This window comes from Chelon labrosus (genome assembly GCF_963514085.1).
Source record: "Chelon labrosus genome assembly, chromosome: 13".
NCBI classification, from domain to species: Eukaryota; Metazoa; Chordata; class Actinopteri; order Mugiliformes; family Mugilidae; genus Chelon; species Chelon labrosus.
In genome coordinates, this window is record NC_140346.1 from 2031610 (window position 1) to 2100556 (window position 68947).

General features: G+C 39.8%; 1 protein-coding gene across 1 annotated transcript; it reads right to left on the reverse strand.

Moving 5' to 3' along the window:
• Positions 1-2147: 2147 nt before the first annotated feature.
• On the reverse strand, positions 2148-54115 carry grm5b (glutamate receptor, metabotropic 5b; the record flags this gene model as incomplete). The annotated part of the gene is given in 18 exon segments (XM_084558660.1): positions 2148-3228; positions 4853-5019; positions 5813-5995; positions 6938-7063; positions 7534-7692; positions 7877-8063; positions 8231-8348; positions 12162-12288; positions 13241-13409; positions 13527-13651; positions 13908-14029; positions 14665-14900; positions 44556-44730; positions 45204-45278; positions 52171-52285; positions 52939-53182; positions 53184-53419; positions 53945-54115. Coding segments are annotated over 18 exon segments (3801 nt in total). The 5' UTR covers positions 54101-54115.
• Positions 54116-68947: the final 14832 nt, after the last annotated feature.

Genomic DNA, 68947 nt, shown 5'->3' on the forward strand with positions numbered 1-68947 from the left:
CATCAGTCAGCTGTCACAGCAGACAAATGCACATGCTGCAGAAAATAAGAAGGTCATGGTAACAATACAGAAGCACTGATTTTTGTTGTGATACGAATTGTTTAATTAGTTTAATGTAGTCATATATGTATACCAGATAACAAAAAGTAAAAATATTGTGTGTTGTGTATCACAGCCTTCTAACGTTTTTACTGTTTTCTACTGTGGAGGTAACTGCCGCAAACCCAAGGCCCATTTCTCAAAAGCATCTTAGTGAACACATTCATCTGCACATTTTATCTCCCACTATTACTCTGAGTAGTGCTGGCACATGTAAGTACATTTTGTTTAGAGGCATATCCAAATCTTAATCCAAATCATTCAAAATCATTCATATATGACTATTTTCAAACACCTTTTAGAGAAACTAGTTTCCAAAACAATTACATCTCAATATTTTTCTCAGTCAGTACTTAAGTCATGAGGCCAAACCTTCCTTTAAAGTAATGGACTTTTGTTTAAAGGACCAGTGTGTAGGATTTAGTGTGGTCAGCTGGCAGAAATGGAATTTAATATTAATCTTTACAGAAAATTGGATATGGAGAGGGTCTTTTACATTTTTAGATTTAAGTTGCTGTCACTGCAGAGTCTCCTACACACTTGGGAGTATTCAGTTGGTAGCAATGAAACCTCACCACAAGATGGCACTAAATCATACACACTGGTCCTTTAATCCAATACAATTTGAGGTCTCAGTAATTCACATCTGTGTGTTCTGAGGTGTTGGCAGTTGGCATTGTGTCTGAGAATAATGTGGCCTTAATATTATATTAATATAAAATGAACTCCATATTAAAAAGTGCTCTATTAGAATTTCTTTGTTATGTATATTTTTTTGGCAACCTTGCAATAAATGAAGCTCATGGAGGCTGAGGGGGATGTTCTCCCAGCTTGAATCTATCAATTTGTGCCCACTAACATTAGAGATGACTGTGATTCCAATTAATCCAATTGAAAGCAGCATCTTTGATGAAACGCAGAGACTTAGTCCTGCTGGCACATTGTGCAGATAAAATGTCATGACTGGGATCCAGCTAAGCCTTACAAAATGCACCGTTAAATGTCACACACTAACATTAAGCACTGGGGTTAGATTTCTGCCAATAGCCCACCTGAATAAGAAAGACTGACTTATGACTAAGATGCTTATGGTAAAACAAGGCCTGGTCTTGTCAGTCCCTCTTGTCCCTCTTTCTCAAGTCACAGACAGAAAGCTACAAAAATTTGGTCCCAACAGCTTCAGGAATCATGTAGAAAATATACATTCGAACTTCTGAAGAAAACTAACTGGAGAGTAGAAAATACTGCAATACTGGCAGGATAAAAGAAAGCTGCAAGAGAAAGAGGGACTGAGAAGGTTGGAAAGATGAATAAATAAAAAGATGCTTTTGTCAGAAAACTCTGTCTTAGCATGTTAACACTGTTAACGCAATGCACTTTGTCAGAAGCATGTAGGATTTTATCACTGAAGAAAAATCCATAACCTCTCATATATTTACAGTGTTTTCCCTTACATTATATTTGTATGGGTGTGCTCACACTTGTTTTTAAGTGTGTGTGTCTATGAGCGATTACATATGTGCCCTTGGTGGCCTCTGTGTAAAGGCTGTAGGAGTCTTACCTCATCAATACTCTTTGCTATCATGTCGCCATCACCTCTCCTCAACTAAGATACACCAAAAATACTCATGCACACTTAACACACACACACGCACACATTCACAATCTCTAATTAGTTAATAGCCGAGTTACCTTAAGGCCACTACCCAAACCTAAATGATACACAGCCTTAGACCTTCAGAATTCATTTCAGACGTCACTGACGCCAAAACACCTTAACGTTATAGTGGCCATATCTGCAGGTTTTGATCTTCATTCACCAGTAACAGCACTAAGAAGATTCAATAAGCTCTTCAATGAACTTTCATCTCACTGCAAACATGTAAACATAAACACAGCTTGGTGTCTTCCCCAACAAGCCCTTCTACGACTGCTTTACTTCAGGTTTTTACTCCACACAGGGATGTATGTGTCTCAATTTCTTTAAGACCTGTTGTTTTTGAGTGCTCCTCTTCACTTCTGTGTTTTCTTAACATATCACCTCTGCCTTACAGCGAGGATGAACTCTGGCTGTAATTTCTGAGCGTCAGTCTGCTGTACCTGGGTGAAGGGGGTGAGGGGGGAGGATGGGAAGGGACTGGGGGGAGACATAGACCTGTCTCTGACATAGCTGAGCCACTGCTGGACGCCAGAGAGTCGCGGAAGGGTGACGGAGGAGTCAAAGCGATTAGCTCCTCTTCTAACTCTGACCTCCTCAGTGGTGAGTCAGTGAGGCAGGTGACCAGGCCTCCTTGCGTTGGGGAGAGAGAGGGGGAGGACTGGGGATGAGGAGGCGGCAGGGGGTAAGGGGAATGAGGGATCGAGTGAATGGGGCAACCACCCCGACCCCCAAAGCTTGACTCAACAGGGGGGAGAGGCTGGACGTCAGCGTAGGTGGTGAGGGTTGGCGGCATCTGGAGGTCACGGGGCAACAGGTAAGGGTCAGGGGGATGAGGAGAAGGAGGCGTGTGTCTGTGCGTGTGCGAGTGCGTTGGGGAGCTTGAGAGCATCATGTTGTTCAACTCAGAGATGTTGGCGGTGAAGCGGTTCACAACACAGCTGATCTGATCCATCAGTGTACTCTGAGCCACTCCTGGCTGATCGTCCACAATAAACAAACGACCGTCACTCCCAGTGACGACAGAGCCGCTGCTGGGAGGTCCGCAGCTGCTTCCACTGCCGCCGCTGCAAATGCTGCTCGGGTACTTTGGAACACTGACCATCTGAGGCTCCTCCCCTAAGCCTGCTCCTATCCTTTGGCTGATGGTGCTGATCGGCGAAGGCGTCTGCGGCCGGTATGTGATCGAGTAGTGCTCCTCCGCTTCAGAGAGCTCGTACAGAGTCTTGTCAGTGACGCTGTCAGGATGAGTGGGCAGGGACGACATGGAGGGCAGGGAGGGCAGAGGAACATGTGGCGGCAGGTCAGCTCCACCGCAGTAACGCTCCTCTGAGGTTTTGGAGAAGGGCTTAATAACAGCAGTCTGATTGTTCTCCTTCTTCTTGATGTGAAAGGACAGCCGCTGCCACAGGTGGTTGCCACGTGTACTGGTGCGCTCGGTCTGCGCCCAAGACACTGACTTACCATTGGAGCTGCAGGACATGAAGGGAGCGAAAGAAATAAGAGAAAATAAAGAGTTTAACAATAAAAAATAAGTATACCATTTCTTTCACGTTTTCTAATTGTAGACTTGATGTTGTTCATACAGTAAGTGCCCAGGTAGGCAGGATATGTAAGTATGGAAAATCACTTACTGTGACTTGCCTTGACTCAACCACAGAAAACCAGTGTAATTTCAGTAAAATTTAGTTTTCTGTCCTATTTTTACCTAACCGTCTACTCTTCATTTTTCTCTGTCAGGCTCTGTCTTCCACTTTTCTCTGCTTCACATCGGTCACGGCGCTCTGTCCCTTGCACCACTCCCCCATCCTTTTGTCAGGTTAATTAGTGTGATTAATTTATAGTGAAACTCCCGATTAAACCTCACACCATGGTGGCAGGGGGTGAAACCAACTAAAATTCCCCTGGAGACACGCACACCTACACATGCAGAATGTTGTGTGGACTTTCACGTATATACATATATATATCTGATGCTGTGATATACACATTTGATCACTGACTGATCCTATCGTACATATATTGTATCTAGATAAGAGGCAGATTTTAGTGCGTGCTAAAGGTAAACCAAGCACTCCTCAGTATTTCAAACATTTGGTTCAAACATCAGTCAAATATTTCTGTCTTTCAAAGAGTTCCCTCTGGTCTGCCAGATTTCCGTCTACACAATGACAGCTTCCAGTTCTACACCAAAGAGACAGACAGCCCTGCCAATTACCACCTCCCACAGAGGACGACAGGACCAAAAGAGATAGGGAGAGGAAGAAGGAATGAAAGGAGTAAAGATGGAAACACTCCTGACATTTCTTATAAGAGCGTGATTGAAATCTTGCTTGCCAAGTGGGTGAGCTGGAGTAACCTGCTGACAAACAAAAACGTGTTCTTGTCTTTTCTCCCTCTTCAAGTGGCTGAGTGTCACTTTCTTTGTGCTCTTTGATCACTTTCTTGTCACTATAGATGACTTGTGGATGGCCTTAAACTAGGTGTGAAAGCAATTATGTCTCCCTTTTGCACTACTCCTTGAGCCTTTCCTTCTCTTTTTCCCCATTACTTCTGCTCTTCATCTCTCTCTACATCTCTATTTATATTTTTTCCAATCGTCTCCTTATCCTCCCCTCCTCAGTTCATTCTCGTCTCTCTCCATCTTTGCCATGTCTCCATTAGGCAATTGTCTGCAGTTCATGTTGGGGTCAGAGGAACAGCCAAGGAGACCCCGGGGAGCTCAGAGAATCAATCTCCCAGAAAGCTCAAACACATACACGCCATAAATAGTCTCAAAGTGGAGCCATTATAGAAATAATGTCTTGGACTGTAAGTGATGAGTAACCTGGCATTAACCTGGCCAATAAGCCTCAAGTGGACACACAGTCCACACACAAACACACACACATACACATTTGTATGGCAATCTTTGCGAGGACATTAATTGACATAATGCATTTCCTGGCCCCGTACCCTAACCATCTCAACTGTGCCTAACCCTAACCCTTACCATAACCTTTTTGTAACCTTTACTCTAAAACACCCTTGTAAAGAAGTGAAGATCAGCCAAAATGTCCTCACTCCGACGGTGTGAGGACAGGTACACACACGTACCTGAGTGTCTCTCCAGTAGAGCCTCTGCGTTTCCACAGATTAACCAGACTAGAAGAACGGCTGGCAGCTGAGGACGATTTGCCATCGCCCACATGCATGCGCACCACTGTGCTAGTGGTAAAGGCACTGCGCACATTGCGCTCTGGTTTGGCCAGAATGATGTACACCTGAAATAAAACATAATGTATGTGATTTAAACATGGTTCAACAGCCAGAAAAAATATTTCATAACACTTTGAAGAAGTTTTTTTACACAAAACCTTGGACTGTAACTGTAGACTGTAATTTGTATAACCAGTGTTCTTTCTAGGAGAGCAATGGAGGACTCACACTTTAATGTAAAACACTAGTAAAAATACAGTTCTCCAAAGAACTGTATTTTTACTAGAGTTTTAGTGCTGCAGGGATATTTAGCTGTTTATAAGCAGGGGGAATGTGATGCATGATAATATTTTAAATGAGGTTTTTCAAGTGAACACTGGCATTTGGTTAAAATTTTATCTTTCTAATCATTTATTCAAAACCTGACTTGAACACTCACTTTTAATTACAGGGTGTTTACTGGGAGTGCTGCTTGTGCATTACTGCTCTAATGACAGGGTTACTAATGACAAAAAACAGAGGTACTCTCATCATCATCAAAACAAATTGTGTTGTATGCAAAACATGAAAGAAAGAAGACAACACACTTCCAGGATGAAGTAAATGTATACAGAAAGAAGAATAAATGCTTCTTTGTGACCATAAATATTCACAAACAAATTCCACCAGTTACAGGAATAATACAACGCAGTGTTAGTGCTGTTACCGTGTTTACCTGAAGCTTAATACAAAACCACAACACATTTCAGATTTCCTAATATGCATTATTCATGACCACCTGACAAGCAATCAGAAAAAAAAACAACTTGTGTTTGGTGACTTAAAGCAGAGAAGTGAAAAGTGTGAGTAAACCCTTACCTTGGGAACAAACATACAGCACAGAGCCACAGTGGCACTGAGGCTGACACTGAAGCACATGGTGATAATTTTGTAGTTGGAGCCAAAGTAGATGGGGACAAATGCCAGCCAGATAATACATGTGGTGTACATGGTAAAGGCAATGTATTTAGCCTCATTGAAATTAGCTGGAACGTTGCGGGTCTAAAGAGACAAAGAGAGCAAGAAAGATAAGCATAAGCAAAAATTCTCATTTCTTTATTAATGCTGAATCTTTCTGTGTATTGTGACATAATCTAGGAAACTAAAGGCAGACGATGTTAGCTTTTGATAACAGAACTCTGCAGACATGGATATGCAGTGTCAACCCACTGGCTTGTTGTATAATGTTGTTGCTGACCTCACCATTCATATCCCTAAACCACCAGAGTCATAATGCTTGGCTCAGCTACTGTGTTCATAAAGAAGGTTCATTTATTTGCTTGACATGCACCATATTTCAGTTTTTGTCTCTTTTTGCGATTCTGCTCTCGTCAGAAAATTGATGACTGCAGGCCACAGCCAAGCAAACACTGACTTTATAATGTGTTTAAAACAAGATCTTAGAGCAGCAAACTAACAGTGGTTCAATATTATTATTTTCTAATTATAAATGAAACTTTTCTCACATTTAGCAGCTTGTTGTCAGCCACGTACGGATTATTATCTTATCTCTTGGAACTCAGAGAAAATTGGAATTACCACTTCACAGTTGTTTTCTTCACTCACCAGTCGAGTTGAAGTTCCCATCTACTGTATGTGTCTGTATCTGCCCAGACTCATATACTATATGTGTATGTGTGAAGACTTTAAATGATTTTAATAACAGTGTTTTTGCCGATTACTATACTGTTATATCCAGGTGAAATTTAATTTTTAAATTTTTTTGTATGGGTTCTTGTGTTATTTATGGCCAAAAATGTGTGTGTGTGGGGGGGTCACACTGTCCTTTGAGCACTTCAGTATAATCAGCTTATCCTTGAGTGAATGTGCCAAATTACAGATGTATGTATGTGAACCAGAAAGCAGCTTCATGCCTCTGACTGTGACTGATTCATAACACTGAAGCGTTACTGCAATCCTTTTGAAAATGACTCTAGCTAATACCTTGAAGGCATAAAAGGTGCAGCTGAGGATGAGCAGGCCATTGTATCCTAGTGGGGCAACCACTCCAAGATTAGTGGTGTGGCAAATGAGGTTGACCTGGCGAATACTGGGATAGTCGTGGATCACCTGTAGGGAACATGACAAGCAGTGATTCAAAATGTGACAAGTACTGCTACAAGCAACTTTTCATTGATTCCTTAGAGAATCTGGCTGACATGTAACAACAGAGATGCTTATAAACAGAACAATAAAAGCAGCACTGCTAATTAATTGGCATTTCATTTATTACACAGCAAATTTTAGATGCTCAGTATTGGAAGTTTGCTGGCAAAGAATTCAGTTCTTAACAGCTTTAAAGAAGGATTGTTTAGCAGCCACTAAAAATGTTTTTTGGATAAAACAACCAAACCATTATAGTACTGTGTCAATATTTCTAGTTTTAGAAATGATGACACATTTATTAAATAATCAAAGAGTCGTGATCGTCTTAAAACAAGTCTCTTTGAGATTAAATTCTACTTGAATTTATTTTTCTCCCAATTCAACTCATTTTTTAGTTTGCTCTCACATTTCACAACCACTCAAACCCAGCTCACCTCAGGTGGCTCCATGAGGAAAAGAGCCACAATTATGCCCAGCTGTAGTAGTATGAGGAGGAAGGCAATGATAAGCTGAGCACAGGCAGACATGAAGCGAGGTTTCTTTGTACAGATCTTCTTCTTGCTTCCTGCCAGGATCCGAGCGATACGGTTCGTCTGGGGTCAGATGGCAAACATCATCAGGACATACAGTAAATACTGAACATAATGACTGTATATTCTAGCCATCTGTTTTCTGTATTTCTCCACTGCAATTACGTAACATATAGTAAACCTAACAGCAAGGCTACTCCAAGTCTTTTAAAAATCGTATTTTAAAAATCCTTAACTCAGTCCCTACCTTGGTGACAAGCGCAGAGTAGCTCATGGCAGGTGACAGACCTATTCCCAGTCGTTGGAGGTAGCAGTGGATGACATGGGGTTTTGCTATGAGGCTGAAGGTACACAAGTACCCCAGGCAGATTCCTGCCAGTATTATGTAACACAACTCCCTACTGGAAGATTTCACTACTGGCGTGTCCCGGAACCTAAACACACGCATTCAAACAATCAATTATGTACAGAAACACAAACATGTAAATCAAGACATACACATGTGCAGTCAGGAAGTTGAGAACACAAAACAAAAGTTAAAACAGGGGATGCACATCATCTCAGATTACATACTTTCTGAAAGTGATCCGAGAGTTTTTACCTGATGAAGACTGCAGTGACAAAGAATGTGGCCATTAGGCCGAGGCAGGCAAAGACAACAGCAGCAATGGGTTCAGGGTCTCCCCAACGCAGGTATTCCACTGGTATTGGGTCACATCCTGGGGAAAAAGAAGGTAACTATGTGAAGGTGAATTTCTTGAGATTAAATTAATCAAGGTCCTATATTTGGTATGTGACATGCCCAGCAACTGCAGCATGTTTTTGTAAGAAGAACATCAAACTGAATAGTTATTCCTCGTGTTCTTTTTCGCTGTCTCCACTTGCTTCCATTATACCCTTTTACATCCAAATTTTAACCAGTGTGACTGTGGTTTAACGTCCAACAGCGTGCATAGGTCAAGGCTGGAGTCATGCATGTTGAGCCCGCAGGCTTGGAGAGGCTCGACAGTCATTGGTTGACCAGTAGCACTTTGTGAAAACATTTTGCTATGTGAATACAAGGGGTCTGGTTTAGTATAAAACACATGACTAGCAAAGAGTGTCTTGGGGCCATTGGTGCTCCCCTGAGAGAAAATATGTTACAAGTGAATGATTATTCGAGTACTATCAATCTGTAATCATTCTTCCATTAAAATATTCATTATTCACAGCTGCACTTAAATGAGGATTTTCACAACACTTTCATTTACAATGCTACTTCTAATGCTACTAATGTTTAACAAAAACGTATTTGCACTTTATGTTCTTCTTCTCTGTCTGTGCTTATATTCTTCTTCATCTTTTTTTCTTCACTGTCATTTAGTATTTCTTGTCGGTTTCCTGTCGCTTGCTTTTCCCTGAAATACCCCATCCATCACACTGCCCCTTTCTATTTCTTTAAATACACTGCCTGGACAAAAAAAAAAAGTAGCCACCTGGATTTAACTAAGCAAATAGGTACAAGCCATTAGGATTATTTAACCCTAACTAACGTAATGAGTAGCTTCTCATTTCTTAAACAACCATGTCTAAAGACACATCCTGTGGTTGTGGAAAAGATGTTAGTCTGTTTGAGAAAGGTCAAATCATTGGCATGCATCAAGCAGAGAAAACATCTAAGGAGATTGCAGAAACTACTAAAATTGGGTTAAGAACTGTCCAACGCATTATTAAAAACTGGAAGGATAGTGGAGAACCATTACATCAGGGTAAGAAGAAAGGCAGATGAAGTGATGCACCCATCATGCCTAGTGTCTACTGTACAAGTCTGTGGGGGCAGTGCTATGATCTGGGGTTGCTGCAGTTGGTCAGGTCTAGGTTCAGCAACATTATGTGCCCAAAGAATGAGGTCAGCTGAATATACTGAATGACCAGGTTATTCCATCAATAGATTTTTTTCTTCCCTGATGGCAGAGGCATATTCCAAGATGACAATGCCAGGATTTATCTGTCTCAAATTGTGAAAGAGTGGTTCAGGGAGCATGAGACATCATTTCCACACACGGATTGGCCACCACAGAGTCCAGACCTTAACCCCATTGAGAATCTCTGGGATGTGCTGGAGAAGGCTTTGCGCAGTGGTCAGACTCTCCCATCATCAGTACAAGATCTTGGTGAAAAATGAATGCAACACTGGATGGAAACAAATCTTGTGACATAGCAGAAGCGTGTTGCGTGTTGTAATCAAAGTTAAAGCCGGTGTGAGCTTTTTTTGGTGGCAGCCTTTTTTTCGGCCAGGTAGTGTATCTCTCTTATCTCTCCACATCCTCACATCGTGTTCCCTAATTCTATTTCTCCATCTTTACCGTCCTCATAGGTAAGAAGAACAGTTCTAATTATGGTGTGTCTTAAAGTTTGTTGGAATAGACCAGCTGACTGGTCTTGACATACAACAGAAGCAGAGACACACAAACTCTCTTTCGAAGGCTTTCTGTCCCTAAACATTTTCACTTTCTTGCTTTCTTCTTCCTCGCTTTCCAAACATACACTTGTTAATACAGAATTGCAAATTACACACCAAGAGGAAGAGGCAGAACAGTCATTAAAAACACTTAAGTAATTTAATAACTGCCTTTACACAGTGAACAAATCAGTGATGTGTTTGGGTCTAGGGGCATAAACAACTTTCTAATTGCTGAATGGGAGCCAAAGGGACAGTATCAGAGAAACAAAGTCAGGCAGGAGATTTCAGTGCGTGGCTCACTCACAGACTTACATCACTGAAAACGTAAAGTACCATTTAAGTAACAACAAGAAATAATTCAAGAGAAATCAGAAATGAAAACAGTGGAAGACGGTGCATGTTGAACACCATGCAGTATGTGTAAAACAGAACAACTTGTTTTGTTATTTTTGCTGCTTTGTGTGTATTTGCAACATGTTTGTCTAATGTGTTGTCTTGTATTTACAGCACACTTGTGTATTTTGTTGTGTTGTGTGGATTTGCAGTGCATGTGTTGTCAAGCTAATGAAGACATCTTTTTAATAAGACTACACTAAGTGTCTTGCGCAGCCATAAGGCGTAAAGACCACCCACCCTTTAAAAGCAAGGTAGGAGGAATCAAGAGAATTTAACTCCAATTAATCATGCTGACATACATCTACATGTTGTTCTAAAATCCCCAGAAGAGTGTTTTTCTCATGGCTTACTCAAAGCAGCCCAACAGCACTGACTACATCAGCAATTATTTAAGATTTAATTAGTTCACAGAATCAGGAAATCGTGTCGTGTGTGACCAGAAGCCAAACTGAAGCATTAAGTGAAGAGGGATCATTTGGATGCTTCAGTCAATATAAAGTTTTGTGGCAAACTCTTTCAAACGCTCACAGACTCAGACTGTGGAATCTACCGATCAGTGAAGAGGCTCAAATCCCAAAGCTAATCCTCCCCTTTTTCTGCTCCGTTCACTTTCCCTGGCTGCCGCTGCTAGTGTCAGAACCTCCATTCAACTCCATCTCTCTCGCTCTGCCTCTCTCTTTCAGACTGTCTTTTATCATCACCTTATGTTTTGAAGTCACATTTCTTTCAGTCTTTTTCTTGTTTTTGCTCTGCTGCTGCCTCAAAAACAATCCTTTAGCTTCTATGGTTTTCATACCCACTTTACCTCAGTCAAGACCTTACTCTACCTCGTCTATTCTTTCCACCTCTTTATCTTTGCCTCTCTCCATCTCTCATACTTTTTCTCTTCTTTCTCTTGGCCCGAGGGTGAGAGATCAATATGTCTGATGGTGGAACGGGGCAAGCAGAGTGTTTATACTTCATTATTACTGTTCCATATAACCCTGCAGGAGGACACGCCACACAGTCACACACGGATAACCTCAATCGCACCTTTAATTCTTTAACCTTCTCTTTTCCCTCTATCACCTTTCTATTTATCACTCTCATACTGGTTTTCTCCCTGTTTTAGATTAAGGACTCTTCCGTCTCTGCCACTGAAGCTGCTGCATCTGAATTTTCAACAGGGCTTGAGTCATGTTTTAATCATTGAGTTTTGTGAGGAGCTAGCAAGCAGTATAATGAGCAGCTGAAAGCACAACAGGGCAATATCCAAACTCTCAGAAAGCAATGGAGGGGAAATAAATTTTCATTGCAACTGAAATGTATTTGCATTGAAAGCGGCTCTTGATGCAGAATAATTAAAACACCAGTGACCATGTCAGTGACAAATTAAAGGGATGTGAGAGAGGGAGTGGATGGGAGGGAAGGGGAAGAGGAGGGTGAAATGGAAGGATTATGTCTCAGTTTCTCGTGCTGGTGTAATTGTTGCAGAACTTGCTGTAATAATAATATGCTGTAATGAGACAAAGGATGAGGGAACACTAAGGTAAATCTAATTCTGTTTAACATCCTTTATTTTTCCTATGAAATGTATACACACAAATGCCCGTGTTTCTGTTCAGGTATTCTCTTGGCCAAGTGGAAATGTGTCTGAGATTGCAGTTAAAGGTTATACATTAATAAACATAGAAACACATACACATGGACTCACCTGTGAGATCATCAGTTGGCCAGGAGCCCAGTTCACAGGCGCGGCAGGTGTACTCATCAAACACAAATTCATTTTCTTTACAGGGAGTGCACGTCCAGCAGCAACTCACCTCGCCTTTACGGATTACCTGGAAGAGAAAGAATACACTCTGTCTGTGCATGTTTCCATGCTTGCTGGTTTCATGAAGATTATTTGTCTACACTGCAGATCATGTGCAGCAGTCACTGTATTTATGGAAAGCTTTACTTTTAGTAAAGTGGAGAATATCTGACAGTAATGCACCATTCACGCATAAAGGATCCGATCACTACCTAACGCTCTATAGCTGACAGATGGTCGCTAGTGGATGCTCCAGGCGCTGGTTGCTCAGGTAACATTCTTGTATATTTCCAACCCCAAAAATTCCCAACAATCAGAGCATAGAAATATTACTAGGGTATGAACGGAGGTAGCTCTTCATGCTGTCACCTCTCTGTTTGAAAAGAAAATATTGTCAGCCTGACACACCAAGCCTGCTATCAAGTTGTGGGTTGTGTTTCATTGAAACTTTGGGGAATTCTGTTTTTGTCACATGCCAATCAGCTTGTTTAATTCCGTCACCTCTAAATTGAGAATAGTTCAACTTGGTACCTGTCTGCTTCGCATTACCAAAGATTTTATCGCCCTCAGTCCCTTTTGGATTTCGGCCGCTTAGAGGATCTGAGGGGTCTGGATATAAAATCCTGGCTGATGAGAGGCAAGATATATACTGGTGCCAAATCATACAGATTTAATAAGCTTATGACGAAAATGAAAATTCCCAGAGAACCCTCCTGCGCAGCACGTAACGTGGTTTATAAGATTTAGTAAAATCAAATTTCTAATCTTTATGTATGGAAATAGGTTATTTAAATAAGCCCTCTTTATGAATGCCTTTAATGTTAATCGAATTTAATGCATGAAATTACCATTTTAATATGTACTTACTGTAAAGTACGTAAACTGGACACATAATATTTCATGTACTGCAGCATGTACTGTAAATACTTGAACAATGCCACCAGATTGATAACCAAATTTATCTATATTTGTCAGATTACCTTAATCTGTCCTTTGTCACAGGGTTCACTGCAGACTGACTTGATGATAGATTCTTTGTTGGGCCAGATTTCATCGTCGTCCATCTTCAAGCCGCTGTTGTCCCAGCTGCCAACGGTAATGTAGTCGTAGTACTCCTTTCCCATCTTTTTGAAATTCATTATTTCATACCTGGAATAAAATGGCACACATACAGTGGTCATCACATACTAAACAATAGACAGAGGTGCCTCTTCAACCCAACAGGGAGAAAACCAAAAAGGTCCTCTACCTAGTTACAGTCCCTACCTGCCAGGTGAGTCTCCATTTTCATCAAATAAGATTCCCTCCCCCGACACACCCGTGAAGTTAGTTTTCATCAGGAAGTCCAGCAGGGTAGCGCCATCTATAGGTCTCATGGCATCACACAGGCCCTTAAAATACAGAGTCATATTCAAAATAATTGTTCTGACCTAAAGCTTGAGCAACCCTCCACATTCCAAAATAGTGAAATGTGTGGATAAACAGGCTTTGTTTTTTCTATCCAATGATTGTCCCACTCAGCGCAATAACTGTAACATTTTTACAGTTCTCTCAACATTTAGGAAAGAGAATAATACTTCATGGTGGTGGAATCTCCTTGGTTTGTCCTAGCATTTCCCTCCATTTATCCATCAGACCAGCACCTACCTGATAACCTGGGCACAGTGCCCGTTGCATGTTATGCAGGCCATATGCCATGGAGTAGATGGCATTTATGACAAAACCCATCTTAGTGTCCTGTGCATACTGCTGTCGAAGGGACTCTCGCTCTGCAGGGGTGGATGGGTAGAGTCGAAGGGAGGAAGAGTAAGGAAGGGTGGAAAGAAAAAAAGGCAGGTATATTAGAGAAACTCTTAATTTCCCTTCCAGTTTTATGAAAAACATTTTTTTCCAACATCAAAGACCCCCTCTTCCTCATCAGTTATTTCCCACCTCCACATCTCATTTCTTTCTTTCTGTTTCTGTGTCCTGTTCATTTGTATTTCACGTCCCATTTCATTATAATACATGAGACAAGACTCCCTTTGATGCAGGGCTCACATACTGTTTGCCTATGAATGGAGGGAATGAAACAGAGAGAGAATGATGGGGGAGATGAATACAAAGATTAAAATAAAGGGAGGGTTCACTCAGACACAAGAGATATGTCCAGTGAGTGGGTGTGTGCTTGGCCAACTGTTTGTATATTATTTGCATTTAGTGGTCACTATGAAAGCTTGTCAATAAAAATGCAGACTCGTACTGTAGCCTATTATGCTGACCCCAAGCAAAATCCCCACTTTTACAGTATGGGACTTGACAATAAACATCAATTAACTGTCCTAATGTAGCTAATAATAACAAGCTTCAGTGTTTACGACAGAATAATCTTTTTCTGTTGTACTTCTTTTGTGTCTGAACTTACTGCTACAGGTGCGGTTGAACTTGTTGTTCTCCTGTGGGTGACCTTTCAGTCGACAGTGAAAACGATGCTGCCAGAACTCTGGAAACCAGGGGTTCCTGTGGTTGTTTTCAGGACGAAGCTTAAGGTAGTATTCATCGAACCATTTCACGTCAGCTGACTGGAGCTTGATGGTGATGCCGCCAGTTGCTTCCCTAACATAGCCATCTGTCACGTCATACCTGTCAGCCCATCCGTCACTGCAGAGAAACACATTGAAAAACAAATGTTTAGCAAACTCCAAACCTCAAATCAATTCATCGATCAATAGGTATACACGCTCCACTGTTTCACATCAAAACCAAATTACTTGGTCAATTAGCCCAGAATACTTAGATTAAACCTCAACAGTATTTTGAACAATACATCAGTAATATGGGAGACGCTCAGCATCCACCTATGGTGAACAGAGATTTTGTTTTGTTGGGAGTATTTTGGTGTAGTTTCTGTCTGCATTTCCGTGTGAATCCATATTACGTAAAACCATCTTTGACCTGTTAGATTCCAGTCCATGGGTTGCTATGGATTAGAAGATGCTGAGCCAGCACAGCCCACATGTACCTCAAGTAAGAAACACTGGGTGAGGGGATTCTGACAGGGTTTAGGTAAAACATGGATCCTTTCTCCGTTAAACAACCCTAACTCTAACACAACCTGTAGACAACAGGATGCCTGTTAGGAACTTATATGCTTAGTATTAACTATCTGAATTTGAACTTTGAAGTTTCTCTTCCAATCTTGTCTTCATTAAAGGAGACATGACATGCACATTGCCTTGTGTATGTTTGTATTGTAGGGCTTTAAAGTTTCTTATTTTTTTATACACTGGCCCTTTATGCAGGCTTTCAGTTTAGCCTTTGTATGAAACAAAGGCTAACCTGGGGCCAGTGTCTTGGGGCCCATCTCCAAATCAGCCTTTACTGACTGGCCAGTTTCAGGAAACTCTGCTTCAGCCAGAAACCAGAGGCTACAAATATAAAAATAGAGTTACATATTTTCACGTTCTTTACTCACGCTGTCAACTTCCTCAACACATCCATACATGTTCCAGTCCAAATCCAATTGGAAATTTGCAAATAGACAATATCAACAACACAGTGAATAGTCTTAGCGGTTCATATAGTGTTATAGGATTGAATTAAAATAAAATTGAGATATGAAGCACAGGGGCACCATTATGCCACCATAACAAATAAACCCCTTTTCTCGCACACAAACACACACTGTAGGAGACATTTAGTTGGTGAGTGCTCCAGCTTCCGTGCAGAGAATGAGAGACCAAAAGACGGGGAAGGCAAGCAAGAGACAGAGGAGGCGCCAACAGAATGATTATCAGAGTCAGAGGAATCCAAAATTCATCATATTGCTGAGAATCAACTGCACACAGACACACACACACATGCATACGGCAGCCGGGTGCTAAGACGATCTAGGTCAAATGGAGTATTTTGGCTGCAGCTCAGCAGCTGTGCCCCGTCAGACACCAGTAGACAAATATAACTACCTCACAATGAACACACATGAACTGTGGAGACGGACTGCTGCAGTTCGCATTTTTTTTTTTGGAGAAGATCTGGGTTTGTGGCTCCTCGAGGAAGAACAGATGGCAAAGAGAGCGTGTCCGTGTGTGTGTAAGAGACAGATAAAGAGAGAAGTGGATGTGAATGACAAATCTTCTCTCGTCGTTTCACAACATGGGCCTCAAGCAAGAATATGACCCTAAGTTCTTACAGATGAAATAAGTTTTTCCTTTCCTTCCTTCCTCTTTCTTTCCTTCTTTCCGCTATCTGTCTGTCTCTCTTTTGTCGAGCCTCCAGAGAACAAAACTAATTTTCTCCTAGAGCAATCCTTGCAGCCCCAGTCTGATTGATTGAAGAGTCGATGTGTTTGTGTGAGCGCCTGCGTGTGTGTCTGTGTGTTTCTGTCATTGTTGTTGCCACCATGTACCGCTGACCTGTGGCCATAAATCATGTTGTAAGCATTTTTAGATTGCTATCAATTACCTGTGAACATAAAATAAATGTGCATACAGTAAGGGTACAACGTGTGTAAATAAATGGTGTCATATCTAAATGGTGGAAAGGGATTGGGGGTCGATGTGGAGGTGCACAGTGGTTCTGGCATCAATACTAGCCAATAAATGCTACTTTAGTTGACACCTGACAAAAAAATGACAACTTATTTGTCACCATGCCCGAATAAACTGAAACTGAAAAAGGAAAATCTTTCACAAAATATCAATGTGGCTGCCAATATTTTTTATTCCAAATACAGTATCAAATTAGGTATATCACTCTTCATTCAACTGATTTCATGATTCATAGTACATGTTGTCCTAAATCATATTTTATCTTGATTTAAAACCAACCCTGTGTAAAATGAGAGCTCTCGATAAAGAATAGAAATCAATGGAGCATGAAATAGTTTTGACTGCTGCCTGCTGCAACTTTTTTCAACAGTGAGTTTCCGTCTCTGGTGTCACGCAGAGGACGATGATCGATCAGTAGCTCCCCTGAGGCAAGAAATAATAGGATTGTGGATATTTGTGTGAGTTTGATACTGGTCTGTATTTAACACAATGTCGTTCTGACACTTTGAGACACAGTGGGTGGAAAGAAAGCAAGAAATACAGATAAAGTTAGGAAAAATAAAAATAAAGACAAAACATCTCAGAGAATAACAAGCATGGAAAACTGGTGCAAACAATCAACGATGATTACACAGACCTTTCATCCTCATCTTATCAATAGGTTTCTTCTTTTTTCTCTGACACAGGTTTTTCTCCCCATCACCCTCTCTCATTAACATCTTCAGCTTTCCCTGGAGCCCCTACACTTTGTTTTTCTATACTCTTCTTTTCCATCCTCCAGCTCGGTCACATTCCACTGCATCCATCTGTCACTATATCTCGTTTATTTTTTATTTTTTTAACCCTATTCTCATTTTCCCTTTCACAAATGCAACAACACTTTGTACACTTGATAACTCTGTCACACACATTCTCATGCTCAGTAAGTAGTAGTTTTGTCTCACCCTGCATGCGCTTCTTTCAAATGATTCCCTATTTAATTTTGGTATTTTTTTTCCCACATTTGTACTGTTTTATTTTTCTCCCTTTCTTTCTTTGGCCTGCCACCTGTTTGGCAAGCTCTCCAGCAGGTCACGCCTGCCACTCCTCAGAGGCCAAAATGATCCACTACGCTCACAACATGCACACAAAAACACAACTACTGGTTCATTAATCACCACCTGAAGTAAATGCATTTCTCTATATTTCCAATAAGCAACTAAAAGAGAAATAAAATAAATAAAGACACTTATGTTAACTGGTGCAAGATCTTTGTTTCATGAACAAATTTCCAATTGATCCTTTCTTGTTCTTGTTGTAGACAAACAAGCCCTGTGTATGGGTTGATTTCATAGAAACACTGGAAAACCTGTGGATATAGTTAGCATTAAAACCTATAATTGTGATTCTTCAATAATGTGTAAAGATACATATGTAGTAGTCAACAAGTGTGGGTACAGCAGAGGAGATAATCATACATAAAAACTGGTGAAAAGACCGGTGGAATGGTTAGCTAGCTCGCCTCCATGTGACCTCTAGTCTCTTATAACAGATTTTAACATTTTCTATGGGAATGGACCCCCGTACTGCTATTAATTGGCCTAGTAACCTAGTAATAGTAATATAGGAAGTCAGACTTGACAAAGGGTTGGAGCCCTCTGGTTGGTGGTCAGCAGACCGGCAGAAAAATTCGGGTGTGAAAACGGAATTCTCAAAATCTCCAATGGTGTGTCCCTTTCATGCACAGTTTTTTCAAAAGAAGGCAACAGGAATCATCTACTGAGATGCTACGTATAAATCTAGCTACAATGACTGCTTGCCAACTTTCAAAGCACATCAGACTACATCATGTTGTTCAAATGTTTAGTATGTGATAGATGGTGACAGAGAACATGGTTCGTCCAGTCCCCTGCCAAGCATTATTTCAAAGTGCCAAACCAGTCCCTGTTTTCAAGGACAACTTCTGTGTAACTAACCATCTGGTGCGTCCATCAGGATATATTTATTTAGCACTGCAAATGACATTTGCTCTGTTCTCTGTCTTGCATAAATAATTCATAAATTAATCATTTCAAAGTTAGCACAGAGACTCTCACACAAGAAAACGTTGTTTTCATCACACTTTTACATCTAAATCCCAGACATTTATTTTTTAATTGAAGCACTTTGATGGTTGTATCAATAAGTAGTCGCTGTTGGTCTATGGTTCACTACTAAGCTGTGTAGTGCTTATATAAACAATGACTCATAGCATTACATATTTAGACCATATATGATGCAGTGACTTTTGCATTGAGAATTCTCATTACTGGAGTTTCATTTGAAAGCAACGATCACTGAAAAGACACATTAAAGAGGATTTCCATGTAAGATTTGTCTGATTCGTCTTGTGTCAGAGTAGGCGGAGGAACAGTAGGGGTTGAACATTACTGTTTTTCAAACAGCAAACTAGAATTATGTTGTCAAGGCTGGACACAATGCTCGGAATAGGCCTTTATAAGTAATTCCACCACAAACTTTTACAAAGTAACTGCTCAAGGCTGATGTATGGATCTCAAAAGTTAGTAGAATAGTTGTATGTACAGCCGTAAGTCTGCAACTCAAGAACAAAAATATTAGTATCACGTTAAGAAACCATTCAGTTACGAAGTGTCAGTAGATCCCAGCATGGAGTACAGTGTTGTCTAAGGGATGAGAAGAGCTGGGGTGATTGGCGATGACTGACACTAGCTTCTAACACACCTACTGATAACGTATGGTAATTGATTCCTCCACGTACCCACACATTTTGAAGTGCACGACAAGCAAGCTCCATGCCTCCAAGCACAGACATACCAAAGGTCCACCTGAGAGCCCTGTGAGCACTGTACGTTTGAGGCAGCTTTGCACTCTTTGGCCTCAATCAAAAAGACTACATCCAGCAAGGAATTGTATGCTTTATAGATTTTGCACCAAAGAAATACAGACAATGCTTATAGATCGAGAGCTAAAATATGCAACTCTATGGGTGATGTTGCCATAAGAGGAAGGCGTTAGAAGAAGTCTGTGGGGTATGTGTATATATATATATATATATATATATATATATATATATATATATATATATATATATATATGTGCTGACAATGTATAATGTGTGTATGAGTGGCAATGGTTGTGTTTGTGCATGTGTCATCATACATTAGGCTGATTATTTGTTCACTCTATTGTTGATCACAATAACTGCTTTAAATGACATCCTGGCTCTCTCTCTCTTTCTGTCTTTTTCCACACATCTAGGAGCCCAAGGCTGTTGCCATGGTTTCCAGCCCACGCTCAACCTGCTGTCTGTACTTTGTGTCTCATTAGAATCACACTGGATTTTAAGTGTATGCAAACCCCGCATGCACACACACACTCTCACGCTCTCTCTCTGTCACACACACACTTACTTTTCTATTCACTATTCAATTAACATTCGACGCCCTGTCTCTACCAATATTGGAAATGCTATTTGCATAATAGTACAGTATGCCAGTGTTGTAGGCCACTTCACTACCTTAAACAGAACTTTTACAAACCAATTCTACATACTGAGGCCTGGGGCAATTGCCTTCCCATTCTGTTCATTCAGAGTATTAATAGAAACTGGAACTCATTTGCGAATGATTATTAATTTTCAGCTGGCTCTTTCTTGGGTATGAAATCCATCTTAATCCTGCACAACTGAACATGTATACTGGCAAAATGTGGTACATATTTTGTAATACAGTAATGTGTACATGTATGTAATGGCTCCTGTGAGATTAAAAGTAGTGTACTATACACAAACTTAAACAGAAACTCAGTTTTCCATGTTTTACAGACTCCTGTCTGTCTTTCTCTCCATGCATTCATGGATTGACACAGCTCAGATGAACAATGTATATTTAGTTTGTTGAAAATCTTTGATTTCTCTCTTTGAAGTTACAAATGAATGGATCTCTATCAGGACATTCTTATCATCATACCTACCTACAGTGTATATCCATTTTAGTTTTATGTAGATCTGCATGTAAGATCTGGCTATACTGTACGTATAATTAGACAGGCACAATACAGATTTAGCAGGGTTTTATCCTTGAAGTGGATTCATAGGATGGTTGAGAAATATTTGGTGCAGTTTGTGCTACTGGACATGGTTTTAGCGATCTTATGTCCTTGCAGTAGTATTTTACATATTGTGGGTGAAAAACAGATCAGGCAGACCATGTTTTCTCCACACTCAGCCATGTGTAGCACCTTCTCCAATTTTTCTTGCATTCTATTCACAATATATTGCAATTGCACAAAGTAATGCTACACTTCTTTGTCTTTGTCAACTGGTCACTGGTGCCACATATGACTGTCTTCCGGATTCATATGATCGACCCCCTTCTGTGGTATTCAAAACCTTGTAAGTGGAAATTGTTGTGTAGAGTTTTCTTTGTAATTTTGCAATTGTCTGATGAAAACATCCACGTTACGTTCCCAATGGCTTCAAATTTTCACATTAAATTTTGTGTGCACGACTGCACAAGTTCGGTTTGAGGGCAGTCTGAGAAACAAAACCAGTTGCCTTGGCCATGTATGAGAAAAATAGAGAGAGGGCTTTATGAAGCAGAGAAAAAAAATATAAAGAAAGAAAAAAACAATGATTTTAACACACAGCCCTTTTTCTCTCAAGAAAATCAGTGATTTTAATGTTCTCCACGTCAAAACTCAACTTTTTGTCTCACATGGTTCAGTGACGGTTTCAAAAAGGCAAAAGCATAAAAACTTTTTTTCACAATCGTGGACAATTTTACAAATGTCACCATCAATCAGTCTCTTGTACTGAAGCACTTAAATATGCCAATAAAAATAGGTTTCAGAAACATCACTACTGTGAGCAGAGATGTCACAGGTTCTGGAAAGCGTAGTGTGAGTTTATTGGCCTGCTAGACCAGTAAAATTGTCCAGTATCTGCCAAGCTTAATAGAGTGTATAAAAACACTAAAAAAATTGTAAAACTGCTAGCAAGGATTACAGTTAAAAGTATTGGGACAGTTTCAAAACGAATTCATGTCAAAGCAAAACAATGCTTTCCATGTTGAAGATTTCATCTAAATTAAAGTGAGTTAGTTATAGTAATCCATGATCCACAATCCAAATGTTAATTTGTGTTATTGTCGTGCTTTGAGCTCAGTTATACTGTGCTTGGTCAGGATACAGCTGCAGATCCTGTAGCAAATGAACACCTGCCACGGCTTGATGAAAGAGTGGAAGTATGCATTTCATTTTCTACGTTGTAACATCAAAGTACAAATTTGAAATGTTTTGTAATCACTGTAGTAATTTGATTTGAAGGTTACAAATTTTGTATTGGCAAAATATTTAAATCTGATCTGAAGCAGTCTTGCTAACAGGTCACTTTAGTAATTACTGTCAGAGTTCAATAAGAGCATGCCACCTGACCCCATCCCACCCACTCCCTGGCTGCCATGGTAACCTAGCAGAAAAAGCTTAAATGCTGCACACCCTCATTCATACACACAGAAACACACACCAACAATTCAACAACAATATCTGACAGCATTAATTAGCAGGGATGAAAAGGAGCATGGAACAGGTAGAGAGGTAGATAATAATTGAACAAAATGAATGAAAAGGAGAGTGAATGTGCATGTATGTGAATTTGCAGAATGTAGATGTTGACAACAGCTGTACATTTATATGATATAACAAAACAGACAACAAGCGAACACTAAGGTGGTCAAAAGGAATAACAGAATTTGGATGTTTGAGCTTTAGTGTGAGGACTTCATTGGCAGCAGCAAGATAGTTTTTGATAGTATTTCAGGATAGCCAGTCATGGAATACGTATATGATATTTATTTATTTTTTTTAATTTATGTTTTTGGAGTTTGCATGTTCTCCCTGTGTCTGCGTGGGTTCTCTCCAGGTACTCCAGCTTCCTCCCACCATCCAAAGACATGCTCATTAGGTTAACTGGTGATTCTAAACTGGCCGTAGGTGTGAGTATGAGTGTGAATGGTTGTCTGTCTCTGTGTTAACCCTGTGATAGACTGGCGACCTGTCCAGTGTGTACCCCGCCTCTCGCCCGATGACAGCTGAGATAGGCTCCAGCAGACCCCTCGACCCTTAACAGGAACAAGTGGTTACAGACGATGAATGAATGAATGAATTTTTTGTGTGTTACTTTTCTATCACTGTATCCCTCATTTACCAACATATATTTCCTTCCAGTATTCACCAACACAACACAGCATACCTTTACATACACACAGCCCATAACCTTCTATGTTGTTTGATCTTCTGTACCAATTGTTTTGTCCCTGTCCTCTAACAAAAACAAACAAAAAAAAAAACATCAAGCCTAAACATTGTACTGAGTGAAAATGAGTGAATTACAGCAAATAGCAGGGCTTGTATGAAAACCATCTATTGTAAAGTTACAGCAAAATGAAGGAGAGAGTTAGATAAGTCATACAGTATATAATGGTATACAGGAGCTTAAAAGCTAATAATCCATTAATTCATAAACAGGTTTTAGAGTGAGACGTTAGAAAGTGTATGACGAGCTCTGACTGAAAATTGTATTTTTAACAGAAAGCATCAACCTGTCCTGATCATCTATCAACAGCCTCACCCAAACGGAGGTCAAGGTTCACCATGACAACAGCAAAACTCATTAAGCTAAATGTCAGAACTGTCTCACACACAGACACGGTGGCGCTAAACTCTGTGTGTGTGTTTTATCATTCAATAACGTCCTGGCAGCAGAACAGCCTGTGCCTGCTTACCTTGGTAGCAGGTTCAGTTTATCTCATCTATCGATGCCACACTTCATTACCCTCGGTTTCTATTTTTCTGACACTCACACATTTCACATATCATCTTTTTCCTGTTTGTTTTGGCTCAACACATCTGGATTCTTTCTCCCATTTCACTTTCACTGTTTTTTTCACTGTTGCTCAAATTTCCTGCTCATGTGAAAGACTTTCACAAAAACTTAACTTGCATATAATCAGACATATAAAGGATTTATATTCACATGCATAAAAAATAGGAATATATCAACATGATAAACATTTAGTCATTTAGCTGAAATCAAAAAGTATAGATCACCAAAATTAGAATCAACACACATTAAGCTCAAATCCTAATTAGCTAATTAAATTAGTGTTTCAGATAACATGAGTTAGCCTTCAAAATATCCTCAATAGTCTACAAAGACAAGTCATCCAGACAGATGTATGCACTCCCCTCTTTCTCACACTCAAGCCCATACACTTTCTGAAGGCTAGTTTTGGCATGCAGAGTGTGTTTCAGAATGTGGCAACTTTGCTGATTTCCCCAGGGCTTCAGACAACGAATGTTTGATTTGATAGGTGACAGAGAGACAGAAACACATCTGACAGACACAAAAAAAGAGACATATTCAAGAAAGACTGGTGGACACGAAGAGGAGAGGAGAAGGGAGGAGAGGAAAGAGTTATTTTGTAACAGAAACTGTCAGAACAGTGGTGGAGGCAACATTTAGAAAATATTCCATTCAGTTTGTCGTTGTTAATGAACAAGTAAAATAAAATATTCACATCCCATTAATTGAACACTTTGTTCATGAGGCAGATTCCCCCCAAAAAACCCAAACCCAATTACAAATGAGTTTGTTAACAATAAACACAAAAACACTTTCATTTGCATATACACACACACAAAAATGATGGTGCTAATACTGCTCCGACACAAAAACATAAAAAGCTGAATAATCTATGATTATAATATAAAGTTATAGGCTTGAAGTGCAGGGGGCAGGAGAACATAACATTGCATTTCCATTTAAATATTGGCAGACAGCCTTCATGGCAGCAGTGAATTCCAGTTTAAATTATTGTTGTGGTTGTGACTTTTGTACATGTTGAATGAACTACCAATTTGTATTTTCATTTGATTTACAGCAGGATTGCTGGATGGTGAGTACAAACTAAGAAAGAGGATGGGTGAGTGCAGATAATAGACATTACTCCCCTCCAGCTGGGGTCTTTGTTTGGATGCAGTCAGGTGTGAGAACCACACATACACATACACCGACAACAGACGTACATTGGTTCAATAATAATCTCATCTATTGTTGAAAGGTGTGTATGCACTTGGCTATGGAAGAAGGAACTCCATATATGTGCAATAACGTTTTTATCATCTCAATATTTTGTGTCATTTTAGGCCGGATATTGCCAAGCAAACCTTACTGGATTTAGATGACAAGGAAAAAATTAGGAAAGCATAACTACAAGTCAACAAAGACAGGGGGAATTAGTAGAGAGGATGATGCAAGAAATGGCGAAACTGGCAAAAACAAGAAGCAAAAGACGATGCGACCTATGAGTAAAATTATCAGAAAGAAGTGAACTAACTAAATCCACTGAGATAAGTACGGAGGGAGAGAGGAGAGGATAAAGTGACACAGATATGATCTCTAGGGGAGAAACAGAATGGCAGATGGAGAGAAAAGAGGATCAAAAAGAAGAGAGCAGTGTTCTGCAAGGTTTTATAAGTAAGTGTCCTTAGCAAGGTTGGTGAAAGGAGGAGCACAATAATGTTTGGAGTGAAGAAGTGAGTTGAGCAGAAAGAGAGAGATAGATGGATGATGTCAGGGGAAAACAGTTAGAAAGAGACATAGGCTGTATATTCTGACTATTCCTCCAGGTCTAGCCTCATCACTTTTTATTGGTTCACACATAAAAGTGTCATCTCCCTTATTCACACAGCAGACATTGTAATATCACCTGCTGAGGTAATACACCACCAATGTAACATTACAGCCCCTCTTCTGATCTTTCTTATTTGTGCTTTATCTTTATCACCACGGTAGCCTTTTGGTCTTTTTGCTTGCTGATCCTCTCTCCGTTTCAGCTTTTCTATCATGTCCGTTTTCTCCCAGAACTTCTACATTCACAGACCTTTGTGCTGAGCCAAGATATTTAAATGACTTCAAAGGCAATGAGCCCAGCCTGGGACCAGATTGTAAGATGAGTTGGAAATTAAATAGTACAATTACATGGAAAAAAAACATTTAGATTTGACATGGGCCAAATTAATTAAGAGTTATTGGTTGCAAGACAGGTAGAACACTCTAAAATGTCAATATATTGGGATCATGTCACTCAGACTAATGGACTTTTAAAATCCTGCTGGCATCGGACACACTTAAGCAGAAACTTCATCAGGTAAGGAAGCATTGAATGGCCCACCTCACCATTCTTGCTCCACATTCTAGTCAGGTAGGTGGCGGTAATGCACCAGCAATCTGGCTTGTCAAACACAGAACAAACCAAAAGAAAAAGACGAAACAGCAGCAGAAGAAGAACTAGCTGTGACTTCAGGCTACTTTGCAGTATGGAAAAAAAACACAAAGCAGAGGGCTAAATTTCCCAGTTTGGGATTAATAAAGAATCTATCCATCTATCTAAACGGCAGTGGATAAAAAAAAATGTTCCAATGGCCCAATGTGTCTGCAAGGGGTTCAGGAAGTGTAAAGCACTGCAATCAAATAATTTGGGCAGGCTTTGCGCGGTGATGGACAGAGGAGTAACAGTAACAGCAGTCATCCGAGCCCCACTGAGTTCAATTTGTTTACAACAACATGGCTCTGATTGGTTGTAGGACTAGTAATTGCGAACCTATGTGTTTTTCTCACATAAATAGCAGAGCGGCAGTCTCTGCAGTTCATCTACACAAATACTAAAGAAAATGCTTTTGAGATGTGGTATTCTATGGACAAATGTATGTAATATTAAATGAAGTATTAGTAAATATAAAGTTAAGTTATAAAGTTAAGCTAGTTCACATTAAGTCTGGAGTCATTTCCTCTGGGTTTCGATCAGCTCTCTTTAAGTAACTGTAAATCTCCATGGTCTAAAGTCAAGTCCAGACTCGTATTCGATCGGAACTGAATCTCCCTATGCCAGGCTACGGCAGCTGATAAATTGACAAGAACCTCCTATTGTCTGAGTCCAGCTTTAAACAACACCAAAAACTTCCATGTGTAACAACTTGTAAGATATGTAATATACACATATTCATTAAATTTACTACTGTAGCCATGGACGATCAACAATTGAGACGTAATCTCTAATGCCAAGTGACCAGTTTCTGTATCTGTGCGAAAACACACTCAACCACACACTCCTCTCCACACAGATGCTAACACAAAGCCATTAATGGACAATCTTGTGTAACCTAATGATGGCTTAGAAGCGGCAGTCAGAGCTATTCCCTGCTTTACACGATGGCAATAATTATACCGGTTAGTCTGCACACACGCACACAACCAGTCTGTCTGTTTGACAGCTGGGATTAGCAAGGAGAGGTGCGGCTAATGCCCAGTAACGAGACATCCAGTTTATCGCCCACAGAATCATCTGTATCTGTGTGTGTGTGTGTGTGTGTGGGGGGGGGTCAGAAAAAGAGAGAGATAGAGCACAGATGGATCTGCAGTAAATTAGCTGCATGTTATTCTGGACTTTAATGGCTTTCCCACATCAAACTGATACCACATGGTTTAACCAGCGTTCTCCTCTTTATCCCTTGCTTTCATTCTCTTCCTCAAAGTCCATTATTTGTCATAGTAAAAGAAAAGATACAGCATACATACGTAACTTTTATAAATTCATGAAAACAGCCACACACTAAAGGTGGATTCCTCATCAGACAGATGTTTTCACCCTGATGACAGGTGATGATGTAATCTGCAGATATTTCTGTATTTTCACTCACCGCAGATGTGCTCACAGCTTCTAGCTGAACTGATAGCATTTTGTTTTTATACCAACCGTGGGGAATATATTTGTCTGATCTGTTTAAATTCTTGCCCATTGTGTATCCTAATTAACAATATTAACAAAACTGGGTAGTCTCCAGGCAGCATTGTTTGGCTGTGACAGCCAGTCTCTATGGCTCGATCATGTCCTCGGAGTCTGTGCATGCTTAAGAATTTCTTTTGATTAAATTAATAAATGTCAGCGTTAGTTAAAGGTTAAGTTAAATCTGTTAAGTCTGTTAGTTTCTTTGGGTTTTGTCAGTTTCTTCAGGTTTTCTGCTAAAGACAGACACTGGTACTGTATGTGGGCCAACTATTGGGTTAGATAGTGAGGGTGTTGTATACTTGTTATTTGTCTTTTATGTGTTTTTTTATGTATCTGCCTAGGGACAATAGATGAAAACTAGCTATGGTGCTAATTCTAGCATATTTACATTGTGTACTTGTACTGATGTCCATCAATATGCACTGTCCCTATCTAAATAAACAATTAATTAAAAAAAAAAAAAAAAGATAGACGGACAGACAGACATACATACAGACACTTTATTTATCTCAAGGGAAATTCAGTGTCCAGTAGCTTCATCCCATTAAAAAAACAAAAAAACAAAACAGATATGGAATCATAATAATAATAAAAATAAAAAAAACTATATATGTATGTGTGTATATATATATATATTAGTTTTACATGTATATGTATGTGTGTATAGATAGATAGATAGATAGATAGATAGATAGATAGATAGATAGATAGATAGATAAAATCACGGTCCAGTTGGTTCCCATATAAAAGAATTAAGCTATACTGATAAAGAGTATGGATTTATTTAAATTTTTCAGATTTTTAGGTTCACTGGCACTGGAATTATCTGGTACTTCTCAGTTATAGTCGTTTCATTGGAGGCAATGTTTTTCAACTGTGAGCATATTGAAGGAGTTTTAATGCACAGCCTGTGCTACAGAGAAGGGTTGTCAGCATTCGGAAGGCATTTTAGTTAAGCTTTAACACAGAATCGATGCTATGGCTCACTTCAAACTTTGCTGGATGTAAGTTTGAGACAATGTTTAGAACAGATACATGTGGCCAAATAGACTTAACCGTGACTTTGGTTCTCAGTAGTTGTAACCGTAGTAGTGGTTTTGGTAACAGCAGAGTTTGTTCTTTAATTTGGGGAGTGAGAAGCTGTAGATCAGGGGTGCCCAAAGTGATCTACCATCCATCCATCTTTCTTTTTATTAGTCCAAGAAGAAAAATTGTTGAACTGCACCTTTAGAAAAATTAGAAAAATAGCGCTGTCCCTTTGAGGCCATGTTGCAGTAAAACGTAAAAAAAATAAAGAAGATGATAGTTTGCCTTGCTCTTTGTTCTGGGAGGTGCAACAGATAAATGATAGACTAACATCTAAAACCTTTTTCCAGTGGCACGCAATCTACCCGCACTACCATCGCGATCTATTGGGCACCCCTGCTGTAGATCGTAACAGAGAATTTACAGCAGAGGTGCGTTATAAAAGTGGACAAGGCTTCACTGATGTCTTACACTGCACAACTTGCCTCCGAGATGTTACCTGTGAGATCCCTCATCACAGAAATGGGATGCAGATGGTAGCATCCATATAACGTGGTAAACATCCTAATCCCCCTCTTGGAAACTTTCTCTTTCACACACTCCCTCTGACTTTCTATAATTTTCTCCCTCTCTTTCTCCTTTGTTGCTATGGTAACAAGCAGTGCGGGGGCCGTGATGCGGCACACATCACACCCATCTCACTTAGCTCACCGGAAGAGAGGAAAAGCAGGGGAGACAGAAACAAATGGGTGACAAGGTTTGGTGTACGTGTGCCGAGTATGTGGAGGATGTCCGTAACTTTATTTTGAGGCCAAGTCAAAACAATCTAATCTACAACTTTAAACATACATTGTGATGTTTGATGCCAACATGTACAACTAAATAAGTGAACGACTGCAAACTGCATTGTAACGTGGCAATTTGTTGGGTGGATACTGAATCTGGCCACCACCTGCAGAATGTTGTCTGTCAAAAGCTTGCTGGTGTTGCACATAATTACATATTGAAGCCAATCTGACAGTTTCATGAAGTCTCCCAACACAAGCTTAATTGTTGATTACAGTGTAATAGCTCATGAGTCAGAGTTCTACATTTTAAATATTGCCTGATTATGATGGGTTACACTGATTAACCTTATCTTAATCATAGTCTTTACCACTCGGTGTTGTCAGTATACAGTGACTTTCCAAACAGAAATATAAGATACTCTAAAAATCACATATTAATAAATATAGACAGAAGGTGCCACCATGTTTCATTTTTATTCTTTATATAGAAAATCGAACAGCTAACCCTCTGGTATGTGAGCTGCACGCTCTACCTACCAGCTGACCCAGTAAGTCAAACTTACTCCCAAAATGGAAAAAAATATATAGAGTTACCTAAGAAAAGAAAATCTATGTCAATGAAATGCTTGGTGAGATAAAATGGGTGAAACTTAACAATAAACCTCAATACTAATTTCAGTACAGACACTGTGAAGAGCAATGTTGGTAACTGGTTAAAATTGAATAACGTTCATGTACAACAGCATGACAATGATCATTCAGTTACTAAGGCTAATAATAATTTTAAGGAAACTGAATTATTATTTTAATATACTGTACATGTCTGTTTTATTCGGAAACTCAAAACATTGTGTCCTTTTCCTGGTCACAGAAATTTCCTATCTTACTGGCCTTGCACTCAGTTTTTGAAAACAACTTAAGCCAAAATTAAGACGATCGATAGTTATTACTTTACGTAGTGTTTTCGAGATCAAAGCAGCTTTTTTCAGACACTTCAACAAAATTCAGAGACACAACTTCTGATTGGTCAATAAGCCAAGAACTCTTGACAATTGAAGAATTTAGTGACTGAGTTGAGCTGGCCACCATCAGCCTTAATGTATATATCAAAAACTGCAGCTTTTTTAGTATTTCTCTTTATGTATGACCTTTGGTTCATGCCAGCTTAATGACGTCTTGTCAGAAGCCAGTGTGAGTTCATTAACACAAAAGATTTCTGAGACTCTGCCCGCAACCTGCTCTCAGTTCATGTTTCATCTAATTTGATGGCCCATTTCTTGCTGTATCCTATTAACACATTAAATAAGTAAACAAAAATCACCTGTTGTGACAAGCATGTGTTTTACTTAACATGTCAGAAAGAGACGAGCAAGGGGAAAAGTCATTAAAAATCTGTCTCATGTAATCCCATTTTCAGTGCTCTTAATGCAAAAAATAAAAAGTATTTCAAAATATGGTGTCAGACAAAATACTCAGCAGCTTCAGTTGCTCCAAATTCACATCTTATTCCTTCACGGGCTGTCTGGGGCCATTTCTCAGAGGCATCAGAGTTCATATTTCTCTTAATTACCTTTGCCTGGCTCGGAGTCAGAGTTAAATTAAGGGGCAATTCATTTCCTGTCCAGGCACTTCAGGAAATAGCACCACAATTCTTTACAGATAGCCTTTCAAATGTGTGATGGATTAAAAGAAAGTGTACTGAGAAGCAGAATGAAAGAGGGTGAATAGGTGTTGCCGGTTATGGAAATAAAGTACAGAGATACATTTAGTCAAGAGAGGAAATTGTAACAGTAGGAGGGAATAAAGAGTACTGACAACACACATCAGAGGTGAATTGTGTCCTAATGAGATCACTCTTGCTCGTTTATGTCAATTTCATAACAATGTAAGAAAATGCAAAGTTAAATGGAGGTCCAATACATTCAAATATCTTAAAAATTAAACAAAACAATAAAGATCAACCATTTAGATTACTGATTACTCCACTGTGGATGACTGTAGCAATGATCATATAAAGGATTAATTGGTGTGTATTGGTGTGTGTGCGTGAGTATATTTGAGCATGCTGAGCCACTGGGCTGACGTAACAGTCAGTTTAATCCCTCAGTGTAAATCTCAGAAAATGAGCAGCAAAATACTCCACTGAGAGCTCACAACAGACTAATAGCACAAACAACACAGTTTGTTGTACCAACACACAGATTCATGAACACCCAGATTCACAAAAGAAGAGATAAATGTTTACTGGATTACATTCTTCTTGCCTCTTTTTCATACTGTCACTTTCTCTCTGTCTCATCTGTCTTTCTATCGGTCTGTCTTCCCCCCATATCTTCTCTAATTCCAAGCACTTTTCCCATTGGAGTGCTGTAAGAGGATAAGGCCATTCCCTGGGAGCGCAATAAGAGGATGAATGTGTGTGTGTGTAGGTGTGTTTGTGTGAAGAGTGTGAAGATATTCATACGCGCACATTTTATGTGTATCTTGCACATGTTGGCCAGTTAATGTGCAACTAAATACAGGTGTGCTACGCATACAGTTGTTTGTGGAAGTGAAGTGTGTGTGTTAAGAAGTGAAACTACATTAATATGTCTACATTGTGTTGGTTGTGTGCATATGTCTGTGCAGAGGTGTGTGTGTGTGTGTGTGCGTGTACATGCCCATGGGTCTGCCCTACATATGGAAAGCCTCCTAATTCCCTGTCAAGGGACTCAGAGAGTTGGAATACCATTAGAAATCCTTCTTTTGTTCTTGAATCTCTCCGTTGTTCTTTTTTGTAACTGCAGAGTGATCACTACCAGTCATTAATCAGTCCGTCTCTTACAGTGAGAACAGAGAGAAAAAAGATGAAGGGGATGTGCTGCAGCAGAGCTGTCCACTGTTTTGATTTTGGATTTTTTTTTAAAACCAGATACTCATATGTTGATGTTCTCTAAAAAAAAATTCTAGTAAGGAACCAGAGGGAATGTGTATCATCACTCTATGACTGATGAAAATTGATATTCCTTCTTTATTCCTTACACTGTAAACCCAGATTTTGTTTCTAATTAAACATCTGAGTGATCATTACTTATTCTTTTATGTTTTGTAAAAACCTGCTATCATTACTAAACAACATTAGTTCTTTGGACTATTTAGCTGAAAGATTCATTGCACTAATCATGTTTAGTAGAGATAACTTGGTATGTTAACTTTCATATGAAAAGGGAGGGGCCTAATTCAAAAACCTGCCGGGTCACGTGACAAGGCCAGCGTAACTGTGCGTCCACACGGTGCTCTACACTTGGCGGGACGAGCAATATCGTGTCTGGACGAGCGGCTGCAGACTTAACGTTGGAAACAACCTACTCCGAGAGGAACGGTTAGTATGTAAAATAACTATTGTTATCTTTGTGGGAACTTTGAATAGGTACACAAAAGCTTGGAGACGACTTGTTGACTCAGCTTTTTTTTCTGTGTAAGGTTAACGTTACTGTTCGAACCTGTGCATGGTGTAAATAGGCTAACACTAGCTAATGTCCACTCAAAATTGTGTCGGCTAAATGTCAAAGTTAGCTTAGTGTTAACAGTCTGAGGACGGCTCACACACTGCAGGTTTGCGCGACTTTGTCATTATTACCGTCATTTTACACACACACACAGACAACACACAGACAACACACACAGACAACACACACACAGACAACACACACACAGACAACACACACACAGACAACAACAACAGACACAGACAACACACACAGACATCGACAACAGACACAGACAACACACACGGACAACACCCAGCTTTTAATGATTTACCACTTTAATTTCAGGGGACATTTTTGTCTTGTGATTTTTGAGAATTCCCAAGATTTTGTTTTTCAGAATAGTACTCAAAGTTTGGTTCATAAAATGGTGATCTTTGTGATGGACAAAGCAATGGCTCAGAAATTAACTGTCCTTTTGGATATGTATATTTCTAATGACCTAATTATTGTTTCTATTCCCAAGATGACTGCAAACCAGAAGATGACCTTGGGGGTTATTCTAACAGAGGCGGACATAAGAAAAGTCATCCTAAATACAAGACCGTCGACAGTCGAGGATTTAATAAGCCAGTTTAAAGAATCACTGGGACTTACTCATAACTTCAGTCTTCAATACCAAGATCCGGATTTCAATAATGAACTATGCAATCTGACAGATACTGAAGAACTTCCAGAGAGACCAACAGTCAAAGTCATCCCTGTCCTTGAGCTGGTTTCTGTCTTATCTGATGAAGTCTTCAGTGACACACCCAGTACAGCAGAAACAGAGATACTCTCACACTCACCTCTGGAGCGACAGAAACAGTGGCCAGAATTTTTCTGTTTTGTTTTGCCATTTTTCTTAAATAAAATGCAATGGAGCATTTAAAGGTGTTTCTTCATTTCCATCCACTTTAATTGAAACATTTCATACAAAAAATAAAAAATAAATTAGAGGAAAATATAGTGATTGTAATAAATTATGAGTATATTAGCTAATTTTATCTTAATTATTTTCAGTACACACTACTAATAAATATAAATATAAACTTAAGGTTCTATGTTAATACAACTTGACATGTTTAGTTTTAGCTTGTGTAAAAAGTCAGAATTTCATGTTAATACAATTCGCCATTTTTAGTTTTAGCTTGTGTAAAAAGTTAGAGTTCCATGTTAATACAACTCGACTTGTTTAGTTTCAGCTTGTGAAAAAACTAAAGTGGTATAGGGCAACGGGTTTCCACGCGATTTGCGAGTAAAGTCAACTAATTCGGGTTAAGAGTGTACATATGCAGTTTCAACCACAAATCCTGCATATTTAAACCACGTAGCTACACCACTGAAACATTACTTTCTTGGGGACTTTTCCAGAAGTTATTATTCTGAATAAGTGGCATAGTCACACTGTGTATGATTTTAAAATGAGTTATATTTTGGAGACTATTGAGTGTCAATGGGAGATAGACCTATGCACAGTAAATTTCACAATGAACAAAATAGCTATTACTAGGAGACTATTGGTCTAAAAATGTAAAGGCAAGACAAGCAAATTACCAGATGACTGTCAATGGTATATTACTTTAACAATTTACCATTGTACCCCACTGTTGGTGGACCGTTGGTGCTAAAAATAACCTGTTCCCAATCTGCCATGTACCCCTGATACAAGGTCAGTGCAGCATTAGGTTTTGGTGATGTATGATGTAATGCTATTTCAGCTGACTCAACATCCTATTAAGATAAATTCACAGTTAAAATCCTACTTCAGGCTCTGATCTAGAGGGAATGGGCTCAATAACAGCAACTTCTTTTGCAACAGCACCATCCCCTCTCTCCAAGACAGTGTAATTGCCATAAATATAACTTTCCTGCATATAGACTCCTGTTATTGTGTTAATCCCTGATACCACATGCCAATAGTATAAAATATCTGTATAATGTTACAGTGTCAGACACAAGCAGAGTGTGCTGCATGTTTGATATGGGAAAGACATAACAGTGTCCACAAATATGGACACTGTTATGAGAGACGGCTGTCCTATTATATTGAATGAACCCTCAGTCTTTTAAAATAGTCAGATTTGAGAGACAGTTTGAGATACTCATTTGTAGATAGTGAAAACGATACACAACCCTTTGGAGTATTTCTTGACTTCATGAATTAGTTAAAATACGATGACAGCTTTAAAACAGTAGAACAACCAAGGGACAGGAAACAGTGCCTTGTGAAACCTTTTGTATTCTAGCAAAATCACAAGGTCACATGGGAATACACCTCCCACTTTTCAAGCCTCAGTGTTCCAATCAATCTACCTTTGTTCCAAAAGTATTTTCTTGAAAATGCCTTTTTTGCAAAGTGTTTCCAAGGATGATACCACAGACAGTTCTGTTACAAATCATCTGGTGCATCAGTTTGCAAGAAATAGCCGTTCTAAATGTTGTTTTTTCATGTGTTCTCTCAACTGGTTCTCAAGAATCTCTATCTGGACATACCAACTATGCTAATCCATGAGAAACATGAAGACAGACCTTCACAATAGAGTCGCACTGAGGAGTCACATGGAGCAACAAGAAAGTTTTGTTCTGGATATGACCATCAGCTCAAACAACTATTCATGAAAAGACCTTCCTTTAAAAGACCCAGATGTAAAAAAAAAATTGAGGCAGGAAGGAAGAAAAATGTTCAGGAGCATACGAAAAGGGAAGGACACAATAGCTAAAGAAACAGGTAGTGATAGACAAAAAGATAAGAAAAGATCTGTGGGCTGAATAAAGAATTCTTTCATATTGGGTAGTTTCAGTTCAGCAGCCTTTTGATTTGCTGTCTTGGAGGACTTCACCCAAACTGACAACAGAAAATAAAAGTCAAGCTAAGGTTTTATTGGAGTTTAAAATGTGAAGACATAAACCTGCCAACAGAGTCCTTTGATATGTGGTTGACACTTTTGACACCAAGGAAGAAAGAAATCCAAGGCACCTTGCGTCATGAATTACTTCCTTTGTCAAACTCACAGTAATGGGCCTTGATGTGGTACAACAAAAGAAAACGCAGTCCTTTCTAAAAAAATATCAAGTCTAATGAAAGATGATGGCCCCTTCTCTGACACATTGCTACAAACAGTTTGGATTGGACCAACGTGTTGTTTATTTGTTTTTTTAAGCAGATTGAATACCGTTTCCCTATAATGCAGATCTAAACCACTGCAGGTTAAGTCTGTGAAGGTTCTCAGTCATCCAGGTCATGGTTTATCCAAAAAGCATTTAAAAAGGCCGCTGGACTTGTAGAGTTTTTTGAGAAGACGTTTCTCCACTCATCCCAGTAGCTTCTTTAGTTCTAAGGGACTGGTGGGAAGTTAGAGGTTTAAATAGGAAACTCTGTGGGTAACCCATCAGAAAACTTGCCTGTTTTCGTAAACAACAAGAAGTCCACCTCCTCTGATTAGATAAGTTTTTTTTCCAATCTGACATAGATGGCTTCTTTTACTCCTCTTTCAAACGATCAGTCTTCTCTGGCTAAGATTTGGATGTTGTAATCTTCAAAGGACTGTCCTTTGTCCTTCAGGTGTGGGTGGACCGCTGAATCGTTTCCTGATGAGCTGGCTCTCCTGTGTTGGTACATGCGTTTATGGATGGGTTGTTTGGTTTCCCTGATGAACAAGTCTGTACAATCCTCACTGCACTGAACAGCATACACCACATTACTCTGTTTTTGCTTGGGTGTTTTGTCTTTAGGGTGGACCCCATTTTTTAAACTCTTTTTGGATACTGCAGGTTAAACGACACAAGTCGACAGGTGAGGTGAGTCCATTACTGCAATTTCCCCATTGTGGGACAAATAAAGGTTTTCTTATTCTTATTATTCTTATAGGCGAGTCAAAAGGTCACCGAAAATTGTGTTTGTAATAATAGCAGGACAGAATGGAGGCCAGTTCGTTTCACTTTTCATGAAATCATGAAAGTTTCAATATCAACAACAACCTTGTAGTTCTACGAACATCCAAAGCCAAGCCCGACAACAGACTTGTGAGGCTAGTCTGGACACGATTTCGCCATTATCTATTACAGCGTACCATGTAGGGCGCCATGAGGGACTGAAGACTATCCCAGCTGACGTTGGGCAAGAGGCGGGTTACATCCTGAACAAGCTGGCAGTCTTTCACAGGGCTAATACAAAGAGAAAAACAACTTTTCGCACACACCTGTACCTACAGCCAATTTACAATAACCAGTTAACCTAACATGAATGGGAGAATATGCACAGATAGGTCCCAGCACCTTGGCAAGCTCGAACTCAGAACCTTTTTGCAATGAGTCTAACAGTACTAACCATTGCACCATCTCAAGCCAACAGATCAGTGATCACTATTTTCATACAAAATCAGACCAGTGGAATCAGAGAAACTGCCAAGGATATCACAAGTGAAAAGGAAATAGGATGACACTGCCCCAAGAAACAGAACTCATTTTTAAATTCAAGATATATTAGTGATTAGACTTCCAATTAGCATTTGCTTAAAAGAAATTATTTAGAGACTAATTCAGTCCTAAGGCTAGATGCCCCTGATGCTCTAAACTGTGAGTCACTAGTGCAGCGTTCCAACTTAATTTACACATTTAAAAAATTAACTTACATTTCAGCAACAGTGTAAAAAACATGCAATATACAGTTTGACCTAGCAAATTTCAAATAAGAAATATGAAACCACACATTTTTATGCAAATAAACACTGACGGATAATCACACACATTCACACACTAATGATCATGAAAAACAAGGTTCTCTTAATCTTTTGTTGTTTTTTTTCCATCCGTCATTCATTAGAACACATTCCCCTGTGTATAATTACCCCCAAGTCTTTTATTGCAGAGCTATAAAAAGAAAGAGCACAATTAATTTCCATCATTTCACCAATTAAATGACATGAAGCAGCTCTTGTTTTAATCTAGGGTAAACATGATACTAGAAAACATTACACAACTCCATATCCCCTTCACAGACTGAAATAGACACTGTAGGTGTGAGTGTGTGTATCAACACCTGCATGTCCATGTGTGCCCAAGCAAAGATGCATCCAAAACGCAGCAGTGACGCGTAAATTACACTCTTACTGTGAGCGATTTGCTTTTTATGTCAAGGCAAGAAATTACCACGATACAGATACGAATACCACACACACACACACACAGACAGACTAAACCTGTCTGCTTTCTGCTCTGATAATCTCTACCCTCTTCAATCATCTTCTCCCTTCTTTCCCATTCCTTCTATCTCAGTCCCTTCCCTTTCTCGCTCTGTTTCCCTGCTCTGCCCTCTCCGTGTCTTTGATCTCATCTCACAAAGGTGTGCAATCCACTACAAATCAATTTTAAACAGTAGCTGTTTGAGGCATCTTGAACCATTCTTTCTGATGCCGCTTTCCAGTTTCTCTCACTTTAGATGCACAAGAAAATGCAATCTTGTGGGACAGCTGTGGTGTGAAGTCAGACACTACAGGGGTCTGACCTCGGTTAAACGATCAGCTCAAGGTCTCTATTATATATCACACTCTGACAAAATGCAAGCAGCTGGATTCAAAGAGGGACACAGTGATAGCGAATGAGAGATGAAAAAAAGAAGGTAAAGAATATGGAGAATTGCATGATGAAGGACAAAACTATGCAGGGTCAATGAATATCAGTTTCAGTGAAATGGCCATTAGAGTCATCAATAAGCTCTTCCTCTTACACTGGTCAACATAGTTAATAGTACTGTCAATATGACTGTTTGACTAAGAAAAAACCCACAAAAGCAACATATAGATGCATCTACACATGCATGTAGCCATTCATATAAACACATGCGCATGCGCCACATGTCACCCCAGCTGCTATGCTAGATTCATCCAAATATGGTAGGGGAAATTTCCATGGCAACAGCAGGCAGAAGGGGTGCAGACTTGTGCGGGATGATCTCCAGATAGAGTGACTTTTGTTTTTATACATGTGGTTAGCACTGATGCCTCACAGCAAGAAGGTTCTGGGTTCGAATCCATGGGCCGACTGGGCCTTTCTGTGTGGAGTTTACATGTTCTCCCTGTGTCTCTGTGGGTTCTCTCCAGGTACTCCGGCTTCCTCCCACTGTTCAAAGACATGCTGGTTAGGTTCATTGGTGATTCTAAACTGGCTGTATGTGTGCATGAGAGTGTGAATGGTTGTCTGTCTCTCTGTGTTAGCCCTGCCATAGACTGGAGACCTGTCCAGGGTGTACCCCGCGGTCCCGCCTCTTGCCTGATGACAGCTGGGATAGGCTCCAGCACCCCCCCATGACCCTTCACAGGACAAGCAGTTACAGAAGATTTTTTTTGTTTGTGCATCTATGCATACATATACACAAGTGTGTGTATAGACAGATTCCAAATTCCCTAGATCCCAAATGATGATACCTGTGGGATGCACCGGAACAAGCCTGATTCACAGAGGCTCTTCCCCTCAACCCATAGGAACCAAAGGCCCCCCACTAACAACATTCTGTTTCCAGACACTGCAGGACACCCTCAGAAGGCCTATGTCCATTTTCTGATGAGTCACAACTGTTTTGGAGGCATAAGGAAGATTTATAATTCATAATATTAAAATTATGAATAGAATATAAAAACATCTAAAAATAAATATATATCTATATTATACAACATAATAAACATAATAAATAATAACCTATATTATATTCATTCATTCATCTTCTGTAACCACTTGTCTTGTGAAGGGTCACAGGGGTGCTGGAGCCTATCCCAGCTCTCATCGGGCGAGAGGCGGGGTACACCCTGGACAGGTCTCCAGTCTATCACAGGGCTAACACAGAGAGACAGACAACCATTCACACTCACATGCACACCTACAGCCGATTTAGAATCACCAATGAACCTAACCAGCATGTCTTTGGACGGTGGGAGGAAGCTGGAGTACCCAGAGAGAACCCACGCAGACACAGGGAGAAAATGCAAACTCCACACAGAAAGGCCCAGTTGGCCTGGATTCGAACCCGGAACCTTCTTGCTGTGAAGCATCAGTGCTAACGTGTGAGGCATCAGTGCTAACCTATATTACAGTACTATATTACACTATAACTCAACACACAGCCATTAATGTCTAAACAGCTGGCAACAAAACTGAGTACACCCCTGAGTGAAAATGTCCAAATTGTGCCCAATTAGCCATTTTCCCACCCCGTTCTCATGTGACTTGTTACTATTACAAGGTCTCAGGTGTGAATGGGGAGCAGTTAAAATTAATTAAATTAAAATTAAATTCATACTCTTACGAACAATGTTAAGTCAGTATATATACTACAACTAACAAGAGAAGGGAATTTAACATTTTACTTAAGTGGCAGTTGGAACCTGTTTATTTCTGCTCATCATTAATAAGACCTTACCTGAGTTTGAGAAAGAAGTGTTTTACTAGCAGACAGATAAAAGACATCATCAAACCGATTTATAGAAAAATTAATGGCATGCCAGAATGTGCGTTTGTGCTTGTAAGTGTGTTTGTTTGTATCTATATTTATCTCAGCCCAGCTATTCATTAATAGGTCTGTAGCCCTCTGGCACCATGAGAAATTATAGAACAGAAGCAATCAATATATTCAGTTAGTTGTGTCTACATGCGTGCGTGTGTGTGTGCATGTACGTGTGTGCATGTGTGCCTGTGTGTGTGACACAGTTTTCTTGTGATGTGTTAGTTAGCCCTAGGGCCTGATTTGAGTTTTTAGGACTATTTCTAGGAGTCTAAATCCGAAACACACTGAAACTGAGAGACAGCTGAGGGTTTATAAAATTGTCAGAATATAGCGGGGAATCTAATGAAAAGATTTTATTATTGAACTTGGTAGTTCTTTAGAAGAACAACGTTACTGAAATGCTTATATCAAAATTTTAATATATGGCATTTATGACAGGCAGTGTTGTGCAAGTTTACACTAAACAATAACTAGTTCAAAGTTCAGTTCACACAGATAAAAGTGAACTAGTTTAAGTTCATAGTTCACATTTTTTAATTTTGAACTAAGTTCATAGACTCAAAATAAACAGCTCACGTTTTATTTTTTTTTAAATGAGCAGCTTTGAGCTATTCTTGTTCAGCAGAATCTCTGACTGACCTGCACATCTATCCTGCCCATCATATTTTTTCCACCAGGATCTGTGCTGCTTTTTTGATAACCATTGACTGTATATATTAGGAAATAACTCGTATGTACTGTATGGATCAGCTGCTTATGCGGTACCAGAGGCGGCATCTCTTTCAGCTGCACCAGCCATGCTGTATGCTGTAAATCGCACATCGGCTGACGTAAAACTTTTTTTTCTTTTTTGTCCTGAACGGAGTTGAATGTTGTTATTTCCCTCCAGATTGAGCAAAACTCACGTCTTCGCTCACAGTTGGAAAAATTATGCGTTCAGTTCACAGTTCACAAAAATATGAACACTGATCACAGGCATATTATTATGTAAGAGACAAGCCTAGAAGCATAGAAGATGGGCTCAGGTTACAGGAGTTCTAAAATCTTACGCATCTTTAAAATCAGGTTGTATCTCACATGTTCTTCAGTCTGATCTCAAACTTGCACACACTACATGATTTACCAAAGATATAAAATAAAATGTGGTACAACAACTTTCTCTGTAAAACTTTGCATAAAGAAAAAAAAAAGAAAAATTAGAAGGCTAAATGAGTGTGAGAAAATGTTCAGGAAGACATAATCAACGTGGAGTACCAATTTTCCGCAAGAGCTGGAGGAGAGATTTTAACGTCTACAGTAGCATGCTAGCTAATGTTAGCGTCAAGGGCTAGAATAGATTGTTACTTGGCAACACCATCAGCTGCCATATGGGCTTGTAGACTACTTTCTCTCAAAAATTTAAAAAAGAGAATGTGCAACGAAGTTATTAAAGGGGTTTTTGCTTTTTTTTGAAAACGAGCTGATGCACTTAATGGGGAGATGAAAACTCCCAAATAAGTTCTGTTGGTGTGTCCCATGTTAAGGATGACTGTCACTGACCTGTGATCAAGTGCATTAGAATTGCTGTATTTCTTTGTCTTCACCTCTGAACAACATCACACATGGCTAATACTGGCAGGCATAAAAAAAAAAAATGACAACTGTCGCAAGAGAAACTGAAAAATCCTGAAGTGTTCATTGCTTATTCTGTCACTTTCTGATGTCATTACATGGCCGATTTGCTCCAATGGTGTAGATAGAAATGTTCCCAAATCACTTTTTTTCCTTAGAAATTGCTTTATAATTATATAAAAACACAAATCTTTTCTTGAGAAAGGTTACTTATTGTACATTGAATATGATACTGGGTTTATATTATGTAACTGTATCTGTATCTCTAAAGGTTGTAACTATTTTTGTCAAAATGAATTCATGAGAGGATGGATGATATAACACAAACATCATGTGAATTGACCAACTCGAGAAAAAAAGAAAAAGAGAACACAGAATTATAGAGTCAGACAATGTTAGAGGCAATAACACAGACAACCATAAATTATAAATAATCAGTATGTTCATTTTGAAGTATTGCATGCCATGTGATACATAGCCACATTTTTTGCAGTCATGAGATTGGATCATGCAGTATTTCATAGTTAACTACCCAAGGAATAATCTGCATCATCATCACCTATGTGCTCCTCCGGTAATGTAATTATCCTGGTGTTAAACGAGTGTCTGCCCAACTGGGCTAATCACAAGTTCCTTACACGGACCTCCACTAAGCGGGGCAACCACCCGTGACCATCGCCAATTTATAACTACAGTTTATTTATGATGCTGATGCTAACGAAGGCTGATATTCAATTAAGTGTCCTAATACAAACAGACTGGCCAGAGACAGACTACAAGATGTACTGCAAAAAATATCCATTTTAATAAGAAATTAAGTCCTATATTCAGCCTAAGAAAATTACTTTTGTGTCACAGCTAGAATGGTAAATGGTCATTCAGAGGTTTCTTCACTTACAGGACATTGGGTGTATTCAAACAGTAAGAATATATAAGCCGGCTCTACCCATTTCAAGATGGTGTTGTATCATTTGAGAAAACTGTAGGAACAAGTTGATCTGATTTGACAACAACTTTCTATGTATATGTCAATTAACATTCCTTAATAACGTCACATGTTGGATGCAGAACACTCATTTTTCATATTTAAAATGTTCCCCATGCACGTCAGTCATTGTCACAACTAATTTTACTTGTGTTCTTTGGAACATATCAAGCTTCAAGTGAACTTATCCCATGAAAGTACGTACATGCAATTTATGACTGATCCATTACTTTAATATGAGGGCAGAATATGGCTCTCTGTTTTATGATTTTTTACTTTCATCTCTAATAGAAAGGTAAACCCAAATACCAGAATGTGGCGGCACAGATTTAGAACCGATCAAGACTTTACCTCGCTCTCAGAAGGGCAATGATGATGATGCTGATGAGGATGATGATGAAAGATGAGTTAGATGATAATGAGGGTTATGGTGGCGATGACAACAAAGTGATGCTGCGCAGATCACTGAGGGGGAAAGTGAAAATTGAAAAGAATTATATTTGTGACATTTTCATGCAAATCACATGAGATTGTTTCCAATCTATCCAAAATCTATTTTGTTCTCTGCAAACCGGCTGGCAAAGGTGCTAAATTCATTATTCATCTTATGTTAATTACACAGTTGACATGACAACCAAAGCTCATGCGGCTTAGAAGCAACTTTCACACAAATGCACAGATGTAGATAAAAACTGTCCCTTTGGAAGGTTATTTCTGCAACAGTGGGAGGAATTCATCAAAGTGAGAACTGAGCTTAATGTGAAAGCCACCTCCAAAATCCCAAACTGTCTGTGGGTGCATTTCTGTTAATCTATAAATGGGAACAGTGTCTCTTACTGTATGGTTTGGAGGTACGGTCTATTTGAGTAGTTAAGACACTTCAGTAGGCTTATTTTCTGAATTGATTGTTTGGTCTGTACACATTAGAAACTGGTTACAAGACCGTCCATCACTATTTCCTAGAGCACAACTTTGTCTTTTAATGTCTTAATTTGTCTGAACAAGAGTCCAAATCATTGAAACATTTTATTTACCATAACGTGAGAGAAGGAAAAGCTGCATAAAGCCATCAGATAGGGGAATTTCTCTTGATATTAGTTTCTCTTGAAACTGCATTACTTGTAGTTTAATTCTGCCTCAGTTGAGAAAGCAATCAGTTGCCTAATCATTGTGATAGCCCTGTGCTCATAATCATCAACAGCTTTTATAAGCGCCTCCTAAACACCCATAGGCATTGATGATTTGACAGTTACAGCTGTCTAGCTTACATGGAACACATATTTCCCAGCTGATAACTATTATTTTTATTGACCCAGTCATATTGAAACACTGTAGACTGTAAAGAGAGGAAGTCAGGGATGCACTGATATACCTCGGCTACATCTTTTCAGTAGCACACTACATATAAATCGGCACACACAGGCAGAGACCAATTTTCTTGGGAGAAACCTTGTGAAGCCATGATCTATCAACACAGCAGGAATTGACTTTGTAGCCCCACTGACCTGCCGATGAGGAGGAACTCTCCAACCAGCCCCTGACGTCTCATAGCCATGAGGATATTGCGAACGGTCATGCCTTCACAGAAACACGCCACTACTCTGGCCTTGGGCAGGTGAGCCCTTAGCCTCTCCAGCAGTCGATCAAAGCTTTGTTCTCCAGCATTGCTCCAGATTTTGCCTGGGGTGAACATGTCGGACAAACGCAAACACAAGTTCGTGACCCTCATGGTGTTTTCAGACTTATAGTTCTTCATTTGATGTGATAACAGTTTTAAGTCGGATTCCTTTGTTTTGATCAAGAGTTAACCACATACAATTTGACCTTCATTATAAAATATGACCTCTTATTTAGAGTCATGCACTAAATAGAGACAGGTAATTCATGTTATGTTCAACACCATGCTGTCAGTACAGTGAGAGAAGTAGTAAATGGGCAAAAACTATAGCCTACAATAGAGCTCTTCCTAATACCATGCAGCACAATGATGCGGGAGTACAAATGTTGTTAGGTGTAATTCAATGCTTTAGTGGGTGAATCAACTCTGACCACTATACACATCAACTCGAATTCAATTCAGTTTTACTTGACTACAAATATCTAGGGCTGGCATTATTGGATTTACTGTGGCTATCTTGACCTGTCTGCCTTACCAGAGTGGGCGATGCAAATGCCCTCCTTGGCTGCCATGTCCTTGAATGCTTCCATCCCACTTTCACCATAGTTGCCTTGAAAAAACAGAAAAAAAAGGGTAAAGATGAAACGGTTTTCAATTAGCTCAATTTTACAGCTGCTTGAAAATGACGTGGCTTGATGGATAGATAGATAATACAACAGTGAAATGGCCTGATCCCTTATGAGTTTCTTGCCTGCTACTGAACTAATGATGAAAGCTCAAATTTATGTCAGTGAAAGCATCTCCCCACTGTGGCACCCCTTTCTTTGCCAGAGAAAGTGGGTGACCTGAAATTTATGCTAATGAAGAGTTGTACACACTGGCAAAGAATATGATAGGATTCCCCTCTCTAATTTTTCTCCCTCTCCCCTTTCATCTCCATCCATCTCCATGTTGATTGAGGAAAGGCTGAACACTGCCTCTGCTTACCCAAAATGTTTGTTCCTGTTTACTGTCTGTTATTAGAAACAGAATACAGCGTGCTTAGGTACCATTTATCTGTGCTCTACAGAACTTAACAAGGAGGAAAAAGAAGAGGTCAGGAGAGAAAAGGGAGAGATAGAATGATGAACGGATAGCAATAAAGAAAAAAAGGAAAGAGGAGTCAAATTCAGAGGAGAAAGAGATGGAGAGGAAGACACAGCAAGAAGAAGAGGTCCCACAATCCCTGACCACTGTCCATCTCACACTGTGTGTGTGTATGTTGCCAGGCCAATGATGAGTGTGGTGGAGTGAAGTGTAAAGTCCTGTAATTAGTGTCTCAGTGAGAGAAGAGAGAGACAGATGGTGCAGACCATCCCTCCCCTGCGCACTCTCTCACACACACACACATTCATACTTTTACATCATCAAAATCGATAAAGCTTGTAACCTACTTCACTCTGAACTCAACAGGGATTTATGTGTGAGACATCTCTCTCTCCTTCTCTCTGTAAGCCTGCCATGGTTCTCTTTATCACTCCATTTCTGTCTCTGTTTCTCAAACACACGCTATTTATGCTGCTCAACATTACTAGTGCACCAACACACTTACGCTCCCATCCCTCCCAAACAAAAACCAACCCACACACATACACATTCAGCAGTTTGAGATATGCTAAAACCAAACAGAATACAGTATGAGCCAGTCTGTCCGCTGTGCCTCACTATTGCATCCCAAATTAACTTTATTTTACAGGAGTTTTTCTGCCACCCATTTTCATTTATTCATTTATTTGACAGGCACAGCGCTCATTAATCAACAGAGTTAGCCTTTTCAGTTTTTCATCCGTTGTTCCTGGCCAGTTATTTAAACTGGCAACCTAAAATTGGACCATAAAATTTATAAAACTGAATAAATAATATACAGCATAATACCATGCATCAATCAAACAGTGTCACATCATTATTATTAGTTAATAATTCATACTTGCTAGCATAAAAACATGCTAGCAAGGGAAAAATTAATAAAAGCAAAGCAGACAAATGGCTCCAACAACTCTATGATCAAATAAAGTACACATACATGCAAAGTAGAATCAGTTTTTACACCCATATAAATAAATGATATACGTATATTATATATTATTATAAATATCTTTGTTGCAGTGTAGCTACCTTTTTTTAAATTCACATGATAAATCAATAAAAATACTCATGAAACATATAAAAACAAATGTGAAAAATCCATTCTGGCTGTTTTTTGGCTGTTTTTTGTCAGTTTAATGGCCCGTATTCTTCTTTGATACCCCTTCACTGTGTCATTTATCTGATTTGTTACAATACATTGCAACATGCAGTCAAATACAAAGCTGGCTTTGGTTGTCTGTAGCTTCCTCTCCTTCACCCCTAGCAACTTCCTGCTTCTTCACCCATCTTCTCAACAGCAGCAGCAGCAAAAAGCCTGAAAAACTTTGCATACAGAGACAGGTGGCTGTCATTTTCTCCCCCCACTTCCATCCTCTCATCCTTCCTCTCCCCATCCCCCATCCTTCTCAATTACCATCCTCTTGTCATTCTTCTGAGGTCTATTACATGCAATTACATGTACCCTCATTTTCCCCTTGATGCCTTCTTTGTCAGTTTCCTCATTTCCTCATGTCAAAGCTGCACCCAAAGACAAACATCAATGAGTGAAAATGGAAACATTAGGTAAGGGACATCCTTATGCTCTTTCCTCCTCTTCCTCATCATCTGTCTACCCGTGTCTTCAGCTAAAACCCTGTACCACATCTGGAGTGCAAGAGAAAATGTGTTCACACAGACATGCAGAGACATGCAATCTACTGGCGTCTGTATCAACATCAGTCTACATTACTGCGGAATTAATTAAAAAGTCTGAAGTTAGTCACATGATTTATGCAAACGTCCCCCTAATATAATAGAAAAAGAGAAACTGAAATTGGACATAAAAATGTTTTATTCAATAGAATTAGTTGATGTAACTACTTAGTCAATAAATTATTCAAATCTATTCAGTATCTTAAATTATGGCGCCTTCACTTTCCAAGACTGGTGTTTATTTTAGGTGGGATAGACAAATGCTACTATAGTTTCATACTTTAGCTCTGCTGCTGATATTGGTTGGCTTAAATGCTTAAATGTTATTAACTCAGATGAAATAACTAACCATCAGTCGATGGCATTAGAAAGTGTTAGTAGAAGAAATAAATTGAAACACCTTAACACTATCAGTTGGGACTTTTAAAGTCATATTTTTGTTTCATTTAAGATTATGCGTTAGAAATAATTTCATGAATTTCCAATAGTCTGTGTGTGTATGTCCACTTTGCACCATGCGCTTATTCTACTGAACAAATTCTGGATCTGAAAATACATCATGTCTGTGCTCAGATATTTCTCTATCTGGGCTCGAACAGGCTAGCAGAAATTATGCAGTCATCTTTAAAAACCCAGGTCTTCAACTGGTGTTTTACAGCCCAGTTTAGTCCAAGTCATAATATTCCAAAAGAAGAAAAAATGCTAAAATCCTTGGTTTTAAAACCAAGCACCAGGAAGTCTTTGAATTAACTCCAACTTTACTGGAATGATTTGAACTGAAACCAATTGCTACAGTTTATTTGCTGATGGAAAGTTTTTTTTAAAAAAATGTGTATGTCCCCTATTTAAATGAAGTCTTATGCATAATTATTGAAGTGGCCTCGTTGACAGCTGGGTGCCCATATTATGATAAGAATTGAGTCTGGTTAGACCATTCTATAAGGTCAGTGGAATTCTATAGGAAATCTCTAGTTTATACTCCCTCATAGGTTTCATGAGCAACAGGATTTCTGCCCAACTATCTACCTGAACAGAAGCAATTAAACAGGCTCCTAGCGCATGAGTTCTGATACTTAAGGCTGAGCCGAATTGTGTAGACATAGTCCTGTAACCCACACTCATTAAAGCACAGATGCATTGTTATTATATAGGGACTCGCGAGAAATTGGCCCATGACCCACTTTAAATCTTCACCTTTAGGCAACAGACAATGTTACAAATCCTCCTTTTCTCCATTCATTATACCTTCCTCTACACTGCCATCTCAAACCCAGCTCACCTCCCTCTTCCTCCAACCAGCAATGGATGGCAATGAAAGCCAAATAGGCAATGGACACATCATAGTACGGATTCAAAGGAAGAGAAAGACTGGAAAGGGAGACAAATCAAAGAAGGAGTAAGGAGAAATAAGCGGTGCCAGAATCGAAAGAAACAATAAAGACAAATGGGAGAAATAAATTAGAAAAAGTGGGACAGACAAAAAAGGCAGAGCGACAAATAGGAAGAGGTGGAGACAAGGTTGACATCTTGAATTATTGAGAGATTGATCAATTTCTGTTACAGCATGCCTGGGTGACACATGTCAAATTACATGTCAATAAAACCCATTGAGCTGATATGAATTGAGCTGAACAGAGAGACACAGACAGAAATGAGAGAAAGAGGCGGAAGAGAAAGAAGAATACAACGTAGAAATGCTGAACCCAGTGTAGTGGAGAATGATAATGATGATTCTCTCCACTGAAACACGACTAACATCGAAACCCAATTGCATCCATGTGTGAAACAGGCTTGATTGATAATCAGGCTTACAACAGAGTCAGATTATATATAATATGCATACATTTTATGGGAAGGTAGGACTGTGAATTAGAGCAAAATGCTGACAAAGAACAGCGAATTGCTTGGCTAGACAGTTCTTACATGTCCATCTCAAGCCCCCAAAGCATCACTGGGCTGTGCATAGATTTTAGTATTGCAGTCACAACTGTGGAGAAATACTGTCCACCCCAAAGAGACCTCTTTGCATTACACATCCAGTGAAAAAGAAACCATATATTCCGTGCATAAACTCATGCATGAACGAAGTATTATCACAATGAGAGAGTAATACCCTGCCCCCCATGCAAAATAGTGTTTCATCACTTCTGTGTAATTACTGTGCTGCTGTTACATGTTTTATTCAGTTTCTTGCATATCAGTTTCCCATGTCTTTTGCCTCCAGATGCAAAATTTTAATGCAGAGAATTAATGAGCCTGTATAACCCCCCTCCACAATCTTTCTCTGAATCTGCAACTTCTGTGCACTCTCTTATCTATCCCAGGCACTCCACATCCAAGCACACACACATGCAAACACAAACACATAGTACTCTGTCTTCTGTGGTTTCCTGGCGTTATTATCATTGCTTCCTCCATTCGCTCCTCTTCCCTTGTTGCCAATTTTTCCAGTTCCTTTTGTTCTTCAGTAAACCCTTCCTTTCCTCCATTTTCCCTTCATTTTCCTCCATACAGTCCAATCTCCCTGTCCTCTCCCTTCATTCATCCAATGCCATCTCTTTCACTTGTCTATCTCTCTTTTCTCTCACCCTCTCCGTCATAACCCTTCCTAATTCTTTTCCATGCCATCCTCCCTCTCTGGCTGAGAGAGATTTGCCCGAGAAGGCAGCAGTCAACCTTGAAGACCGGTCCAAGGTCAATGTCTCCTGTATTGTACCTATATGCACAAAGACCAATACTTTCCTGACAAATGCATTTGCACACACAGTGACAAACACAGATTCCTTTATGTATATACATGCTCCCTGTCTTGTAGCTAAGATTAATAGGCAAGCTGAGTGGCACTTGCACACACTCATATGGACATCAGTCTCAAGAGAAGGAAAAAAGCGAATTACTTATTTTCAAGAGGTTAAACTAATGATAATGAGTGTTTTTTTTTGTTTTGTTTTTCAGGTTTAGTGTGTTATATTCAGTATTATATTAGCTCTTTCAATCAATTTTAACAAGGCATTTACCGTTACAGTGCAAGTAATTTGCTCACATTTGCACCGGGAAATTATAGTGTGTGAATGTGACAAATTATATGGGCATGCTAGTGCTTGTTGACTTCTGGTACTCTTATTAGCAAATCGTAGGGGGAACAAGACTCCGTATCGTCCCACTCTTAGCCAGTGTTGGTCATCCTTGTAGATTAATATGACCAGATCAGGTTATATTAGTGTTTCTGTATGAAACCAGAAGTCTTTTATAAAGCACTGGACCTCAGTGTCAGCAGTGAAATCCAACTTTCAGTACTGAAATAAATGCATGTGTACACTGAGCATCTTTTACACAAAAAGGTTTAATTACTTTCTATCTTGATTAAATTATAGTGTTCTTTAAATTACACGCCAGCTAATTTATTAAGATGGAGTTTACTAGTAGTGCATGCAATCAATCCATACTTGTGTATTTGCAAAAACGTTTTATACAGTTTGACATCAGCTACTCCATCACGCATTTTTTGCCTCATTTTAGAACTTCAAACACTTAGCCTCTTCCTCCAATGCATACTCAACACACCAAAACCATCCCTCACACACATGTACATATGCAGATATAATATGCATACATACAGGGCACTAACACACTCTCTCTTTATAGCTCATTTCAAATGCTGCTGTATTGGCCTCGAGCAAAGCCAGGGGCCAGGATCTTCCAGTTCTACAATCTTCGGTGTGTATGCGTGTATGTGCTTATCGCTCTGTATCACACACTCTCAGTTTAACAACCCTTCTCTTGGTGGACTCATGTACACACAGTTACTGTACTGTCCTCTAGTTCAGATAGCTGACACAAAATCAGAAATATCTCCCAACGAACCAAGAGACTAAACTCACTAAGTGAGTGAATGAGTAACACAACTGAAGTATGCTTACGTATCCTGTAGAAATTATTTTCTTTTTTAATATAGAAGGTTTTAATATATTTTTCCCTATTCAGACTACAGTTTTTAATTTATTTATTTTATTTTTTATTTATTCTTTGAATTCAGTGGTGTCTGACTCTCTGTCTTCAATGGCTTTCCGGTATCTGTTTTTCTGACCTATTGCTCCCACTGCCCTCTATAACCTGCTGATCTGCTCCTAACAATTCATCTGCTTCCTAGCATACAGCTAACTTCAACATTACATTAAATCCTTTTCTATTTCCCTTCACAAGACGAAACTCTTTATAAAACCACTTCTCCCTGCCTCTCTGCTCCAGTGTTGCCACAGTGCAACCTGTCTCGTCAGTTACATTCCTCTCTCCTCCTCTTCGTCCTTGCATTGATAAATACTCCTGCCTTGTTTCAAAGACAGCATTTCACTTTTTTTCCCTCGACTCTCATTTAGAAAGTTCCCTTTCTTGAAGCATGACAAAAGACATTTGAAATCAACAAATGATTTTCAGCTAAGACATTGTTGTATTTAGATAGATAGATAGATAGATAGATAGATAGATAGATAGATAGATAGACAACTTTATTGATCCCTTTGGGAGGTTCCCGCAGGGAAATTGACAAAATTTAAAAGTTATTCCAGTAAATAAATATAATCAGGAGCCAGGTACACAGTATGAGGTAGAGACAAAGAAAGAACAAGACAAAGAAAAAGACAAGACTGTATGTCCATGCCAGAGCAAGTGTGTGTGGGTGGTTGTACCTTCGGTGTGTATAGCAGACACGTAACTCCAGTTGTATCTCTTGACAATGTCCACCATAGCTCTTGCCTGCTGGGCATCTGAAGGCACCACCCGCATAAAGTATTTGTAAAGGCTCTGAAACAGTGGAAACAACAATTAGTCCCGAGCAGGGTTATTCAGAAGCACTGAAAACAGTGGATAAAGGAATATGTAACATAATTAAACCATATTAGTTGCAGTAAATAATCTTCTCTGTCTCCATACCCTTTATTATTTACACCGATCAGACATAACATTATAACTACCTTCCTAAAATTGTGTAAAACAGTTGTGACTCATCAGAGAATGGACATGGGCCTTCAGAGGGTATCCTGTAGTGTCTGGTAACAGAATGTTAGTGTGGGCCTTTGGGTCCTATGGATTGAGGGGAGGGGCCTCTGTGGATCATCCCACAGATACTTGATCAGTTTGGGATCTAGTGAATTTGGAGGACAGGTCAACACCTTGTGCTATTTTTCTTGTTTTTTGAGTTGTTCCTAAACTGTCGTTGTGTGTGTTCCTGTGTCAGGCTGCATCCTGCTGGGGATGGCTGGTCTAGGCGGGTGCTACATGTCTAAGTAACATCCACACAAATGATACCAGGTCCATACGTTTCCCAGTAGAACATTGCATTGTCACAAGATGGTCAATTTAATTTACTTCTCCTGCCAGTGATCATAATGTTATGCCTGACAGTGTGTGTGCCTGTTTGTGTATGGCTTCAGAACCATTTGTGCACATGGGCTCACCTTATCGCTGAGGTCCATACTGGTGGCAGAGTAGGCAATCTGTGGTATGTTGAACAGCTGTAGTAGGTTCTGGACCTGGATGGCCACTGAGCTTGACCCCGGTCCAATTAAACCCACGATGGGTTTCTTTCCCCGCATTGGGGTGGCAGAAGGGTCGGCACACTTCATCGTCGCTCCGCCGCCTCCTCCCCCTCCTCCCCCTCCTCCCCCTCCTCCTCCCCCTCCCCCCCCCTCCTCCCCAAGAACCTCCTCCACCCCACTCCTCAGCCTCATCAGAGGAGACCAACGAATCCCGTATGAACTCAATGCTCTGCTCCAGAGCCACAGCTGAATGCCAACAGGAGTCTCGGATCTCACAGCCCAGGCTGATGTTGGGAAGGATTTGCGGGTCAGCGTTGATGCGATCCAGGGTATGCATCATGGCCTCCACTCTCTGGATGCCATACTGCTCTCGCACTGCGCCACACTTACGCTCATGTACCTGAGCAGACAAAGTGGAAGTCAAAATGTTGTCAGTGATGATGGTATTCCTTTATTCAGATGCATTATTGTATGCACATATTTACCAGCCTTGATGACTACGCCTTTAAAACAGTGCTTTTAACACATAGGTGCTTCACTGTTGGACTAATATTGGTTTTAGAATCACATGGCTGCCATGTTCCAAGGGTTGTTTTTTCCTGTTTGCAATTAGCAATAATGAGATGGAAAAAGCTTAAATGTCAGTGGGTGACTACTGGTTCCTGGGGCAGCTAATAGAGCTTGAATTTTCATGGAGTCACACAGAGGTGCCCATACTACAAACTGAATGCGCTCTTTGGGAGCACAGCAACATTATGACTCTTGGCACAATACATGGTAAATCTGACCAAAACATTTAAACATTTTATGCCTTTACTCTGAAAGTGTTTCTTTCAAAATTAGGCAAGATTTCATTATAACTAAAAGCTGAATTGCTCCAATTATATAAACACAACATCAAAGCTCCAGGCACACACAAAATTACCTTGTCAGCAGGAGGCTGATGATGGACAGAGAATAGCGCTCCGATAATAATGTCACCTGCCATATGTGCTACAACTCGCCGTTCATTGGACTGGGCAGAGCCAGCTTGATGAGGCCCCACCAAGATGGACAGAACTAGCAGCAGCCAAAGCATCATCTGGGTCCGTTAAGGTAGCAAAAGGAGAGGAAGATGTCAAATTTGTTGTGCAGAGCCGTCACAGGGAACCACTTATCCTAGGAAAACGTCTCCAGGCCATGACAGGAGTGTGTGGCACAGAGGAGTTTTTGAAAAATGATGATTTCAGTATATTCCTTTCTTCAGATTTGTCTTTCGTTCCTTTGGATTTCAAGGTGGGACCATCACTGCAGCAGCTGAGACAGGTGCAGCAGTGCAACCTGGGAAATTCAAAAGAAAATCTGGGCTAAGTCTCATTTGCTGAAATAAATTCCAGGCGCCCCCAATTATAAGGTAGAGTTGGTCTCCACAGTAACAGCTGACAGACAGACATGTTCACATAAACCTGTGAGCAGAAAATACTTTGTTAGAGTCTGAAAAATGTTATCTGGGGTTGGATTTGTCAAGAACTTTGTTTTACTTAACATCATGAACAATAGCAAGGGATTCTAATATGTATTCCTAAAATCTCAGATGAACATACGTTGGCCTATCAACACATCTACATTTGCACAAATCTTCAGATTAAATGCAAACACATGATACAAATTAATTTTATTTATTTCACTAATGTTTTTTCCCAGTTCTTGGGAAATGGGGGAAATGTGTAGACTAAAGACTCAGCTGATATCTTTCGCACTCACTTGACATCATATTTGTGTAATTACATTGTACACCAAGTCTAAGCATTTGATGTTTACGTGAAATGTGGAAGCAAACTATGCAAATATAATCAACATAATAACAACTGCACTGGCCATTACTGTTACCAACCTAATGAGCAGTCACTTTGTTCTTAATGATGCTTAATGGCTATAGACCAGTGCTCTTTCTCTATGTGCACGAAGGCTTTACAAACGCCAGCCCACCTTTCCAGCCTTGGCCAATTGTTCCTGGGGAATAGCTATGCATCACCATAGTCACCAGTATGTCAACAACATAATATCTATAACACTACCGTAACATCATATAACACCTCACAGCGGCTGTGAGGAATCACTGGTTGTCTGACAAGTTTTACACAGCAATCGATGACAATAACAAGGTTGCATAAAACTACTAGTGGTCTCTTTGGTTTTTTTTGGTCCTTGTAGATTAACTATACTCTTGAAATTCCATCATTAGTACAGAACAAGCGTAGAATTAAGTTAGTCCTAAAGAGTCTGCTCCTCGACTAATACCAAATCAAAGTTATCGGTATGTTGTGCTTTTTTTCTCCTCCTGCTTTAATCATGTTACTGTAATAGTGGATTTGGGGTGTTTGCTCTAAAGTGAGCCTTTTCGCATTATGATCATTACAATTTAAATAGTTTTTCAGGCTGAACATAGTTTGCAATACATGCTTTGGCACAAAATGAAATATGAATTCAGGGGTATTTAGTAGTCCATTTGTTATGATAAAGAAGGTAGACTGTTGCTCGTGTCTCATAATTATGAATTATATAGAGTGCATCCCTTTAATAAAGTGCAAACAGAGGTTAGGCGTTAGCGAAGAATCACCGATGCAAAACCTTGGCTAGTCAGCCACTAAGTGGATGATTCAAACAGACATACGGGACATGTGTAGCTACAAGAACTACAGCGAGCATTCTGTGTTTAACTGTCAGCTATACAAGGGGACACCATCAGCTTCTTCCCCCGAGTAAACTTTGAAGTAGCCATCGCTCTGCATTAACAGGGAGTCTTATAATTTGCTTAACCTCAGAGCTACACAAATACTTTACCTCACTGCAATGGAGCAGTTTAATTGACCATAAACGGCAAGGGAGCTGGGACGGCTGAGACGGCAAAGGAAGGCATCCACTGATTATGCAAAACAGGATCGAGGTCATGACAGGGATGCTGGAGGTTAGCTGAGTGGTGGAAGTGGGGGACAGAACAATAATGGTGGAGTGCAGTAAAATACAGAAATGGAGGATGATTCATTCATTCATTCATCTTCTGTACCCGCTTATTCCTGTTAAGGGTCGTGGGGGGAAGAGAGAAACAAAAAAGAGCAAAAGCCTTACATGAAATCATGACTCAAGGGATGATAAAGAGACAAGGAGAAGGTGGGGGGGAGAAAGAGAGAGGCAAAAGAAGACAGACTTGGACAGAAAGGAAGAAGAAGAAGGTAGGGGCGTTAAAAAAAGAGGCATCAAGGGACAAAGAGCCTCACTGAAGGTAATTAACGTGACAGTGTCAGGATGGCAGCACGGCAAACCGATGCTCCAATAACGAACAAATCAAACACTACTCAGCTCTAACATACACTGACTGACTCCATCGGTGACACGATTGTGTCTCTGCCTCCTATCCTCGCCATCTACTGCCACATAAGAGCCAAACATCATATTAACTCTCCTCACTTGTAACTCCACAGCTAACCGCAATAACAAACACATTCCCGCTCACCAAAATTCCTTCACCGTGTTTCCCTCTCCTTAACAGAACCCAGTGTTTCATTTGAAATGCACACTCCATCACACACATGCTGCGTCTCTCTGTCACGCTCCCCCTCTGCGTCGCTCTCTTGTTGTGCAGGCCTGACAACGGCTGAAAGGAAAAGAAAATCAAATCCTCATTCCCTAAACAAGCATCTCACACACACCATTAGGCATTTGAATCAATCCAAAATACACACGGGAGCATTGAAATACCTTCCAAACCAACTTTTACGCTCACAAACTCCCCTTCTCCCTCACCGAGTTCCTTTAATTCAGTGCATTTCATTAGAGCTGACACGCTGTTCTTTGTTTTGAGAAAGCATTTACTTGTATTGCACATTAAACAGGCTACATTAACAATTATGTTTAGAGGGATCATTTGTACACAAACACGTTTATTTCCTCTATCTTGTTCTGTATGCTGCATAAACACTGCGTTTCTAATAAATGACGGGCAGGGGCCAGCGTCTGGAGTTATCAAAATAGACAATGTGACTCCACTGGATGCATATTTTGACTGGTCAGATCAGGGAAGAAGAAAATATCCTAATAGAAACATAAATCATTAACCTGACTGCAGTCATTCACAGCACATGGCCATACACAGAGAAATAATGCAAGCAGCTTGCATGCCATTCATAAATGGATGTGGATTCACCCACAAAATTTTAAGAATGAAAAGGACTGTTCTTTTGTATGAATTACACTCTGGTGCACAGTAGCACAATAAGAGTTTTAACATGTACAGGATATGCACTCTCTCCATATAATGGAGAATGTTCATGTCTTTCTGAGAGTATCTGGTGTACCACCTTCTGATCGCCAAGCAAAAAGGCACCATCAGCTGGCACCCTATCATTGTGTTTCTCCGCTTACTTGCTGGCAATTAAATGGGTCATACTGCTCTTCCTGTTGGGTATATAAACATTCACTTATTCAGGGAAGGTTTTTTTGCCAAGTAAGCTTGTGTCTCTATGTGACTCTTGTTTCAGAGTTGCACCAGTTCTAAAAAAAAGTTTAGAGGTTTATTTTCATTATTTTTAATTGCTGCCTTGTTTCTTTGAATATTTCAGTGCCACTAGGTGCAGTTAAAGGACGTCATTATTGCTGGGAGACAGCAACACTCACAATCAGATGTGTACAGTGGCATCTATAGCCCAATAACAGCTTTTCTCAGTCAGTCTAGTTAAACAAGTGCATAAAAAATAACAAATGACCTAAACAGACATCATAAAAGACTGAATTCAGACAGCAAACAATGATGTTACTTTAAATGTAACGCTGATTATTGATGCCAATAGGCTATTCCCTATGGGAATGGTGTGCAGTGTCAGTAACACAATGGTCCTACCTGCTGCTGCAGCAGCATCAAACAAGGTGTGACAGCGGCGCCTGCATAATTCCTACAAACAAGCTGTGACCTTAAATCACTTATCCTGCAATCTTTTAACGGAGACTTGCAGCCCCCACTAGTCTTCTTTGGGCGACTTAATTCATTTTATAATATACTCCGATTATCTCGACAGATCCTATAGCATCAATGTATAGTAATTCATTGGTGGACGTGACATTCATTTATCACTGACATGCAGTATCTGGTCAAACTACCTCTATCCAAGGAGAAATAAAATCCAGAGACAGCAACAATGACTGGCGCAGCGCTGCATCCTCAACCGAAAAAAAAAAATAGAAGCACACCAGAGTCACATCATCTGCACCGATCTAAACGTGCATGATTTATTAGGAGCGAGGGGTGCAAAACATGACAGAGACATGGGCTAATATGGACATGGCTACAGCATGCACCGATGAAATCCGGGTCTCTGATCCCCCTCGATCTTATTAGTGTGACTGCTTCTCCTACACAACACTGCATGCAGCCGGCTGCTTTCTTTTACTGGGTTACACCGTGTGTAACCTCACAGTACAATTCAAGGATAACTAGCCCACATGAATCTGCAAGTTCAGGAGTATTCAAAGAGCACTAATAACAAAGTGCGACAAAACCTCGCACTCTGAGCAGAATACAGAGTAGGGAAGACAGAGCAAATTTCTAGTGACTGAATTACGCTGGTCTTTCATTAATGGTAGATTTCTGCGAAACGATACCTTATGGAGTCTCTCTCCGGCTGCACGGTGCCGCTTGATGATCAGCGTGCAAGTTGCTACCACAGAGAAAATACGCTGCCGATAATGGGTAGCCCAATGTCACACACCCCGGAGCTGCCTCTGATCGCTGTGCAGCTTCCTCCTGTTTTCTAGTCACGCACACCTGAGCTTCTCTCCAAACACCTCTCTCCTTCATCCCACCCCATTTCCCTCTCCTCCGCTCCTCCTCCACCTCCTCAACCCCAGCTCCCCTCCTCTCATTTTCCACACCTCCTTCCCATCCCAAGTGGGAGAACGCTGCTGTCCATTTTCACAAAAAAAATTTCCCACCATTCTTTTCCAGTTTTACTCAAACGCACATCTTCTGGTTTTACCATAAATCCTCCATTGGCCGTTCGCGGTTCGTTTTAGAACATTTTGTTCGCCTCTTGTCCTACTTCTTCCCCATCCTCATATCTACCAGATGTGGCAAAGAGAAGTAAAACCTAGCACGGAAGAACAGACTTGTAGACTAAACCTAAACAGCAACATCATAACTGATGGTAGGCTAATTGCTTCGCCTTTAGCTTAGCCTATTTTCTTAGCTTAATAACATTAGCCACAGACTCTTTTTAGTGTTTTCTGTTTTCGTGTGAATGAATACGTCGAATGTTTTACGCCAAACCCTTTAGGTTATAAGGTACTTTGGTTTACAATAGAAAAAAAAATAGCAACTTGCTTAAATGTTGCTCCTCGTTAGTCTAACTGACTTATCGCGTTGCTAAGAAGGGTCAGCGCGGTAGAGTACGTTTCAACCTACTACCTACTTCAACATGACACCTGTAAACAAAGTTCGAGCGTAATTCAGCCAATCAGAGTGTAGAGGTGTTTCGCTACGTCCAATCAGAGGACAGAGTCGTTTTCCGTTCTTTCCTGTTCTTTTCAAAATTTTAAATAGCCTATAAAGAAAATCGCACTACAATATTTCGCACACATGCACGCATCGTCAACTCTTTTTAATGAAATGTAAGCAGACATTAATACGTCTCACCAGCAGATGGATCTTAATGATTAGTGTTCCCAGTATAACTTTCTACGTCCTCTCCTGTCTGTCCATCTTGTCGTCTTCTGACTTTTGATTTTAATTGCTGCACACATGCCTTTAATGTCATAATAACTGGTGCATCAAAAATGAACGTAAATCCTGTATTGCATATAGGCTGCACTTCCCAATAATCCTGTGTTACAGCCTAATATGCAGGCGTGGGTCTCCCTCTCCTCTTTGATCAAACAGACATCAGAGGTGAAACTGTGGGCTGGGATAACGATGCCGTGGAGGAGAGATCGATAGCATTTGAAGTTTCATAGCGGTCACGGGAGTAAAGATCCATTAACCTATACAGTTTCGCCTGGCGTCCACCCCAAAGACCGACGGAGATCCGATCATTAAAGATAAAAAATCAATACAAACCTAATGGAAACGTCCTGCTGCCCTGCAAACGTCTCCAGACATACAGTATACACAGACACTAGCCTACTGCTTCCAGCATCGATGGGCTATTTTAGGTTCTGCACGAAAATAAACTTGCAGGTTATTAGACCAATATTTTTAAAGGACATTTTAAGTTTTGTTTTAATTCACCTGTATTTTGTATTTGATTTTACGCATGTCAACAGTATAAAGAGTAACAAAATGCGTCTGTGGCTAAATGCACATGCAACAAACGACTTCTACCATGTAAAGTAAATCTCGCAGCTGAAGGTATAATTAAAAATAACATGTTTATTGGGTCGCTCTCAGTTGCATTATTACTTTCACATTTATATTTCCTTTCAACGGGTTACTCCTCCATATAAATATCATATCTGATGGTTAACAGAGGAAGCGTCTCCTTGTTGTAGTGAGGAGCATTCCTGCACAGGAACTCATTGGACTGGGGAAAATAAATGCATGAAAAATGTTATGCGGCCATGCCACTGCATCAATTTCCCTCTTTAAATGGAAAGGAAGATAAAGTCTGGGTCACATACGGTACCTTTGCTTGCAGGACAAGTGAATGTTCCTGGAGGTTTGCAGCATCCCCTCATGCGTCCGTCAGGGCATCATGCTTGCGGTGGTTAATCTACTTTTTCACTATGGCAACAAATGAACCCCCTCTCCTCTCTCTCCGCCGCGCAACGCGCTCCAATGAGGAGGCTGGTTCGCGTCACAGGTCACCCACCCTCTCTCTTTTTCTCTCTCCAATATCACACCTACCTCCACGATGCCATCTGGAGATAGACACCGATGGAGAGAAGGCTGGGAAGGATGCGAGATCGAGGGAGAGACGGGGAGGACATGGGATAGAAGGGGAGTTAGAGCTTGGCTATGACAGGGCTGGATTAATTTGCCAGCCAAATGCATTTGGGATTAGTAGACCATTAAAAGAGCATAGACAGGCTACACAAGCACACACAGACACACACACAAACACACACTGTCTTTATTGCACACAAATACACTTTCACAGGCTGGACCACAGGCTTTAGATGATGCATTGATAGCCTTCCTAACCCTGACCTCTATCTCTCGCATTTTCTGCACTTTGCTAAGCTTGTTTTGACACTAGCACCTGGACGGCAAAAATAAGATTTTACATGCACACATAAACAGACCTAATCTCTCACTCAGTTTGATAAATGTGCACGTGTTTGCCTTTAGAAATGATCTATATTGAGAACATAGACCATCCTACATCGTCCCCCTTTTGAGTTTCCAAGGGCTCAACCCAGACTCTTTTTTTGTGTTTGATCAATTATTTATACATTCCACTTCCACTGGTGAATTTATCCTCGATTAAATATATTCAAAGCTTTTATACATATACAGTAAAGTAATCTGTTTATCTTTTATTTTTAAGTTGGATACATTTAGGATAGCAGCACAGTAGTGTAGTGTTTAGCATTGGCGCCTCACAGCAACAAGGTTCAGAGTTTGAATCGGCTGGGGCCTTTCTTAACGGAGTTTGCATGTTCTCTCCCTGAGCATACTTGGGTTTGCTCCAGCTTCCTCCCACAGTCCTAAGACTGTTTGCTAGAGTTAATTAATTCCAAATTGCCTTTAAATGTGCATGTGAGTGTGAATGGCTGTTTGTCTTTATGGGTTAGTTCTGTGAGAGACTGGTGACCTGGCCATGGTGTGCCATGCCTCTAACCCAATGAAAGCTGAAATAGGCTCCAGCCCTTTAGCGACATTCAAGGATAAGCAGTAACAGATTATTAATGAATAAATATTTTGGTTATGTTATCTTGTATAGACTACATTGAAAATATGGGACCCAAAGTACAACCTTTGATGCAACAAAAGTGAGATGACCTTTGAGAATTACTTATACATGTGACCACTGCAAAAAATGCATCATGGTTTCACATTCAGGAACCAGACTGTGAGATGTTACACTCACAGCAGAAGTTAGTAGGTACACAAACAATAGAAAGTGTAGTCCTTGAAAAAATGATGCAACATTTACACAGCCGTGAATTATATTCAGATGTGTCAGTGCTTCTGATTATCAAAAGGACGTTGAAGTCAAACTCTATGGATAGTGTCAAAGAAGAAAGCCATTGCTGGTAAACCGGCACAAACCTGCAAGATCAAACCGAAGAACATGAAAAGAATCCTGATGGACATTGGCAGAACTCTCCTTGGTCAGATTCAACCAGAATACATGGATGAGGGTCAGATGGGATCCAGCATGTTTGATATCAATCTGGCCAGGACTACCAAAAATGTCAACTGTTAAACATGGAAGCATGCTGATATGAGCACACAATTGTGAATGCAAGTTTGAATATCCTCTTACAGAAAAAAAACAAAAAAAACAAACAAAAAAACTCTCTCAGTTTTAAGAAGCTTATCAGGAGAGAATTTTTTCCAGTGATCGTGAACACACTACAACAATCACGCAGGAAACTGCTACGATTGATTTGAATCTAACTGATCACCATTGGAGAACTGGAGGCAGAACAACAAATCCCACAGAAGCAAAGAGCTGCTGCAGTGGGGAAAATGGCAGAACATCTCCCCCAGGTTTCATGCATGCCCAGAAGGTTTAAATCTATTATTAACAATAAAACAAAAGTATCTCCCTAATGAAGAATGTACTCACTTTTGCAAAGACGTGTTTTTAAAAATGTACTGTAGTGCAGTTCAGATTAATTTGCTTCATTCCTCTTTGGTTGACAATAAAAAAGTGATTTTGACCAGGAGTTTAATCATTTGTTTTATATAATGACATATTTGCATTAATACAGTAGCAATAATAAGGTACAAAGAAGGCTTCTGGAATTAGAGTTCTAATATTTACATTTCGATTTTTTCTTTCATTTATCTCGATTATGTCTGTTCCTCTCTGACTGATGAGCACTTGAATGCACTATTAAAAACCGACAGGCCATGATGGATTGTGCAGGGCATATGGTTGCAATGATTTACTACATGTGTGCTGCAGATTAAACGGGTGTGTCTTGGGTTTACAGTTCGGTAAACAATGCTGACTTTGGAGGGTCCAACATCTAATCGTTCATCTGTGTCAGCTTTAAGCCTATATTAACACTTGTTATGATCTAAGAAGACAGATCAGACCTTACAGACCCTTACATGAGAGTAGATAAGCGTTGCTGTGGAGCTATCTATCCTAGTCTATCTGAGAATAAGTGCACACACATTTTTAAGAATCTCCACAATGCACACAAACTGAAGCACACAAGTTGTTTCTGTCTGTTGTCACATCACATCATGTCCTTGATATCTTAAATAGAGCTGTTCAGGATGGATGAAATGCTAGAGTGATCTGAGGTCGCGTTTCCGTGGCAACCATTCACCTGTTGTAGTTATACAGAAACAAGCAGCCAATGGATCAGCTCAATTTGTCTTATTTGATGCAAGTCAATTTCTCTCTCCCTTACTCACGTACACACACACACACACAGACACTGTTTACACTCATTAATCCCTCATAGAGACACTTGATGCTTGATTGATGCAAATTGGGATCAATAAGTGAATTAAAATTGATGAAACTGAGACAAATCAATGACACGTGAGAGAGTGAAGTGTGTCGAATGATGGAGAATTGGATTGCAGGATAGATGAATATCATCCAGTGTATGTGCATAATCTGAATCTGACACTGTTAAGCAGAGTTTTGTGAGTCACAGCAGAGTGCATCACATAGCAGCAGGTCCCCTGATTAGAAGAAAATAAGATTACAGTGACACAACAAGAAAGAGACATACCTGCACTGCGTATGTGTAATCGCATGTACAAGTGCACCCACGCTTAAAACATCTATAGGGTAAAATTCTCTTTTTACCACACTCCTCCGCAAATCACAAGCACAACAGACTCAGTGTCACAGTCGGCAAATCAATTATTCAATGGCATTTCAAAATAACAGTGGATACCGATGGTTGCCATAGACACATAGCTGATTTACAGGGTCTTCACTTGTCTCTGATATTCCCCACTCTAACTAGGACAAATAGAAAGAGAAAAAACTACAGCCACACAATGCCAAGAGAAATCAGGACGTCAATTATTATGAAACATTCTCTCTCATGTAATGAGATTCCTGCTTCATTGATCAAATTAATGAAAAGATTTGGATTTTATTTTTTCTTTAAGGAAACTAAACAAGTTTCTGATCTGTGGTAACGTGGTTTTCTATTCCTAACAGGCCTAATTTCCTGATATATCTTGATATGAAGCACAAATCTTGTTTTGAAAATCTTTCACAGTTTAAAATTATGTCACCAGCTACCATAGAAACAACATTTTCCAAGTGACATTTTGACACAAAAGGCAGATCTGTCCACCTACTTAGACGTTATGAAACTCAGCTCTGCACAGATGTTGAATGACGATGAAATGCTGCTGGAAAAAGTTGTACTTGTTATAAAATTAACAACGTAATAAAGAATCTACCTCTAAATAGAAGCACACCACAACAGATGTTTGAAACATGTGGCAACACCGTGTCTATCTTTCACATTTTTTAAGCATAAAAATTTACATTTTAAAAAGTTTAAGAGAAGTTGTCCTCATATCCAGAGACAGGCTGCTCCAGAGTCTGGGTGCATACAACGTAAAAGCAGCCTTAGAGTCGATGTAAACTGTCTGCACAGGTTGACAAGCTGTCACAGTCTCTCTGACTACCAAGAAGCTCTGATAACAGGGACAGCGCACAGACTCTGGCGGCTGCAGCAGAATTTTAGTTTTACCCTGCAGACATGAAATATATATATATATATGATCTGTGATATATGATATATATATATATATATATATATATATATCAAAATCCCAGTGAAAAAATAAATCAGACTTGCAGCAGGAATATATCTATTTCTATCGTAGGGGTCCACTGCTCTCATTGTTGCTCTATGAATAATGTCAGGACGCAGATTATGAGAGGTCATATTTGCAGCATTTAGTGCAGGTAGAGGAAGAACAAAAGGCTCAGCAGCTGTCGTAGAAAATGACACAATATTTATACTTACATTGTATGCAGATGTGTAAGAGTTTCTGAATATGCAAGGGGTACTGAGGTCAGCCTATGGATGGTGTCAAAGGAGAAAAACCATTGCTCACAAAGCAACACAAACTTGCAAGATTAATTTTGCCAAAGCATGTGAATAGGAGCTTAAAGAGAGCTGGCAGAAATAACTGAAATCAAAACAAATTTCTGTGAATCAAATGAGACCCTGCATGTTTGGTATGGACCAAAACAAATGCTATTGAAACATGGAGGAGGGAGTGTTTGGACATGGGCATGCACAAGTATAAATGATGATACACACTCTATTTGTCTCTGTTTTTGGAGCCCACTATTTAAATTTATTGCTCATACCTTACGAATCATTGACTGATTGCTTGGTTTGTAGGAACAGCAAAAATCCCCACTATATAAATCTATACTGACAGTGTTTTGTTTTGTCTGACATCCAAAGCTATTTAACATATTCGCTTACTTGCTTCTTGTACCCATCTGACTGCCTCACTCACTTTCTAGAAGCAGATGAGGAGAGTAAGGTCAAAGTTCAGGATGTTATACCCTCTGTTAATTTCCATAGAAAACCAACACTTCTACAGCTATAACAACACTTCTTCCTTCCCATCACTTATCCTATGAGTCAGCTCTTCCCTAAAGATATTTCAAAGAGTCCAAACCCTGTTAGTTATTTTCAAGATTGGACTAAAAAGCTGTGTTTTGATTTTCTAGCAGTCTTTGCAAATTTTCTGGCTAAAGAGACAAATTATCTCATTGGGCAACATGGTTCGAATACTATCTCTGTCCTGTAAAATTGCATAAGTCAGGCAGATTCGTCTTTCATCTGTGCAGGTCATCGGGTTGGATTTTAATATGGTTTCTGAAATCAAATCAAATCAAAAAGTTATTAAGAAACACTTCCAGCTGGTCAAATCCTCAGTGATCTGCCTCCTCTCATGTTTCATTTCATCTGATGAGGTGGAAACTGACTGCATGCAACAAGCATGCTGGGACAGTCAATTTCCCTGCTGTGGTGTTTTTTCTGTTTCAGGAAACAATGTCTCACACCGCCCTCTTGTGTCTGGTTGAAGGGGGAGGAAATAAAAAGAAGCGATTTATTAGAAAGTCTGAAATCTCCTCTTGATGTCATGTGGTTTCTGAAATATTCAAGAGTTGCTGAGCTGATGTGCTCTAACGTAAGAGTCTCACAGAAATTCTCAGTGAGTTCAAAGAAAAAGCACACTCTCATACAGTCTGTCTGTCTGTCTGTCTGTCTTTCTCAGAGGAACCCTGCGGACAGGTTTATCCTGTGACGGTCATTCCTGTGCGCTCCGCTGCGTTCCTGCACAGAGATAAGCCGCATCCCGTGCCTGGCTACGGCAGCATGTGACCGGCTTGTGATCCCGAAGCCTGCGCAGATGACTCCATGCCCCGAGCCCGACTGTACTAGGAACCCGAGGAGGGAAAGCGGATGGAGTCGAATCTCTCTCCTCCTCTTCCTTGTACGTTTCCACTTACTCTTCATTGAGCAGATGATGGTCACAATGCACCATGAGCTGCATATGATAAGGAAACTCTCAAAGACTTATTGTCATGCGAGATTTTTTCAACCATAGCCTAATACAGCCTCGTGCGTGCTTGCATGCTTCTCCAAATAGTTTTGAATCTTACTAGAAACGTGTTGCACTTTTCACATAATCATCACTTAATACACAGTAATTATTACACAAAATAAAATAATTGCTTCAATAATCCCCAACTGTGGATCAGTCCACTATAACACTGTTTCAGTTTTATACAGCTTCTACTACACTACTTGAGTACATTGAGTACTCCTGCCCCATACTGTAACTTTTAATATCTGCCAATACTACGAAACCAATAACATCTTCTTCCCTTAACTATTAATCGCAACCAGGTTGCTTCTGAAAGTGTTTAATCAAGTTTGTGGTGAGTTTTTCATGAACACTCATGTCATAGCTACTTAACACATGCTGCTCATCTGTGCTCCTCATGACACGTCTGTCTTTACAGGATGCCGCTCAAGGTTTAGTTAAGCATCCACATAATAGTTTAGGCAAATGGATCATACTGGATTATTCTTTTTTTTTCTGATATCAGATGCTGGCCAGTATCGGAGTGATACTGACACCAGTTAGAGAACCCAAGACAACCCTTGTGATTATTACTGTACATTTCTTCTCAGTATACCCTGATTAATAGTTGTCTACATATATTGTCTTGTAAGTTCGTGTGTGCTCATCTCTTCAGTGTCCTTTGTGAAAAAGGAGGACACTTATTTTGTGTATGTTTTTCTTCCACGGTAAAAGGTTCCATTTTTATTCTAATTTTATTCTAACATTAATTGCTGTTTTTATTCTCAATAATGCACATCTATCGCCACAGTGGAATAACTCACACTCCCTGCATTGTTTACATGGCATAAAAACAATTAATCAGCTTGCACAACATGCAAGGTCATATATTACTGTAAATATATGCTGTCTACAGCAAATTTCTATCCTTTGTTTAACGTGATGAAACTATAAAAAAACAAAAAAACAAAAACATGGACAATCATGGACTAAAAGATGTTGATTCTTTAAATCCTCCTACAATCTTAATAACATTTTAAACAATAAGGCTTTCTGGCTGTTACCGATTTGCTCGAAGAGCTTGTTATTCATAAACAGCCCTGGTGCTGTAATGTAACTTTTCTTGTGACATGTTGAAATATTAATATTGTCTTAAACATTGCTGCTCTGCAGAGGCATGTTAAACCCTGTCAGTCTTTTGCTCATATGCTGCCGTGCTCCAGGTTGTCCCTTTTAAGCCTAAGAACTCTTCATTATAAGGCAAAAGTGAACTTTTAGTTTACATTAAAAGTAGTACTATGTTTACTGTAACAGGCACAGTTACATTACATTGTTGCAGTGGAGAAAAACTCATACAGAATCTGAGTGTTTTAAGTGGGATTCCAATATTTTGATATAGTTGATTTAAGTATAATTTTAGTACAGTTGACCAAATTGAAAGGTCCTCCTAGATGGCATTTTAAGTAGCAGGAATTCCTCTATATAATTTGTTAAACATGTTGTCCAGACTGATATATAAGAGTTTTCCAATGCAGATAAATACAGCCCATCCTTAGCAAGTAGACTTACAGACATGTATATTTTGAATGCATTCTCATCTCCTACAGTTTCATCATTAATTGAGAGCCAGCATCCTGACTTGACTGCAATTTACTGGCAAAAAAGCAGAGGCACTGAACAAACTGATCATTGAATATTCAACCAGCTGTGGCCGTAATAAAAACCAGTCATTTTGCATATGCAAGCTGTGATCTATGCTCTCTTCAAAGCCACCAGACTCTATTGACACAAACTGTCATTTTACCTGGCAGAACACAGGAGCTGCTGGTCCAGCGTTGCCTCAATTGTTAGTTTGTTTTTGTTATTGCTTGACATTATTCTAATAGCTTGGTTTGGATTTTAATTAACACGTTAAAATACCAAACAGTAATGGCTTCAGGTCCTCATCTCAAAAGGGCTGTCTGACAGCAGTTAACAAAGTGGCGATAACTTTCCAAACTTTCCATTTAATATATTATGAAATCAATTTTTCACTTTCTCATGTCCGCCCCTTCTTCTTTCTTTCTTTCTTGCTTTACTTTTCACTTTCAATAGTATATACACACTTGGTCATGCATAAATTCCTGGGCAGACTTTGCTGAGGGGAGGGGATGGGGAGTGCACACACACACACATACCCATTTCTGCCTG